The sequence below is a fragment of the Daucus carota genome, chromosome 4 (genome assembly GCF_001625215.2).
Source record: "Daucus carota subsp. sativus chromosome 4, DH1 v3.0, whole genome shotgun sequence".
NCBI classification, from domain to species: domain Eukaryota; kingdom Viridiplantae; phylum Streptophyta; class Magnoliopsida; order Apiales; family Apiaceae; genus Daucus; species Daucus carota.
Window position 1 is genome coordinate 29036933 of NC_030384.2, and position 72089 is coordinate 29109021.

Here is a 72089-nt window from a genome sequence, read left to right on the forward strand (position 1 = left end):
GTTTAATATGGTCGGTTTTAAATGCTGGGAAAGTAGCGTTCTGCTCGTTAACCGACCAGAAACGGACGTTCGTTTTATTTTGCAACATAACCGACCACCCGGTGGTCGGTTTTGACCCCCATTGTATATTTTATTATTTAAAAAACGGCGGGTAGGTGCGTTTTAGCAGTGATACGACATCGTTTTGTTTAAATAGACATAATCGACCGTTTGTATTTGACAGTCGGTCGGTTTTGTGTGAGCTAAAAAGTTAAAAACTACTCTCCACTTTCATTATACAACAAAGCTTGGAAATTATCAAATATCAAAAGAAGAAGAAGGAGAAGAAGAAAAAGAAGGAGAAGAAGAAAAAGAAGAACAAGAAAGGAAGGAATCAATTATCAAAAACAAAGTAAGCTACTCTTCTTAATTATGATCACATTGTGATTTTTATTTATTTTGTTGAGAATAATTTGTATGAATGTTGTTTATATAAATTTCTTGGATAATTTGTAATGTGTATATGTTTTATGTTATGTTAATACATACGTGCGTGGTGTGTATATATATTTATGTAGATGACAAATCTTGATCGAAGTTGGATTAGTAACCGGTTGCAACGAGATAAAATTACTCTTAATTTAGAATATAGGGAAGGTGTAGAGGAATTTTTGAATTTTGCAAGCTTGAAAATGGAGGGAGGTATGATGAAATGTCCTTGCAAGCTTTGTAAAAATTTGAATTGGTTAGGGGTAGATGATGTTCGGTTTCATTTGATATCCGAGGGTATGATGGAGAGTTATACGGTATGGACTTCGCACGGAGAGGTTTCGCAAAAAAATAAAAAGCGAAAATCATGTGAAACGCGAGAATGTCGTAGGGTAGTAGATGATCATGTTGATATCAACTCCATGTTACATGATTTTGCCGGTTCGAATCATGAATTTTATGATACCACGGGTACTACTAATGTTGAAGAAGCTCCTAATGATAGTGCTAAAGAATTTTATAAGGCGATTGTTGAAAATGGTGCTCCTATTTATCCCGGTTGCACAAAATTTACAAGATTAAGTTTTACCGCAAAATTGTTGGAGTTCAAAAATGCGTCTAATTGTAGTGACAAAGCCTTCAACAGTTTGATTAAGATCATTATGGACGTGTTACCAAAAAAGCACACATTACCCGAGTCTTATTATGAGATGAAAAAGGTTATGAAAAGTTTAAGGGTGGAATATGAAAAAATTGATGTGTGCGAGAATGATTGTATGCTATTTTATGGAGATGACAAAGATAAAATTGTGTGTGATATTTGTAGTTGTAATCGATATTTGGATAAATCAAGGAAAAATGGTAAGAAAATTCCGAGAAAGATTTTAAGACATTTTCCTTTGATTCCCCGACTGCAACGCTTATATATGTCGGCACATACATCCAACCACATGAGGTATTACAAAAATCGAGAGGTCAATGAAAAAGAAATTTCTCACCCTGCGGATGGAGACGAATGGAAGAATTTTGACCTCCGATATCCATCATTTGCTCAAGAAATTCGTAATGTAAGACTTGGTTTTGCGACCGATGGTTTCAACCCGTTTGGGAATACGGGTAACAAAACATATAGTGTATGGCCCGTGGTAATTGTTGTGTATAATCTTCCGCCGTCCATGTGTATGAAGAGACCGTATATGTTTTTGACGGATATTATACCGGGTCCGGAGAGTATTGGGAAAAATATTAATATATATCTTAGACCTCTCATTGATGAATTGAAGACATTATGGTATACCGGAGTGCAAACATATGACCAATCTCTAAAACAAAATTTTACCATGAGAGCGGCTCTTATGTGGACAATCAGTGATTTTCCTGCCATGAGTATGGTAAGTGGTTGGTCGGGGAAAGGAAAGCTTGCATGTCCAGTGTGTTTGGGAAGTGTGCAGGGGTTTCAGTTAAAACATTCTGGGAAATGTATATGGTTTGATAGTGTCGGAAATGGTGTTGTGATTGATAAAAATAGGGTCGTGACCGTGGATATTACTTCAAGATTGAAGTCGGATGAGATTTTTATTTTGGCTAGTCAAGCTTCCCAGGTTTACTATGCTCCCAGTGTATTGAATCCACATGGCAAATATTTTACGGTCGTCAAGTCTAAAAGTCGTCCGATAAGCGAATCTATCAAAATATCAAATGATATTGAAGAAGCTTATCAAGAAGATAGATCAAATGCTACTAGTGCATTCTCTATATTTGTTGATTTTGCACAATATGGTTCCTTACCGTTCGTTCGACATGAAGAAGATGAACAAGAAGAAGAAGACAAAGATGAAGAAGAGGATGATGATGAAGAAGAAGAAGAAGAAGAAGAAGAAGAAGAAGAAGAAGAAGAAGAAGAAGAAGAAGAAGAAGAAGAAGAAGAAGAAGAAGAAGAAGACGAAGATGAAGAAGAGGATGATTATGATGATGGATTTGATGAAATTGATTAATATAATTGAATATTTTATGATGTTGTTGAATTATTGATTATTAATTTGTTAGTTTCATGAAATTATTGATTATTGATTTGTTAGTTTGTTGGATGGTTGTTGGTTTGGTCGCAGGTAAAGGCAGAGAAAGGAAACAACAAAACCTTGTTTTTTTTGTTAAAATACGCAGAAAACCGACCGACTAGTCATAAAACCGACCGCTTTTACCATTCAATACGCAGAAAACCGACCGAACTGCTATATAACCGACCACGCTTACCATTCGGTAAAGCAGAAAACCGACCGATTGCAAATATAACCGACCACGGTTACCATTCGGTAAAGCAGAAAACCGACCGATTGCAAATATAACCGACCGACTTTCCCTATATATTTTTAAAAAATCCGGTTCGCCTAATTTTCACGTTACGAAGTCACACATGTTAATTATAAACTTGACTAAGATGTTTTAATTTTTTAGACAATTCAAAAAACATTTTTATATGTACGGATCCCCTAAACAGAAGACTAATCATATACCAGAAGTCTTATTTTGAATTACCTCGTTCACTCTTAATTATTCAAAAATTAGATGTTTTATTATTCAAACGATCCAACCGTACGGATGTTAATAAAATAATCTCATCAACGTCGAGACAAAAATTTCAGATGATTTCGATGAATCGAAATACACTTTTATAACCTTTTTATTGTGAAAATATACATAAATAAAATTTTAAATTAAGAAAATATTTTTAAAAAACCCGGTTCGCCTAAATTTCACGTTACGAAGTCACACATGTTAATTATAAACTTGACTAAGATGTTTTAATTTTTTAGACATTTTAAAAAATATTCTTATATGTACGGATCCCCTAAACAGAAGACTAATCATATACCAGAAGTCTTATTTTGAATTATCTCGTTCACTCTTAATTATTCAAAAATTGATGTTTTATTATTTAAACGATCCAACCGTACGGATGTTAATAAAATAATCTCATCAACGTCGACACAAAAATTCAGATGATTTCGATGAATCGAAATACACTTTTATAACGTTTTTATAATAATACTTTATATAAACAAAATATTAAATTAAGAAAATAATTTCCCAAAAACACAAAACCGACCGACTATATAGTAAAACCGACCGACCTTGAAAATTACGCGGAAAATCAATTTTTTCGTGAAAAATTAAAACACCCGCGCGACAGAAACGACGTCGTTTGATGGTTCTGCACAGATTTCCAGGTCAAAACCGACCGGGTTGCCGGTCGGTTTTGGTGCGTCAGTATATAAACAAAAAAAAGCCCCCTTTCCTCTTTTATTCTCACACGAACACTACTGCTGCTCCAAACTCTTTCCTCTCCAAACTCTTTCAAACTCCAAACTCGAATCAAACCCTCTCCTAACTCTTTCAAGGCAAGAATCAAGTGCAATGGCGGCAAGAATCAAGAATCGGAAACCCTCTCCAAAATCCTCTTCAATGGTAGAATCCGAAACCCTCTCCTAACTTTTAATTTGTGTTAGTATAGAGCTTAAATTTGTGTTAGTATAGAGCTCTATTGAACTTCAATTTGTTTGATTTGTTTAGTTTTCAAGCTTTTATATGTATGCATTGTATGTATATAAAATTTGTATATGTTAGTTTGGAAATATACATGCAAGTTCTTGTCGTCGGTTATGTCATGAGAATGAAAACGATAGGTTTTAGTTTGTGTATGTTAGTTTTGGTTTGTATATGTTTTAGTTTTAGTTTGTATATGTTAGTTTTAGTTTGTATATGTTAGTTTTGGTTTGTATATGTTAATTTGTATATGTTAGTTTGGAAATCTCTGTTTTTTATTTGTTTTTATATTTTTGTAATTTTTAGTTTGTACTCACATTCATAAGGAGGGCTTGGAATTTGGTTTTGTGTTTGTATTAAGGGGTTGTGGTTTGCATTTGGCATTTTGATATAATTAAGGTGTTGTGGTTTGCATAATTGGTTGTGAATGAAATTTATGTGATATAATTAAGGGGTTGTGGTTTGTATTTTGGCATTTTGATTTATAAGGGGTTGTGGTTTCATTCATTTTGGCGTTTATATGATCAAAAATGAGTCGATTCATAAGGTGTTGTGGCTTGCATAATTGGTTGTGAATGAAATTTATGTGATATAATTAAGGGGTTGTGGTTTGCATTTTGATTCATAAGGGGTTGTAGTTTCCATTTAAAGTCGATTATTTTTTTATTCATATTCTAACCAATGGTGTTTATGGTGTTTGATTAGGGCACCTTGTGGTGGTTTGTCATCCTTGTGGTGATGATCATTGCCTTAATGGCAAGAAAAGGCAAGGGCAAGGGGAAGGCCAAGGAGACAACCAAAGGCAAGGGAAAAGGGAAAGCCAAGGAGACAACTTCCACTCGGAAGGGTAAAGGAAAGTCTAGCACCTTGGCTATACGTGATGAGCCAACTGATTCGGATGAAGGCGGGGAGAATCCGAATGAAGAGGAAGTTCCAAGACGAAGGGTAATTAGGAGGCCACGATCCCATTCAGCCGGTTTGTTTGGAAAAGTCCCTCCGAAACCAATCCGTATCAATATTTCAGGAGGACAGTAAGTCTACTTGTAGTAACTTATATATATATATATATGTATATCTATCTATCTGTATATATATATATATGTATCTTGCACTTGTTTAAATTTTGTTGACATACATATATATGTACATATAATCTCTTTTCACATTTTGGTAGTATTGAAGATGATCAAGCAAAGAAGACTTTGCTTGCTATTGTTCGTGAAAGGTGGCCCGTTGGACATTACACGTTCACCGACATTGTTGAACATGATGATGAATGGCTAAAACACGTAGTCGAGGAATTTAATGTAAGCTACTCTTCTTATGCTCACATCGTGATTTGTATGCATGCTTTTTTATTTATTTGTATTATGTGTAAATAGTCTAACCATATGTATGTAATTTATCTTGATTTTATTATAATTGTAGTTATATTTCAAGCAACAAAAGGGACAAAGCCGGTCCGAAGCAAAAAATATAATTGAGAAGCATATCAAGAACACAATAAAGAGGACGTTGAATGAGCTCAAGACAAATATTGAGCAAAAATCAAAGGAAAGCGGAAAATCAAAATTGAGTTTAAGACCTGGATATTGGTCTGAACTTTTTTGGAAGGATTTATTAAATTATTGGGAAAAGAATGAGGGGCACTTGCATAGGTCATCCGTTGGATCTACGAACCGCAAGAACGTCGAGCGGTTGCATAGTGCCGGTGCCCGGTCTTTTAATAAAGTGAAGGAGGTATATATAAATATCTATTATCATACACACCTTAATTTCTTAATTAAGATTTAATTCACATATATATTATATTGATGATTTAAATTGTTTTTGGAAGGAAATGAAAAGGAAGGAACGTGGAAAGAATCCAACTCGCCTTGAAGTATGGAACCGGACGCATACAAGGGTTGGAAGTGATCCCGAGCACCCCGTGTATACCACGCCTGCTGCAATGGCCATAGCGGTAATTAAATGATTGTCTTGTGGTTTTTTTTTAAAGTTTCAATGTCCATTTTACTTTTTAAGTTGTTTAATGTACTGATTGATGCACATTTCTCTGTAGACACGATATGCTTCTATTCTAGAAAGCAGGCCGGTGTCGGTTACACAAACAGGGGATAGAGACGAGCCCTTGGAATGGTGGTTGTCAGCAACCGGAGTTCCCGAAGGCAAAAAGCCTAAGAAGGACTACCTTGTTGGATTCCCCGAGGCTCGTGCTAGTCAACTTATTCCGACTCTTGCCTCACGTTACAGGGATTCAACAAGAGGCGAAGCCGGTGGATCTTCCGGTCAGAGACAAGAAGCCGTCATTCCCGACAATGTGTACCTCTCGGTCGTGCGCAATGTGCTCAATGAGGTCCGTGCGAACCCCCTTCAATTTCAGCGACAAATGTCTGAAGAAGAGATCGCGAATTTTGCAAAAACCGCACTAGAGGCCTCCGATCCAGCTGCCGATCCAAGTACAAGGGTTCAATGGAATTCTATGATTGGTGGGGAGATGGTACACATTGTGGGGTCGATGGTCGAGGATATACTCCTCAAAATGGAAAGGAAGGTTGAAGAGGTACGAATTCATATTTGTTATCTACTTGTATTGATCGAGTATGCTTATTTTCTTATTGGTTGTCATTGTCTATTATATGTGCAATTAGGAAAAGGAACGCAGACTCGCAGCGGAGAAGGATTATACTGATCCAGAGGAGCTGTCGGAGGAGGAACGCGGGGGACCCGAAGCCGGTGCTGATGCGGGTGCCAATGCTAGTGCTGCTTCGGGAGCGGATGCTAGTGCTGCTTCCGGAGCGGGTGCTACTGCCGCTGCGGATGGAGCTGCTTCCGATTCAGATGTTACATTAGATTAGTTTGGCTTTTGAATATTTGTGTTTTGAATATTGTGTTTAAGTTGGATTTGGAATTTGGTTAATGCTTGTGAAGGGCTTTTGGTTTGCCCTTGTAGACAATTATAAGTTTGATGTTTGGGATTGTAGTTATGGTACATTTTGTTGTTATATATGGTGTTGTGGTTTATGTATTTTGGATATTGTTGATTGTTGGTTGTTGGTAGCAGGTATGGCAGTATATAGAAACAGCAGGATTATTTTTTTTTTGATAGAAAACCCAGAAAACCGACCGACTGAAGACAAAACCGACCGTCCTTACCATTCAATTCACAGACAAAACCGACCGACGTATACATAACCGACCACGGTTACCATTCAAAAAAGCCAGAAAACCGACCGATTGCTTACTACTCGGTCGGTTATCTTTGGTAGATCGGTCGGTTATACACGGTCGGTTTTAATCCCTGCAAGCGCTCTGGTCGTTAACCGACCATGTCCTGTCGGTCGGTTATGGGAAACCGACCGAACGCGGTCGGTTATAAGGTCATTGTTTTTAGTTTGACTTTTCTGGTCAAACGTTTATAACCGACCACCTGCGGTCGGTTTTAGTTCCCCCAACAAATTTGACTTTTTTGGTCAACAGATTATAACCGACCACATCCGGTCGGTTATATTATTCTTATATCGATTGACCATATTTTGGTCAAACATGTAAACCGACCGACTCCGGTCGGTTTTAGTTTACACGTGGCTGTGGCGTCCACGTGGCTCCAGATGGCATTGCTGCAGGGCCCAGGTAGCGACTTTCTTAAATAAGCAAAACCGACCGACATTCCGGTCGGTTTTCGTCTTTAAACCCGACCAATAGCTGATAACCGACCAGGTTACAACCGACCAGCTTCTCCGGTCGGTTTTAGTGTTAAAACCGACCGTTTACCCTTGTAACCGACCGTTTTGGCGGTCGGTTGTGTCCTGTTTTTTTGTAGTGCTAGGGGTTATAAAATGTAATTAACTCTACTTACGACAGAATACTGTTGAGATGTCAGTTCCTACGGTACCATGCATCTCAAACCGTGGAAGTAATTTTTGACTTAAATTTTGATTCAAATTTCAAGTGATACATCTTTTCATTTTAATACGCCAATTGAGGTCGAGGATACAAATGTCCCCATACAAACAATCTTTCGTTGTGCAAGGTGAGTTTTTGCGATAATCACCACAGTTTCAGATTCAAAGCTAGAGATCTTCCGATACACCAATTGAATCATTATCAACGGACCAAAATAACAAAATTGAACACAGCAAAACATATAACACACCAACCACTCCAAAAGGAGAGACACAAACCACTAGAAAAAGAGAGACATAAAACACCCAAAAAGATGGATGCACGAATCAAAAATCTCATCCAAAAGATGAAGATTATTTAAAATTATTTAAAGAAAAAACATAAAAAAAAAAAAACAAGAGAGAGGAGAATAATGTCTCTTGCAATGATAATAGTTATTTAGATTGAGTGTATGAAGCTAGAGAGGGAGTCAGCGGGTGAGGAGAAAAATAGGAGAAATAGGGGTCGACTCTCGTTAGAGTTTTCTTAAATTTCAATTTTAAGAAGCAACGCATCATGCACCAAACCTAACATGAACAGCAGCACCAGCATGCAGCATGTTGTTGACCATACAAGTGACCACACGGATTCACAATTAAATATATCTACCATATATATAATTATATTATGCAAGTCGAAACTTCCTCCCTCCATTCAAATAACGAGTATTAATATTGGCAAAGAGAGATCAGAATCAAAGAAGATTACAGACGGATTTAGACAAGAAGGAAGCTGTAACCATCTTTCCTTATTGTATTAACTATATATGTTTAATTTAAAAATCAGACAGGACTGAAAGAGATACATCTAATTAGTCTAATCTCTGATTGGTCTAATGCCACCAGTAATCGGTCCCTAGCCTCTTTCACTTCACATCTACTAATTATTTAGGAAAGGTTTTTTCATATTTATTGCACCATGTACCTTGTGGATGTATATATGTATGCAAACAAACAAGAAGTTCATATCTTGTAATAAATTTTAATTATGTTTGAGATCTCTGTAGGGTAGTGCAATATTTGAACTATTGATGCTTATTGCTCATACATGTATGATGCCTCAATAATGTTTCAGTATATTTTTTTGAAATTTCATGTAGTACACTCACCCAATTATAGATTATTCAATAATTTCTTCACCCACATACAAGTCTTATTGAATCAGATCAACTTCCGATTAATTACAGCATCATAAACAAAGTTTCTACAGAATGCAAAAGAAATTTACAGAACCTTAACACAAAAAAGTGCAGATTATTCTCACATAATAATAGCAACTTGAATCTTTGAAACATAAGAGTAGAATTTTGTGACTTAATAGCATTCTCAGCTTCTTATGAAAAGTAGAAGCCGACTTTTTACAAGGAAAAGCCAGAAGTAGTTGTGTCCAAACAAGCACGTATATTTAAAGCAATCAGTGGAGTATACAGCTAAAGCAAATGAGATTATTTAACAGTTGAAACATGATCCTAAAATGCATGAGATTAAGCTGATTAAGAAAGAAATCTGACTTTGTCAAAAAAAAAAAAAGAAGAAAGAAATCTGACAGTGCAGAGTGTAGGCTCTGAAAAAGATAACTTATAATTCACTCAGAGATCAAAAGACTAATAAGTACTTCTATATCTTGAAACAAACAGCAATACGTACGATAGAATTAATAATACAGTTGAGATGCCAGTTCTGGTACGTAGTTGACTTTAATAACCTGCAGTACTCTAAAAGTTGAAGAGCTACCATGATACTACTAGCTAACTAACTGAATAACTCTACATAGATACTTATTTTTCTCCAACACAAAATTAACAAGATTTTAATTTTTAAGTGCACAATTTGTGGAGATTGTCTTCTATGATCGATACCTTGGCCACTTGGTCTCGACGATATTTTCATGATCTGAAACACAAGACTGATTTGGAAGAAGACCTTGGTGCAGAAACCTGAAAATCATCATCATCTAGTAGTGATCCCATGCTGAGTAGCCTCCTCCGTCCACGCCCAATCTTCGTTGGCACGGATGAATTTCCTGACCTTGAAGAGGACGACAATGATGACGACGATGAATGGGACGTTGAAAATGAGAAAGGAGAAGTAGGTGACATTGTGACCTGAGCACCTTTCTTGAAATGAATTATCCTGAGTAACAAAAAGTTGAGGAGTTTGGACTTAGATTTTTTTTTCGAATCATGGTATTTTTCGTGATTCGGAGTAGGAGTGGAGTAGTAAGAAGGAGGGGGAGTTAGAGTAGGAGGAAGAGAATCAGGGTCTGGAAAGAGCTTGTGTCTGGGAGTTCCAGGCTGAGTTTCCCACACAAAAGGGACAGCAACAGAGAGGCCTGATCTGAAAGAAGGGTTGGCCATGGAGGTTTCTTTGGTGACAAGCTTGGTGAAGAACTTGTCATCTTGTTTGATTTCATAGAGGGGGTTATGATGGGAGAAATCTGGCTTGCTTGACATTAACATGTTTAATCTGGTCTGAAAACAAATTGGCTTAAGACAGAGTAGTCAGTAGAAGCAGTGTGGAATTTTGTGGGAGAGCTCACAATATATTGGCAGGCTAGCTAGTGAGTTAGTTAGGTAGCTTTAATTTAAGGGGACTTGTTGATATTTATTCATGCATTCAGAGTAAGTCATCATGATATAATATTCCTCTGGCTCAATGACCGTATTGGCCCTCCGGAGGAAAAGCCGGGATGGAATAAGGAGCAGTGTTACGTATTTCAAATTATATTTTCAAATTTTTTTCCTGCGATAGACAGATGGCTAACATTGATCGGAATCGGATAATTTATGTGCATGTCGCATTATTACGAGAGTGAGTAGAACCAATTATATATTATCAACTAGATAAATTTGGAGTACCTGGTATTTTTTCGGGATTTCGAAAGACGTTTAAATATTTTTGTAACGGTTAAACAATAGTGCCACACTATACATGTGAGTTGAGTTTAACTGGAGGATTGAATGAGGATACAAGATTTGAATTATACTAGTATTTAAACTCGGATCCTCTTTCGCTGCTTGTTTAGCGGGCTGTTTGAAGATGTTAAACCGTCAATGTCCTGGTTGAAACGTTCCGTAACAACTAAAATAATATTGCATTCTTCCTTCGTTTCCTCAGTTTTCAAACATATTTTAGTACACGGCCTTATGTACCGTGTTTTGCCTTGTATTCAGGAAATACACTTGTTTAAAATTGATCTTGATCCACACAAAGACACACTGCAGAGACAGACTGCCTAGCTAACTGATTGCTTCTGCTTCTAACATGGAACTCGTGGAAATTTAGAATACTAACTCAAGGTAAACCAAGTGCTGAAGGATTTTTTTCATATGTAAACTAGTGCTGAAAGGGATTTTTCATCGGACGTTACCTTCTGGTAAAAAAAAATATGATAGAAGCAGTCACGTTTTGCAAATGAGTATCTGTTCTAATACTTATTTGGATGAACCATAGTCGCAGTAGTCACTTTTCTTGTATTAAAATATAAGGTGAACAACTGCAACTGTATGATGATATAAGATACTCCTATAAGATATGATTAATGAGATTGTATTTCACATGCATGATGCCTAGGTTCCACGAATCCCCATCAACAACCAACCAGCTATAATTAATACTCCTACTACAATGTAAATAAGTTTGAATGAATTAAAAGAAATTAAATAAAATTTCAACTATGTTATCGATAATTGTTTGTAATTCATTCTTCGCTCCCTTCGTGATCCATTCCTAATTCCTTACCTCATATATCAGAGATTTTCACTAACTTTGGGTTCATACTTGAGTTCTATAATAACGTTTCTTATGCACTAAAAGTTTAGGAATCTGAATACATATAATAAGCTATGTGCATCGCAATTCTATATTGAATTTAAATGTTTGAGATATCAAACTCAGGGTCATGTTCAATTGAGAACATTGGAGAGAATCATAGAACCCTTACCTTATTTCTAGTACTCTATTAGGTAGGGTTCTGCAGCACCACTTAAGTATTAGCAGTGTTGTAAAAAGCGCATTAAGCGGCCGATTAAGCGGCCGCCTAAGCGGAATCGGCCCTAAAACGCTTCGATTTTGTATTAAGCGGGAAATTAAGCGTTTTTAAAAATTAAGCGGACAATTAAGCGGATTAAGCGGATTAAGCGGTAATTAAGCGGTCAAAATGATGTTGACTTGCTAATTTTTTTTTAAAAATAATTTTGAAATAATAATTTTTTAATAATATAACTATAATTATATTATAAAATTAAAAAAATATATTTTATCAAAAATATTAAAAATGCATATTCTTAACCCAACATAATATTATTTTTAAATATATTAATATTATAATTAAATATTTAATTATATTTAATTAATCCGCTTAAAATTCCGCTTAAGCGTCCGCTTTACCGCTTAAGCGCTAGAAGGTCCTCCTGCCGCTTAGTACCGATTTGCGCTTTTCACAACACTGAGTATTAGTTAGGGTTCTGCAGCAGCAGAACTTCACATGCAAAAAGATGTTAATATCTATGTAATATATTTTAAAATTATTTTCGAGCACACACAACGATGAAAAATCATGAAAAAAAACATGTATTTAGATTTAGATCCTAAAAATTTATTTAAAATTTAGGGTTCTGCAGCAGAACCTTGGTGGTTCTATGGTTCCATTTTTTGAGGATAAGCCTCCAATGAAAAATCTACTTCATAGAAAAGCTCTCTTATCTGTGTTGGGGAGGCAGGGAAGACGGATTGGATCGAGAGGTTCTCTCTTGAGCGCGACCCATCAAACTCAATGTTCATACTTGACTCTGTGTCTCGCAAGTTAAAGAGTTCGGTTTTCTTCCAACACATAAGTTGCTCATTACAGTTGCTGGATCGCTACAAATGCATGAGCCCTTGCAGAGCTAAAACATATCGAGTTGTTCAACTTATGTGACATAGCACCCAATATTCGAGCTTAGCCAGCCTAACTCCACAATAATACTATATCTTCATGTTTTGGTCGAATTATTAGCACATTTATATTCTATTTATACATCTCTCTCATTCTCACCATCCATCGATGTGGGATAACTCCTAACATGTAGGATGTGCGCGGTTCGTACGTCTGGCCAACGATATTTACTAAACATACTGCTCCATGGTCCTGCACATTACTTTTTACTTCCCCCAGCCAGATGCTAAAGTATAAATAATATCCCCGGTAGGATGGGTGGTTGTCTAGTCAGTTAGGAACATTTAAACCGGAGACATATCTGTATGGTGTATAAACTGTGCAGTACCATGCTCTAATGGCCCCGGCCCCTTAAGGCTGTGAAGATCTGAACAGCATTTACTACATAACTGTGTGTCTGTATTTAGGACAAGTCCGGGGTTCTCATTACTTCGTTCGTTATGTGCGCATTGTTGGAACGCGTCATGTGTTTATTTCTTCTCGTACATATTGAAACGCAATTTGATGGACAGAGACTGAGGATATAGACTACAATGTCAATTGTCTGTGCTTTTATGTAGCATATCTTAAAATTTTGCATAGGCATGCGTTCATTCAAGTGCCGAATTATTTCGATATGTTTCTGAGCTACTCTCAGCCCATAACTGTTAGAAACTTTAGAACTTGTTTTTAAATTTGTTTTCAAATCTTAATTTATAATATTTGATTATTTTCACACACATTGTTAATAATGTTATCTTGTATACATATAAATCATCCGATTAGATGATTGAAATCAACTATTTATTAATCACCGGATAAAAATTGGTATACATAATTTTATCATTCTGGAAAAATTAACCGATATTCGGAAAAGTCAATTAAATAAAATGATATTCGGAAACTAGGATTGTTATCTTTTTTCAACAACAAAGACTTCTTAAATCATCAATATACTTGTATAAAGGAGAAGCGAGGGGCGTGTAGGTGGCGCCTCTCACATCGCTCCGTTCTATTTTTCTAATTTTTAGGAATTTTTGGATGAAAAATATCAAAAATTAGAATTACTTTTTTTAGTTTCGGATATATTAGAAGCAAGTTTCAGAATCTGATTTTGTTTCAGATTATTTATGGAATATAGTAGCTTGAAAGTTTTAATATGATTTTGTTTCTATATAAAGGAGAAGCAATAGAACTACCTTTTTTTAGTTTCAGATATATTAGAAGCAAGTTTCAGAATTTGATTTTGTATTATTTATATAATATAGTATCTTGAAAGTTTTAATCTGATTTTGTTTCTATATAAAGAAGAAGCGATAGAACAACCTTTTTTTAGTTTCTGATATATTAGAAGCAAGTTTCAGAATTTGATTTTGTTTCAGTGGAATAAAGTAGCTTGAAAGTTTTAATCTTATTTCGTTTCTATATAAAGGAGAAGCGAGGGGCGTGTAGGTGACGCCTCTTACATCGCTCCGTTATATTTTTCTAATTTTCTGGAATTTTTGAATGAAAATTATCAAAAATTAGAATTACTTTTTTTAGTTTCAGATATTTCAGAATCTGATTTTGTTTCAGATCATTTATGGAATATAGCAGTTTGAAAGTTTTAATCTGATTTTGTTTCAGATTATTTAATTATGGGAAAGAGTAGCACACAAGTCTCTCTGCACCTATAAATACTCCTATAGGTTGTAGGGTTTTGGATCATCTAAACACAACCTAATCTCCCTCAATACCACAACCCTATCTCTCTCTGGTGATAGTTCTCTTGCTCGATTTCTAACTCGGTGGTGCCGTTCTTCTACAACGATAATTGAAGGCTGTTTATACGGTATTAAAAAAGAATTAAAGGTTGTTGCAAGTAAAGGCAGTTATAGACCGCTATGTGGGAGTCGACAAATCCAAACACGGGAGAAAAATATAGTCTTGACATGATATTGATGGATGATATCAATAAACTAACTATTAGTGATGTATGTTTGTTGGTTATTCTTTTATAATATTTGTTTTGTTCATCGGACATGTTTGTTGTTAATTTTTTTGCGATTTACTTTGTATACAGGAAAATATTATTCATGCATTATCTATTTGCTCCATTCAAGCAACTTTTAAGTGAAGGCTGTTTATACAGTATTAAAAAATAAAGGTTGTTGTACGCAATGGTAGTTATAGACCGCTATGTCACGGATTTATGTTAGATTTTTTTGTGCACAATCAATTCAAAAAAAATTGGAGGAAGGTGACAATGCAAGAACATAATTACTTTTAAAAAAAGAAACACAAATAAAATTAAGATTCGTCGTGCTTTAAATTGTTAATTACGTGTAAAAATTTATTTTCAGTTTTTCACCATGAATTATAGTCCAAATTTTGCAATTTTATACTAAAAAAATTAATTTTTAATCACTAATACATTTTTTATAAACAACCACAAAATTATTATACTCTACAAATATTAATATTGAATCATTAATATAATTTTTATAGGCCGCCGCAACGCGCGGCTTCTCAACTAGTTTAGCAAAAACGACAATAGGTTTTCGAAATTAGCGACTATGATTTTAAGTGATATAGGAGAATATGGGATGACAAACAAAAAGTAAATCCAAATAAATCGACACTTGTACACATTATAGGCATCTTCTTAATTTGTTGGTATAAAATTTATTGTTGGCCGCGCAACACCCGTTAACTCTGTATTATTGTTGGCCAAGCCGCACGAATTTGCTTTCGGGCTCTTCCCAAAAGGCCATATACTGATTGAGTTCTTTCGCTGCTTATATTTAAGATAAATCTTTATGTCTGATGCGAGACTTGGGTTGAACCCACTCAACAATCTCCCCTCAATCCAGGAACACCAATCTTGTAACCCTTGTACCGCCGCTTACTCATCGGTTCCTCATCTTGAGGTACACGCCAACAATCTCCCCTCAATCCAAGAACTACCAATCTTATGACCCTTATACCTTCGCTTACTCATCGGTTCCTTATCTTGCGCGACACGCCGTCCGACCACCTTAGTTGGAAAGACTTTCGACAGAAGCCGTCCAAGACCTCCAATCATAGTTCTGGAGAGCCTCCCCACATCACACAACTGCAGCCCGCAACCTGGGATCAACTTATTAACCTGGCTCTGATACCACTTGTTGGGTCGCGCAACACCCGTTAACACCGCATTAGTATGATATTGTCCGCTCTGGGCTGTGGCCAAGCCCGCACGGATTTGCTTTCGAGCTACTCCCAAAAGATCTCATACTAATGAAGTTTTTTGGCTACTTATATTTAAGATAAATCTTTCTTTTTGACTTGGGCCTTGAATTCAACCCATTCAACATTTATTTCATCCTCACTCCATTTTATTTCATTGGAGTGAATACAATCTTAGCTGTCTTTATTAAAATTTATGTTTATACTAATTGCAATTTTCGGTATATGATTTGACTCTAATTTTAAAGTATAGAAATAATTTGTCATAATTATAAAATATTTATTTTACTAAGAAAAATTATATATTCTTTGATTTGTTCCTAAAAATATATTATTATAAAATACATATAATCTATTTTATAATATAATTTTTACTATTTTAAAATAAAAGGTTATTTTTACTCTTCATTTAAATTTTGACTATTAAACGTCAAAAAAATTACTAAGTAAAAAGTACGGGAAAGTTACCTGATTACAGTACCTGAGTACCATTAGTATCATAAGTTTGGGCCGAGCCCAATATATTCGAACACTACGATTAGAGTTCAGTCTAGACTCAGATGGGCAAGGTGTACCTATCCACCTCCGCGGAAACAAACATGGTGCACAGCGTTCGTCATCCGCCCAATCAGTTCCCCCACTCCAAAAGTAGCTTAAAACAAAATTTATCAAACAAGTATGTTGTTGTGCTCGGAGGTTCGAGCGATACGGGGGAGTTTGGGTTAATTTAAAAAAGTGAAATAAAGAAATTGAATAGAAGTGTGAAATAAATTAATAATTACAAATTGTTAGAGTGTTTAGAAAAAAAAGCAAAAGTTATAAAGAAAAATTGACATTTTCTACTTCCAACTTTTTTTTCACGACTTCTTCTTGAAAATACTTTTTACTTCTTTACACAAACGGGTTAAGAAAATTAGAAGCAAGAAGTAACTCGTGCTTCTCTCTCCCAAACAAAACATGGGCATAAGCTCGGAGAGTCGAGGAATATACTCCACATATATTTTTTTATAGAAGTAGATTGACTTTTTTACCAGCATCTTTAAGTTTTTCAATTTGTATTTAAATGAATAATTTTGAAGATAAAATTTTATAATTATAATATCAATAACATATTCTATTTGAAAAAAGTTGAAAATATTAATTATGTAATTAAATAATTAGAAGTATGCCCAAAAGAATTCAAATAGTATGTATAAAAGGCGCATGAAAAAATATTTGGTTGAAAATACGTTCTTTTAGTTAAATTGATGTCACTTATTTCCTGTCAGAGACAAATTTCCATCACAAGTAATCTTTATTATGTCACCTATATTTGATGAGAAATTATCCTTATTCATATTTTGATATGGCATTCAGTAATCATAGTTTAAATACAAATATGACCATTCTTAGCTTACAAGTAGCGTAAGTTTTCTGTTTTGAATGCCGTTATAATCAATTATTTTTCTTCACTCGATAAGCATTTTGTGCTATGGCACACAAGCATTCCCGATCTTCTGAATATAAAATTATAGTTATTTTCATTATTTGAAAAAAGTGAGTTGATATAGCTCTGAAAATGATTTGTTTTGAGAATTTCAATTACTCTCTCCTATTTGACTTGGATTTTATACAAGTATATTAGTTGCACGAATTATTTTACACTACAACGAGCATGCAAAACATGTTACTTAATCACTATTTTAACATGTGTACACTCACAAAATTGTCTACGATATTTCATCAACTGTAGTTTTATGGTACTATTTCCTATAGAAAGAACTTTTATTTAAGATTTTTAGACATGCTGAACCGCTAATCAAATGATTATTATGATGATTTTGGTTAAATGTAGGTTATCGATTATTTTGAAACTTTACTTATTTTATGATTGAAAAGTACTCTCAAGGACCGAAATGCCGGTCTACTTTTATTAGGTCATGTTTGTCTGAGATCCCTCAAATTTAGTGATATGCTTTGTGTATGAGCCGGTGCTATCTCGCGATTGATTATCGATTTTTAGGGCCTCTTCTTTTCTATTACCTCTATGCTATATTATGTCATTCCCTCTCTTTTATATTTACTTCAAATTTCTAGCTTCAACCCTCCCAAGTGACAGATGTTGTGCAAACTAAAATAACAATAGTTACTCCTCCGTCTCTTAATATTTTTTCTGTTTCTCTTTGTCACGCTTGCCAACACACTTTTGATCATTAATATCTTTAATTTCGTATTAGTATCAAATATAAAAATTTCACCGTATTAAAATACTCACAAATACGAATTCAACAAGATCACTTATGATTATATTCAATCTTATAGATTTGATGTAAATTAGTAATTTGTCTCATGTTATGAACAGTCTCAACATTTCAAATGAGAAAAGCTTTTGGAGACGGAAAGATTACAACTTAGAACTACGTAAAGACGAACTGAGAAATCAGAAGCGTAGGGCCCAGATTCTTGAAATAATTGTACCATGCAAGGAGCAGCACCCTGTTACCACCGTGTAACGTGTTAGGAAAGAACTAAAGATACCGAGCTTAAAGTCAATCAGAGATTATGTTTGGAAAATGTATAAAAGAAAAAAGGAAAAAAACTATAAGCAACACACTCCCTCTGTTTTCTACTACCCTCCGTTCCCTTTTATATGTCCCCATTTGACTTTTGACCAGTCAAATTGACCAAATTTTGACTAAACATTACAAATTATCCCTTCATTATTTTCGAAATCTGAAAGTTGCATATTAAAATACACTAAATATACTTTCTAATGATATAATTTTTATTATTTTTTGAATTATATGATATATGTAAAATTTCAGTCAAAATATAGTTAATTTGACTGGTCAAAAGTCAAACGGGGACATGTAAAAGGGGACGGAGGGAGTAACACATTACATTTGACTTTTTGACATACACTTTTAAGTGCTTTGACCGGGTAGTTAAAAGCATTATTTTTGATAATTTCTTTTTATGAATAAAAATATGCAATCAAAATTTTAATTTACAAAAAAAAATTAATTAAAAATAATAATTTTTACTATTCGGTCAACCCACCTAAAGATACGTGCACAAGTTAAAAGTGACATATGAAAAAAAACAGAGGGAGTAGTATGCGTTGCATATCCGATGTACATTATTTATAAAAAATACTCCCTCCGTCCCAAATTAGATGAGTTAGTTGACTTTGAGCACGTAACTTAAGCCGCATTGACCGTATAGTTTCGAAATTTATTTTTTTATTTTTCTTTTTTAAATGAAAATTTCATATTTAAATTTTTATTTGAAAAAATAAAATTTCAAAAATAAGTAATGTAGTTATACGGTCAATAGACTTTAAAGTGTGTGCCCGAAGTAAACGAGCTCATCTAATTTGGGATGAAGATAGTACTCCCTCTGTCCCATTTTAACTGATGTTTGACTTTCTGACACGTATATTGAGGTGTGAAAAAACAATATTTATACTCAATAAAAAATTTCAATTCTTATATCAAATAAAAAATTAGATTCTAAACTTTTATTTGATATAAATTTTATAAAGAATAATTATGTCTAGATGTGATTTTTTTAATATTTTAAAATACGTGTAAAAAAATCAAAAACAGTTAAAATGGGACGGAGAGAGTATTATTATTGGAGTATGTGATATTCTATGTATAAAATTTCCAAATACAGCATTTCAAAATACTCTTTTTATTCAAATCGTGCACAAATTTGTGCAAAGAGTCAAGACCCCATCGTCAAATTTCCAAATAATTTGAATAACGCGAGAAATTATCGAGAAAGTCGAACGTTACACATATTCCCATAAACAGATAAACAGTCCAACTACACACTTCCACATGTACATCCGATAATGTCTTTTTTTACATATTTTTCTTACAACATCATCAGTGTTGTCCACAGAACAGCTTAAACTCAACTGGGCTTCTTGTCTTTCTTTCAAATCAATGGCAGAACACCATCAAGTTGATAATAGAAGCTGGGGTGACATTCTTGATTCGGGTCCGGGTCCGGGTCCGGGTCCGGGTCCGGGTCGGGTTTCGGGTATGGAGCTTAATGGCAGAGCCCAGATTGATACTTCTGCTCCATTTGAGTCAGTGAAGGAAGCTGTGAGTAGATTTGGTGGAGTTGGTTACTGGAAACCCAATTCTCGTATTACCAGCTTTACCCCTCCTAAGGTTGTCTATTTTGTATCTATGTCTTTGTGTTTTTTTTATAATTATGTGTGTCAGTGGTTGTTAAAAGGTTTTTAAAAAAACATTCCTTGCTTTTCTTGATTCTTTCTTGCTAAATGTGTGGTTGCATATGTGTTTTTTCAGAACATTCTTTGCTTTTCTTGATTCCTTGTTGCTATTGTTGTCTCTTGCCTTTTTTTTTAGTTGTTTGTTTATGTTTATGAACTTTATTGCTTGTAATGGTGGTTTTATGTGTGTGATTTCTGTAAATGATTGAGCTTTATGGGAGATTAGAGTCTTTGTGGCCCACATTAGGGTTTCTAGAACTGAAATGATGGTGCAACTAATTTATGTGAGTGGTTTGAAGTTTATGATGTACTACTTGCAAGTGAGAGCCTTCCGAATTCGGCTTGTTCTTTTGTAGGTTACACGATGTCGTGTAATGTACTTGAGCTAAAGTGTGGAAATCATTGGATGTCTCATTGTCTCTTCTTATATGCAGATGTTTATTCAGCTATTGCGGCAAAGCATTGTTTGCTTTTCTGTAATAGTTTAAAACAATAATTAGTTTTAAACTTTATGCTTGTAAGGTATTGCTTACAATATTGGATTTAGTGCAATTATTACCGAAAATGATTTAGCTTTATGAAAAATATATGATGTTCCAAAGAATTGATTAACTTTGTTAGAATTGTATGATATTCTCAGAAATTGGTTAAACTCTGTGATCCCGTGTAAGGGCTCTATAATGTGCTACTTGCAACTGAAATTCTTTCAATATAAGCATGCTATTCTCTTTGGTTGCACAATGTAATTCTGTGCAGTTTACATATAATATATAGATGTCTGGAGTATGTAGAGCTTCAGATGTTTCTTCTCATACTGTCTTAAATAATGTAAATGCGTGTTTGTTATGCAAGGGATAGTATGCTTTGTTTAGTAGCTTTAGATGTTGATTACGTTTTGGTTGTTGACTTTCAATGTCATTACTACTTTCTATCTGCCTTCTTGCTCCTTTATGCTCTAGTATCTTCATACTTGGTCCAATTCTTCTGAACTTATAAAAACCAAGTTCTTCTGAAATTGTTTGCATCTCAGTTATACCTAAAGACTATGAAGTTTCAGTTTTGTGGATTATTATATACATACTGATACACCTAACCGGCTCTTTTATATTACATTATCGTTGGAAGATCATATCTTAATATATGATTTATTAAATCCTGCCATTCAAAATATTAGTGCCCCCTCATATTTATGAGTCCAGTATCTGCAAGGTTGTGTGAAGAATGTGTTGCTTTCTGTATTTATGTGCTCACAATGCTGGTAATTTGCTAATTGATAATTTGAAGTTTGCACACAAGTATTTGGACCATCTGAGTTTGACTTTACAAACTAGGCCTGATGGTAGCACTATAGCTAATTGGTGCTTATGTACCAACTTTTCTCATAGTTACGCTTAGATATTGTGTTGGTACGTGTTGTGTTGCATCTTCATTCACCTATAATTATTGATTGTGATGTATCTGATTGTATAATGGTTTTCTGTCCATAGTCACATGATGTAGGCACAATTGACATTATGAAAGTGGAGGAGCAAGCTGTGCAGTTGGAAAAAGATCTAGTAATTAAAGAAAAGGAAACCTTCAATATTCTGAAAGAACTCGAAAGCACTAAATTACTTGTGGAGAAATTGAGACTGAAGATTCAGAACGAAACCTCTGACACCAATGCAGCAGTTGATTCCAGTGTGGATGATGAGAAAGTGTATCATGTCGTGAAAACTGAAGAGAAGGAAAGCCAAGAAAACTTTTTAAGTGACAATCAACATATTGTGGGAGGCTTGAACCTCTGCCCCTCCTCAAAACCCGGTTTAATATTAATGGAGTTGAAACAGGCCAAGCTAAACCTAACCAGGACTACAAGTGATATTCTTGACATCCAATCTACAGTTGAATCTTACAGCAAGAAAATAGAGAAGGAAAGAAACTCACTTGAGAAGGCTCGACAAAGGTTATGTTCAAACTCATCCAAAATTTCATCGCTTGAAGAGGAGCTGAACCAAACGAAACAAAAGTTACACCTCGTTAGGATTGCTGAAATCAATTGCAATTCTGATAATAATGTGTTTGATATTTCGAGGGAAGTTCACCGCTTGGATTCTGAAACGGAGCATTATAAGCAAATTGGTGAAGCAGCAAAATCAGAAGTTTCAAAAGCAATATCTGAGATTGGACAGACAAAGGACAGGATAAAAACTGCTGAGATCAGATTGATTGCAGCCACAAAAATGAAGGAAGCAGCTAGGGCCAGCGAGGCTGTTGCTCTTGCTGAGGTGAAGGCCCTATTAAAAAGTGAAGAACTGGCTGGATCTGATGAGCAAAATCCTGAGAATGTAAGTCTATCATATGAGGAATACTCTTCTCTTATCTCCAGAGCTCGGGAAGCTGAGGATATATGTAAACAGAAAGAGATGGATGCTTTGCTTCTACTCGATCAAGCTACTGAATCAGAGAGTGTAATCATAAAGAGGGTAGAGGAGGCTACAGAAGAAGCAAAAACCAGCAAGAGGGTCTTGGAAGAAGCTCTAAACAGAGTAGAGGCTGCAAATAGAGGGAAATTAGCCGTTGAAGAAGCTCTGAGGAAGTGGAGATCTGAGCATGGTCAGAAAAGACGATCTTCACAGAATTCCACCAAGTTTAAGAATTCTTCCTATCGAAGAGATTCTCGATTGCTTGATGTGAATGGGCAGAATATGCAGAATGATGACTTAAAGCCGGTGCTAAGACAAACCCTGTCAATAGGGCAAATACTGAGCCGAAAGCTCCTTCTCACCGAAGAGTTTGAAAATGGCGCGCAGGCAGAGTATATGACAGGCACTCCAAAGACTTCATTGGGCCAAATGATCAGTAAAACTATCGAGGATGATAAAAAACTAGCTTTAAAGAGTGAGGGAGGAGGTGGCACCAACAAGCAAGTAGCCGCAAAGAAAAAGAAGTTTGGGTTTGCTCGGATTTCACTCTTGACGACCAAGCAGAGTAAGAAGAACAAGAAACAAACTTCGGGTGGGAGGGTTCCAATGTGCAGATGATTCGACGTAGATTTTAAGTTACTAAATTCTCTCTAGTCCTCCTAGAAATATCTTTCCAGGTTTATGTTGGTACTTTGGTAGAATGATCAAAAACTTATTAATATGACTGGTAGAATTTATCTCTTCAATTTAGCTTACACCATTATCTGATTCAGATTTTATCATTTCTGTTAAAAAAATTGATTTGAGTTTGGGGAAGCAAACCATGTATAAGTTTCTAAAAAGAAGAATCTATTGGCCATTTTAACTAGAGATGCAGTGTTTGACAACTGAATACAGTCCATACAACTTCACTGGAGATGTGCTGACAAAGCTAGTTCATGTTAACACTCCACAGTTGCCCAACTCATAAAATTCTTATGGCAAAAAATAGAAATTATTTCTTGTATTGAATGAATGATGTAAGACATCTATCAACTTTACAAGGAAGCTTCCTGATAGTAATAAATATAAAATACACAAATTGTCTCTTACAGCCCTTGTGCTACAACTAATAAAATCCAATTTTAAGAATTTAGATTGTTATTTTAAAAATTGGCTGTTAGATGGACTTATAAATATGGGTAAAAGAGTAATATACCACCAACGACCATTCAAATTGAAGCAAACATCAGTGTCAAGTGTCAACGACCCTTTCTTTAAAGTTTACATCTTTATCTATTTAGAATGGTGATTACAGATTCTTTATTTCTTCATTCTCTGAAAATATCATATTTCTTAATACTTTCTCCTCATCCACAACACAAGGTATGATCTATTTATTTTAGTTAGAACTTATCTTTCAGGGTTTTAATTTCTACTTTGATTTTGTAGTTCTTGTTTTGATCTGCAGAGTTTTCTGAATATTTTTTTTAGCTACTTGTATGTTACAGTTGACCTCTTTTCATGTCTAAAGAGAAGAATTATTAGTGTATAATGAATGATTTGTGAATTATGAAGTTCCTTGTTAATGGGGTTTCTTGTGTTTAACCTGCAAAATTAAGATAAAAGAAACAAGGCACATATTACCTTATTATTCATGATTCGATCCTACCTAAAAAAGTTGTAAGGATTTAATACTTTAGTCCAAGATAATGGTTCCGGCAATCCTAGTAAGTACGGGAAGTCTGGCACCACTGATGATAATCCTGGGAACCTGTTTTACAAGAGGTTTTGAAGTTGCTTAATCATTTTGAGTTCAGTTTTTGATATTCTTGATCTGCATAATATGTTTTCAGCATTCGCAACATGGGCAATAGAATTTGGCTTGTAATTCTCTTTGTACTGGGAGCTAGCTGGGCTAGTGATTCTAGAAAATTGGAGACCAGTAGTATCTTAAATGGGGCGACGGCTCAAATATCTTCTCATCCAGGTAGATTCTCTTTCACCCAAAATCATATAGTCTTTCCACTAGTTTCTAAAATTACTATTGTTGTTCTTTTTCACCATCGAAGGTCGAATTCAAGTGATACCTAGGCAACCATATCTTATGAATTCTCATCTATTGCTTTGCCATTTCATTTCAGTTTTATTCCTGTACTGCATATATAGCTAGCTGGACACTTTAAATAGGTGTAATTCATCTGCCTTGTTATTAAGGCCATCTATACTACATATGTTATGTGCCTCGTCCTTGTTTAGTAATGAGAGATACCGTTTTTAACTACTGATTACGCCTTTCCTAGGTCGTATCCACTGAGTAGCCTTTTTTCTAATGATTTTAATATTTGAATGTGTCTCGCTCTCAGATGAGAGTGAGTCGAAAAACTGAAAGATTAGGCTGTGTTGCTACAGTTTTGCAGGTAATCCAAGACTCTGAAAAGGATGTTCAAAAAGTAGGCAAAAAAGAGAATGTTTGCACACTGTGTGAAGAATTTGCTGCCCAGGCACTGAGTTACCTGAATGCGAACAAAACGCAGAATGAGATCAAAGACATTCTTCACGAATCCTGCTCCAAGTTGCAATCTTTTGAGGAAGAGGTATTCTTTTCTAATTTCAAGTGCCAAAAATTTTCTTTCTTTTTTTCCTTGAAACAACGAAGATCAACATTTTGGATTACCATGCCCTTGCTTATGGGTTCCTCTGCTGCCAATTTATTTTTCCCCTTGAAACAACGAAGATCAACATGTTGGATTACCATGTCTTACTTATGGGTTCCACTGCTAGAACCACCAAAATCTATGAACTTCTTACATGAACCACTTACCATTGAGAGCAGCTAGTTGTCTTATAATTTGCGACTTCTATATGAAGTGTTTCTTCATAGCTCAATATACTTCATGCTTGAATTTGTTTGACTTAGTTTAAGTTTATCATATTAATGTGGTAGCTTGATATGTAAATACCACAAGCAATGAAAAATCTGCCAGGATTTGAATGCTAAAGTTTCCATCCTTTGTGGTCTGCATAAGAGAACTTTATGATATCATTATACTTACGACAAACATTGGAAGTGTTCATGTAAAGTTTGATTATGAATCACATAATTAGTTGTACCTAGCCACTTCCGTAAGAATATTGCAGGCATGGTGATGCAGTCGATGCATATTGTCAATAAAAAGTAGTAGAGTAAATTTTAGAATAAATTGATATGTTGCAAGTGAAAGCAATGTTTACAAGTTCTGTGCGTCTTGATCTTACTTCATGTGCTGTTTTGTTCTGGCAGTGTCTCATATTGGTGGATTACTATGCTCCTCTTTTCTTTTTGGAGATATCCTCCATTCAGCCCACAGACTTCTGTCAAAAGGTCAATCTCTGCGAACAAGTGGCTCTCAATTCTCAGCAAGCTAGTAAAAATAGTTGCGAGTTGTGTCACTATGCCATTGCAGAAGCTTTGCTGAAACTGAAAGATCCTGACATGGAGGTATGTTGCTGCAACATTTCCTCTGGTTTAAGTTTGTATATCAGAATTAGCATTTATTAGTTGCTAATGTTTTAGCTCATTTGACTGTACTGAGTACCTACTATCTGTACATCTTTAGAGCTTGTTGGTAGCTTGCACATATACGCTTCTTAGTTGATCACTACAACATCTTATGTTATGGATTTTCTGGCAGTTGGATATAATTGAAGCCCTCGTGAAGGCATGTCAATCTGTAAAGGGATACGAAACGAAGGTTGAAATTAATCTGTAGTTCTGATATTTTTGCTAGTTATTTATATCCTTTTAAGGATTCATTCTTTTCAGAATACTTAAAATTTTGAGATTTTTCTGTTGCATTATAGCAAAAATCTTCACTATTCAAACATTCATATTCAAAATCATCTAACTTCTGGATTTTCATCTTTTGCAGTGTAAGCAAATGGTATTCGAATACGGGCCTCTAATCCTTATAAACGCAGAAAAATGGCTAGAATCATATGATGTTTGCACCATTCTCCATGCCTGTGACGATACAACTAAATCAGATATGCAGCAAGCATTTACAGCAGAATGAATCGAGCTTGCTTCATCTTAAAAGTGGAACCAGATGATACTGTATATTTTCATATTTCTTGCATGTGAATCATCATAACAATATTTGAACAATTTGTAAATTATGATTAGATAGCAAGCTCATGTTAGTATTATTTGTCAATCGTATAGACAACTACACTACATTATTTCCAGAAATGATGCAGTATTTGCATATTAATACCTGTGAATCATGGTTATTCTCATTTAAGGGGTGTATTCGATTGGGATTTTAATGGATTGTTTTTAGTCTATGGATTTTAATGGATTGTATGAGATTTTGATTTTGTGCGGATTCTTAATAAAATGTCGCAGAGTTGATGGGATTTAGGTTCAATGCTTCAAAATCCCATTGATTTTGATGGGATTTCAAAAAACTTAAAATACACTCAAGAATGCCACAAAATCCATCATTTTATGAAATGAAAAAAAACCCATTAGCATTTGAATACCATCAGATTTTAATGGATTTTAAACAATCCCAATTGAATACGATCGGATTTTAAAGCATAATTTAAAATCCCAATTGAATACCACCAGATTTTGTAACATAATTTAAAATCCCAATTGAATACCTCAAAATTTTAATGGATTTCAAACAATCCCAATCGAATACCCTCGGATTTCATGAATGCAAAAAAATGCGTTAAAATCCCAATCCAATACACCCCTCTTAGTTTATTGCAGAAATAATACACTTCAAGATTTCCCAGTATTGTAACAGAAATTTTCAGTGGCAACAGAGTATCATAAAACAGAGATTTTCGTTGTCAACCATTAAATTCTGTTGCTAATTGAGAACATGAGTGCTATATGCACAAAATTATTCTCATTAAAACTTAACACATTTCATTTTATGAAAGATTTTGTATCCCATTTTGTGCGAGAAATATTTTTCAATCGAGAAAAGCATACGGGAAAAGCAATGGAAAATTCCGTTTAATAATGCAAATGTGCCAAACAGACGGCCAGCAAATTCTAGTTTTACTTGATCTCAGCTAATTCCATGAAAGTTCTGTAATTTTTCTTCAATCGGTGATCAGTCAATTAAAAAGAGTAGTCAAGTACAGGATAAACAAGTTAAAAAAAACGTGCATGAATGTATTGTTACCGATCCTCAACCGACCATTCAAGTTTTATTATATGAGCCAAATGCAGTGGAAAGAGGAAGAAATCAATTTTAATTGTAGTGACTTTTCTTTTGTCGCAACTACTGCACCTTAGCCAGTGGTTGTAACAGCTCTGCTTGAATATTCCATCAGTATGCCCTTCGTTTCTTAGAGCATCTCCAATAAAAATTGTTAAAGGATTGCCAAAATTTATGTGTCATGGAACCTTGCTTGCCAACATATTGAAGTTGTATGGTTGTCAAAAAATTGTCCAGCAAGATTGCCAAAACTTGGCAACTTCTCAAAATGATTAAAATACATATATGAGTGCAAAAAATATATATTACTAATACTTCTTTTAATTCATGAGTGATTTGTAATTTAATTCAGGGGATCACATAGGCAAATTTCACACGGCTGACTATTGGAGTAGAATGTTGCCAAGTTGATAAAAAATAAAGTGGAAATTGAATATTAATATATACTAGCCTATAACCCGTGCGAAGCACGGGCGACCATATAATTTTAATGTAAGTATTTATAAGCTTAATATCATTTTATTTATTTTTTTATTAATTAAATAAAATGGTATTAAATTATATTAGTCGATTTCATATGTGAATGTTTATTTATAAGCTTAATATAATTTTTTTAATGTTTTTTCATTAATTAAATAAAATGTTATTAAATTATATTAGTGGATTGGTTATATTCACTTTTGAAAGTTTGTCTTGTGGAATATTTTTCTATATTATAAAATATTAGTATTAACAATAAATTTGTTTTTCCATATGTGAATGTTTTCTTAATATTAATAAATGATAATGTGGTTTTTGATTAATATTACCCCATATTATTCATATTTCATGGGTAAATTCCTAGTTAATGAATCAGACTTCTTTGCCAATGCATTAGTCAAAAGCAAGAAATTAGTACTTCATATTTTGAGATCTTGGGAACATCCATGACTAAAATATGTATTACACCATGTCAAGAAATATCACATAAATTTCTACAAATTAAACAGCAGTAGCAAAATATGAATCTTACTGGGAAGATAGAGCTTACACATTAAATAGCCAGACATCACACATGCACATCCACATATCACCATAATAGTCATAGCCTAGAGAAAGAATGAGTTCCTAATTTCCTATGGCTATCTTTTTCATTTGCTAACAGAATAAGAAAAACTCACAAAATCAACAAATTCCCTCCGGCTACAATTATGCATGCCAACATCCATTGATGTACACGTAGCAAGAGAAGAGTTTGTTCTGTTGAACTGATAAAGCAATTGCAGGAGATCGATCTATGCCAAAAGTCTTTTGTTTTGGTCCATTCGAAAACAGCATGTGTTAAGCAACACAACCTCCGCATACCATACTCTGGACAATTGATCAACCAGAGCTTCTACATCTGGTCTTCCTTGCAATTTCCTTCATCCTTGGAGGTTGAAGTACAGCCTTGATAGCAGTATCGAAAACAGCTTTGACATTCTGCTGAGTTTTGAGATCAGCAGGAAAGCATCCAGAATTCCCGTGTCTCTACATCTACACATGAATATAAACACAAATCCCTAAAATCACACACACTTTAATATGTATAGGCATCAGATATGTACAATCCATACAAAAAAAATAGTTTGCATATAATATAGTTATAGACAATGAGGGGGAAGATCTTAGTGCCTTTGTGATCACATTGTTTTATATTGTTAAATTTTCTTGTACCTGAAATATAGTTTGAGTAACACCAGCAAAGAATGTCGCAGTAAGTGCAAGGCGTTGAAATTCAAGTTTGTTTGTTTCAGGATCAAGTTCATTTTGTAGCAATGTGCCCATCAAAAGAGAGACCACTGCCACTTATCCTATGGCAATGTCTCTTGAACTACGCATGAAGGCGTATATGAGAGGTGGAATGCAGCTACTATCTGTGATTTCGCATAACCACATATATTAGTATGATAAAAGCTTTTTAAATTAAGCCAAGTGATGTCTTTTATATAAAAAACATAAATAACCCTAATTGAGGATCCAGATGTGCAAGTTTTGAGTAGAGGATATCATGTATAGACAAATTTCCAAAATTGTTTAGCGAGTCTAACCATGGACAAATTTAAAATCAACATGCATGGTTAGTCCTCTGGTTCATGAGGTATTGAATGCAAACTTGAGTTCTATGTATTCTCTACTCCCATATATTTACTAATACAATTACTCACTGGAACAGAACTTCAAAAAGAAATTAATAGTTAACCTCTGCACAAAATATAACAACACAAAATATATATATTCAAGTGCCAATCTAAACCAGCATACAAAAATATCCATAGTGATTTCTTATTAATTAGCAAATTCATAACTGCTCAAAAGGTGCACATATTGGCAAAAAGCTAAATCATAATTAGCGAGTACCAGGCACGAAGAAGAAAGAATACATAAGCTAAACTACCCAAACTCGAATGTAGATCATGGATATGAAAAGGAAAGAATACGGAAGCTCTTATTTGAACTCCATTGCTGCATCAATAGCTATCCGTAAACGATGCATTCAGTCAAGAACAGGGCCTGGTTGTGCTCATTGAATTCCCTTCCTAAGTTTAAAATTTTAATATTATTGTTATATTATTTGTTTTATATTTATAGACAGGGTAATTAATTGGAGGAAGAATAGAATGACACACATAATACTTGGCCTAAGACTCCACTAATTTAAATTAGTGACTCGGATTCATTCACCAAAATTTGAACAACCTTTCCCCGTAGGCCTTGACATATAATATGAATATAAATATGCAAGTCCACAACTACACTCCTATTCACTTGTACCCTTTGATCTCTTGCCATAAATAATTTCCAATACCATCCTTCTAAAATTTAAAATTTCACTTTTTTTTTATTCTTTTATTTGCAAAAAGAACTCAGGAAATTTGGAAGCAGCAAGTCGTCAATGTTCATTGCTTGTCAGATAAGCAAGATAATGGGAGATCATGCCATTATGCAAATAATTGTTAATAGTTTCCTGCAAAATATCTTAATTATCTCATTTTCCTCCTACCATCATATCTCTCTGATTTGATATCATTATCTAATGATGTATGTGTGGTAAAGTATAAATGTACTTGAGTAGATATTGACACTGATATACTCTTACATTAGCAGAAAAAAAATAGATATCTAAAGAATTGAAAGTGCCTTGTCTACTATATATTTTTTAGGGCGAGATGCACCTCTCTTATGCAGTCCGGCCGACACCGTCGTGCATTCTGATATCTGATAAACCTTGTTAAAATTTGAGCTTTCTGAGAGACGGGGCACCAGCATCTACTTGACCTCAATATCTGTAAAATAATATAGCAGCACCCAACACAAATAAGAGTTATAACAGCTCCAACATCTTTAATTATATAATAAATGATCTCTGGAGATAAGTTTTTATATTGTGTAAAGTTAAAATCTCTTAAACTCTGATTGGTCAAATTTGACAGCGAAGGTCGATCATTACAAACCGAGTACTAAACAAATGTAGAAATAAGAAACATAAAAACAGAAGCTCGTCGTGAGAACCTCCTTAATCGCCTTCCTAATGTTTGATTCAGTGTGCAAAGATTTATGTTGTATATAATTTGGGGTTTTGCAGCCATGAGCTTCTTGTCTCTTTGCCGAAACTATCTAAACCACTGCAACATACAAAAGTATAAGTTTTGGTTCACTCAAATATAAATCCTCAAATAAATCGTTCATATATCATTTTACACAACTATTTTGATTTGGATGATTACTAAATATTTTTTTTTTGCCATCTATATTATTAAATTTTAGAAAAAATAGATAACTAAAAAAGTGAGAATAAAACCTCTGAGTAATATAGGAATATTAAAATTATTGTGAAGAAGTATACATACATACATATATGGACATATATAGACTACTCAGTTGTCACCACTCAATGGCCTCCGCAAAGGAGTAATTTGGTCGTTTTTTCAAGTCACTTCAAAAAATCTTAAAATCTGCTGAACGCATATAAAAGTCAATGATGTATGTGCTTTACATAAAATACATGAACACGTACCAAAGACACAAATTGAAAATTGGCTAACCACAAATGCCGAATATCATTAGTGTAGAAGAATGAATGTTGGCACTTGACGCGCTCAGGTACACGTCCGAACTGAAAAAAACACCGAACTAAATTCTCTCTCTCTTTTCTGTTTTTTTTTGTATTTTTTTAGTTTATCACAATAAAGTCAAGCAGTTTCTCATGATAAAGTGGGGGGGGGGGGGGGGGGAAGAACAGGGTGACAGAACAGTGACCTCCTGAAGCTCTTCCAAACAAAAGCTGAAGTGTCTGGACTTAAAATCTTTGTTGGTGGAGAAGATCAGCCATGTGGGTAGCTAACCTGATGGGAAAATGATTGAGCTAATGGCTCATATTTAATATACAAAATCAACTTGTACATATATAAGAACTTACCCCAACAATATGAATAATAAGAATTCATTATAGTTTAAGAAGTCTCGTGTACCTGCTTTCCGACCATCACTTTCTTTAGTTTCCACACACCATTTAAAACATCCACTGCACCAAAAAAAATTAGTAACCGGTTAAGAAGAATGCCATAGGCCGCTCCCACACCTATAAAATCAATGAAACTCATCAAAATCAAATAATAGATATGCTGCTTGAGAGATGTAATAAACAGGCACGCCATATATTATGGTAGAAGGTAAAGTTTATTAACATCTCTATGTGCATCCCTTATAAAGATCTTGAACATACTTTCTTGCAACTTGAGATCTCTGGTAAGCATTACAAAATAAACGTTTCATATAGAGCAGGGTAGAAGATTCACTACTGCATCTTAATCATAGAGCTTACACATGCTGACACATAACTGCAGGTAATTATAGAACACAAACACCCTTCACGAATGCTCCTCCAGCCTATAAATCAGAGTGCATGAAGAACTCTTTCCAGATCATTTTTATATCAGCGAAGGTAAGTTAAAGCTCGTCTATGATGAAGGAACAGGCTTTACTAATGTTGACAATGAAAAGAAGATTATGCTGAAAACTCTGTTAGCTCTAATTTTCTATAAACAGAACATACAATCAATGACAAAAGAAGTACTCAAGATAGCAGTCTAAACTGCTTACCTAATAAATAGTTATTTCTTGCAAATTAAGAGTGAAAATTCATACACCTGGTGGTCATGTAGTAGTATATAAAATTGAGTACATAATAACAATATACATGCGAAACCCATGCAGGAGGTAGCTAGCCAGTGATGCTTGCCTCTGCGGGTGTTTTAATTTCGCAAGGGATACAGATTCAATTCAGAATAGTGCATATATAAAAAATAGAGGAGGAGCAACATGAATACGCGCTAGGGAGAGAAATGCAGGATGCTAGGGACTACATAATACATATGCTGGACAGCCTGCATATCTTAAACTAACTGCTAGGCCTAGCCTCAGCTCCGCTATATGATGCGATACCAACAATAATACTCAGTTAACACATATATATTTTTATACATGCAATATGATCTGAAGCATTTGGTTTGTTGTAGGCTTGTAGCTATAATATTAATGGTGGGTAGCCTTAAAGATATTAAATCCAATTCATAAACGTGGTGTATCGAAACTAATTTTTCTTTTCTTTATATATTTCTCTTTTTTATACGGTTTACTTAAGTAATGGCTGCAACTTAAAGTTTATGTATCTGACCTCATGTCCTATGACGTCACTGAGTCTCTAAATTATAGATGAGGCTTTGGCAATCAACGAATCTTTAAGCAAATCGCACCCCCAATGAATATTAAATTTATGAGATACGACAAAAATTTCTTTCCCATGAATATCAAACTATTTGCACTAACTAAATCACCTTTAATTCTAGCAAGCGAAGCATATGAAATATAGAGATGGAAAGGCAAAGATGGTAGTATGTAAAAAATATTATTTCATTTACACATAAAAACATACCCAAACACGCATACCTGTTGCAATTGAATGCTTGAAAATCTTCTCAATCTCACATTCTTAAAATTTTCATTTATCACTTCAAGGAAAGATGTTGAAATTGCCCTCCTACCTGCTGCATTCCATGGATATAAGCGCTTTGGAAAATCTTTAAAATCTGGTATATCTTTCTATCTAGGCATATGTTATAAGGTGGCTTCCATTAACAATCCACGGGAAAGTAACTTCAAGGCTTAACACAATGACAGATCCTGCTTCTCCCAGCATTGTCCTATTGAAATTTTCTGTTCCCCGTTTTCTTGGGTCAATCAGGTATCACATGATATTGGAATATTTAGACCAGGACTACATTGGCGTGTAATTTACCAAACACCAAACTCAACTGCTACCAAACTTCTTATCTTTCTTCCGGTTCATAAAATTTTTTACAACATCATATTACATATGGAGTTAAAAATCTGTTATGACTTGCTTCTTAAATTCACAAATTATAACGTGAAAACTTCTTTTTATTTTCAGTTTAAGAACTTAAACTGGTGGTAATCATTCACGATGATCCTTGATGTCGCATTAGCCTACATATTAAATACATAAAAAGATAAAAGCAAAAACAAAAACAAATCAGATAATCTATGTACCGTCTCTTAGAAATCAGATTCATATACCTAACTACACGTCGACAACGTGACATGAAATTGATTTCTATATAGAGATTTATAGCAAGAAAGACTTTCTTAAGCTTCTTTTCTTCTAACAAATGGTTGTTCTCGTCCTGTCATGATACATGACGATAAACAAAGATATATGGGATCTAAAAGCTTAAGAAAGCTCAGCATAGTCAAATTATCATATCAAGTATCTCGTACCAGAGACAGCAGTACGGTAAAGGAAAGAATAGTTAATAGTTCCATGACCAAACAAAGTGTTAACTACAATGAGACCACCAATATACAAAATGGAATAATTTTCTTTTAATTCCTCATGAAACCAGACTAACAAATGATAGATGGAAAGAAATATGTCTAACCATAGGCAGACTATAAAAGAACACAAATCAAAGAGGAAAATATTAACATAAAAAAGCTGAAAAACACAAACTGCACAACACAGGAAAATCCAACTCCCAGAGAACAGGTTATGATCAAATACCTAATCATTCTTCTGGGTAGGCCTGGCAACTTCTCAACTTTGCCATCAGAAGGACTATTGACACCCCTAGGAGAAAGTCTTCAATATCCTTAAAACCCTGTACAACATTGATAAATTGAATTTATTCATGTAAAAAACAAAATAACACCATTTAATCTCAATAGTTTTACTTATTTGCATTTACAATTTTAACCTTTTTGGCTCTGATCAAAGTTCAGATTCAATGAGTAATCTAGCAAAGTACCAAGAAAACCACTTCTCCGGTAGTTGGCGAAAATAATCATCGTCCATTCTGCATAATATATCATTGTTTTTATTTTCTTATTTTCTTTCTTTCTTGCTTAAGAAAGTTAGGTAAGTTTGTTCTTTTACAAAAAAACAAATCAGATCATCTATGTACCGTCTTTTGGAAATCAGATTCATTTACCTAACTACACGTCGACAATGTGACATAAAATTGATTTCTATATAGAGATTTATAGCAAAAAAGACTTTCTTAAGCTTTTTCTCTTCTAACAAATGGTTGTTCTCGTCCTGTCATGATACATGACGATAAACAAAGATATATGAGATCTAAAAGCTTAAGGAAGCTCAGCATAGTCAAATTATCATATCAAGTATCTCGTACCAGAGACAGCAGTACAGTAAAGGAAAGAATAGCTAATAGTTCTGTGACCAAACAAAGTTTTAACTACAATGAGACCATCAATATACAGATTGTTGGAGAAATCATAGGTGTTACCCAAACCTATTAATGGATATGTAAAGTACTATATTTGATGAACACTACACGTTGATGTGTAGTCTTTAACAAATCAAAAAGATTAGTGTCTAGACACCATACCGCAATTTAGTTGAGCTTTTATCTGGGCATTTTGTTGTTCATTTTCAGTTTTTTGTCTTCGAATTCGTTCCATCCTATTGCTTAGAAGTTGATGAAGAGATGTGCCAAGAGCTTCAAGTCTATGCGCTGCTAGTAAAACAAAAAAAACAAAGCAGATACATGGTGACTATTTAGCCAAGTGCTTTTATTAATTGAAATAATGGTGTATTTTTGACTCCTCAACCTAAGACATGGAAGTGGTAGTAACCACATTAGATTGACATAAAAGAATACCTTGCGTGCTTTAATATTTTAAATTAGTCCAACAGCGTTTACAGACTACGAAAAACATTTAAATGATAAGCTAATTATATAATGCATAGTTAAAAACATGACGGCAAACCCAGTAGAACTAACCTGACTCGTTTGAACCCGTGTTATCATCCACAACAAAATCTACATATCATCAATACAAATCATTAGAAACATAAAATATCATAAATCAATGCGAAAATAAGTAATAAGAGCTGTAGAGCATAGATTACTACTTGTCGAGTATATTTTCTATATGGAACACCCAAATCATATACAAAATACTCGGGAAGTTTTTTTGGATGGGCACCGAAACCTTTTTATAGACTGTTTTGTTGGCATATTTTGCTCGAGCCTTCTCGAGATTCCATCAATGTAACTGCAATAACAAATACATTATGAGCAAATCTTTTACAATAAGTCTCCTTAGATATTCTACTGCCCATTCTAAATGGAAAAAAAAAAAAGAAAACCAAAGAGCAGTGAAGAGATATTACAGAGGAAAAACACGTGACTTGGAATGAAAAGAGTGTAAGAGAGTAGAGTGTAGAAGAGTAGAAAGTTTCTTCAACTATTAAAATCATAATGATGATAGTAAAGTAGTATGAGGTGAAAACAAGAAATTCAGGAGATGAAAACAGGGGCGTATCAATCACCAAAAAAAGCAAATTAACAAATTGTACTGACGAATTTGAGCAAATAGATTAATAGAGTATTAAAGGGGAGAGAGGGAGGAAGGGAGGGAAGGAGGGAGGGGGAGAGAGAGAGAGATTGCACCAACAAATTCGAGCAAATAGATAAATAGAGTTTAAAGGGGAGAGAGCCAGAGAGGGAGGGAGGGAGAGAGACTGACCTGTAAATTCGACGCTTGATGGTTTAAAGGGGAAAGAGCCAGAGAGGGAGGGAGATGGAGAGAGAGGGGGAGAGAGACAGCGAGACGGCGAACCACTGCTTCTCCTCCTCCTGTTGTTCCTGTTGATTCGTATGCCTGCTGCGTCCATCTCTGTTGGGGCCTGGGGGAGAGTCCTAATAGGTGTTGGGAGAGAGAGTCCTAGTAGGAGACAGTTTTTAAACATAAGTACAGCGGAGATACGAAACCAAAAAAGTGTGACGAAACCAAAAAACGGGAACAAAAAGTGGGACTACAAATTATACCCATGTTGGCTTATTATAGTATAGTATAGATGATGATTTGACAAGGTTGGCAACTATTTTGACAACCCCTTGTTGGAGATACTCTTATACAGTCTTTCCATTAGTTACCAAGTCATTTGAAAGCTTCTATATATAATTTTATCATTTATTTTTTGAAAAAATTATTTTAAATAAAATTTAAATATTAAAAGTTTTAATAAGTTATATTTTTGAAAAGTTTTAAATACATGCCGCGTATTCTGAGTATACTTCTCATCGAAAGAACCAAAAGAATTTTATTTAAAACTTCTATATATAATTCTCTTCGAATGTTTTTACATAATTATTTCTCATACATAACTATTTCTAAAAAAAAACGAGAATATTTTTGTTACTACCACTTATGAGCGCACAACTCAACAAATCATTCCACAATTCAAATAATTAACCATTTAATTACCGGTAGAGAGGTGTAAACAAAATAAAAATAAACAAAAGCTTTCATAGATACGTAATTCACTATAATACATAATCAAATTTCTAATCTTTGTTCCAACTACAATACCAATACTATGTACCAAAATATTAAGCCAGCCTGCTTATATATATTGCCACTACTATCAAAGACTATACCATATCTAGATTATTTAAATAAAATTAAAGAGGCAGTGGTTAAAGTCTTGTCATTGTCATCGCCTCAAAATTCCGTTCAATAAGAAATCATTTTCATAAATCGGAACATCAAAATTGTTATCCTTCACAAACAAAACACATAGTCAGAAATTATATGAATAATTATAGATCATTATGTCTAATATTTACAAACGTAGCATTAAGAGAAAATTTACTAATTCCTAATTAGTAATTATGTGTTTATAAGCACATACATAATGCATAGGGGCGGACCTATATGGTCACCGTCGGGTGCTGGGGAACCCACTTGATTCCGGCTTTAAGCATGTATAAAGAGTGGTTTTAAGCAAAAAATTCACATAATACTAGAGAAGAACCCACTCAAATTTTTCTAGGAACCCACCTCATAGAAATTGTAATCAAATATCATCTAAATAGGCAGAAATAAAAATAAAAAATGCTTTTAAAAAGTCAAAGTTACGGATAAAATTTAATAAATAATTTTTAAAAGATAAAAACACCTAGAAAAAATTTCTAAAACACAATACATTTTTCATATATTAATTTTCATGCTTTTTTTTATCATTATCATATTTTTTTTATTTTAATATTTATATAAGGAACCCACTAACAAATATTTCTGGGTCCGCCACTGCATAAGTACGCGTTTTATTAGTCACTAAATCGAAGTTTGAACTCATATTGAAAGTGACATATTTCGGTGATTTTTTTGTGATCGCTTTTACTTGGACGCTTTTAGCCAATTTTCTTGTAGTGATATAATATATTTTACTTACAATAATTTAAAATAATAATAATATATTATTTTTAGAATACCCAATCACATCATATGCGTAAATATATAGGGTGAAATTTGAAATCATACTCTCCTTTAAGTTTGTCTTCTTTATCTTTTAAGATGTTTTATATGGTCATTTGGCTAAACTTAAAAAAAGTGACTTATTATTTAAAGTAAATAAGTTGATTAGAAGTTAAAAGTTGATTTGAACTTATAAGCTATTATAAGTGTTTGGATACCGTGACTTATAAATTTTTGAAGTGTTTGGAAATACTGATAGAAAGAAGCTGATTGAAAGAAGTTAGAGCACAAAAAAGAGCTACGTTTTGTAGCTTTTGATCTCAGCTTTTTTTTTCCTTTTTTTAAGCGCTTCAGCCAATGTGCCAAACGGTCATCAGAAAAAGGGAACTGGGCTTCTGTGCTTTTTAGTCCAGAAGTCCCAGACACCCACATTATTATTGTTATTTTCCAGTGTCACGTTTACTTTAAAATTAGGATCTGCAGTCATGCCCGCTCATTCTCAAGTGGCCATTTATATAGCCAAATGTCCAAAACTAGAGAGAAATAAATATGGGATGTAGCCATTTTCTTATTATTATATAATCGAATGCCGATATTAATTTGAGATGGAGTAATTGTGTAACGCGTTAGGCTATAATTACATTTAACCTGGCCATCATAGTTCAGACTTCAGATATGAAGCTTCATCATTCTTTTCTTAAATATTTAATCACTAATACGTGCTTAATTAACAAGACAACGAATAAACCAATTAAGATTCTTTCAACCAGAGGTACACCGCAATATATGAAACAAAAAAAGTACACCGCAATATTAAAATATTCTCACCCTTAACCAAATCAAAATGTTAATGATATACATAACAACTCAACAAATATGTGATTATAGTACTAACATTCATGTTTATCAACAAAGGTTCTTAAATCTGATCTCAACGCGTGCTTATAGATATTCTATTTTATTTTTGCCTTTAACTAAAGGTCCAAAACACCACTACCTAATTTGTCCAAGTAGACCCAATTGAAATTGCACCAAAATTCGTAATTCTTTATTTTTTCGGGTGTTTTTCAAAAATACTCAAAATTGATATTTTTTTCTATACGATATAAACTTATATGCAATCTCAATTGTAGTTGTTGTAATCTCAAAAATTATGAATGTTGTGATCTCATGCACAACAACTTTGACGGTATTTTTTGCAAATAAACTCCGCTATTATTATGTAATTTTTAAAGTCCAGCCACCATCTTGTAAAATTCGGAAAACTACAGCCATCGATTTGTCATTTACTCATAATTTTATAAAATTTCTTATCATTTTAAATATAAAAATACTATATTTACAAAATATTATCCTAAATCATCCTGTCACTCGTATATCATATTCGGAGGTTGTGGCAGCCACTAAACTAGTATAAAAATCTATCTTCGTGTTTGTTTATATCTACGGAGATATTATTGTTTTTGAGAAGCAAGGGATTAAGACGAACAAGTAGAAAATGACAGATTATCAACTTGGTACAGAGAAGGAAAATGATTCATTTCCAAAAAATAGTGGTGTGCTATAATTAAAAATAGTGGTCTAATCGGGATAATATTTATCATGAGGTGAGGAGCTCGGTAGACCCAGAAACATCTGGAGCTCAAAGATAGCCACAAATCATAATAAAAATACTCAAGAATTACCCATTATTTTAACATTGTTTGTTCTTTATACTATGTTCACCCAGCTGTAATACGTTAATCATGTCTATAGATCATATACTACATGTGAAATCGGAATATGTCAAAGTATTTATATTATGTAAGTAGTAATTATATTTGTAGTGTCTTGGAAAATTGAAAATTGTAACTTTTAATGGAATATATATATATATATATATATATATATATATATATATTTTTGATTCTGTTTTGTTTAGTAAAATTCGAGGACATTATATATAAACATGGTTATCAGACACAGAAAAAAAAATTGATAATACTTATTGTAAAAGATAATATGGTATAGCGGTCATAAAGAGAATATTCCAAAAGAATTTATAAACCAACACACTTAATTTAAATTAAACGCAATTTAAGATGTTTAAGTCATATATTGTCTTACCTTTTTTTTTTTGAAACAAATATATATTGTCTTATTTAAAACATCTTCGTCATACACAAAATATATACTATTATTTAATTTCATGATCATCATCAGTATGATACTTACACAAGATTTACGTGATTTTTAATCATCTAATATGGTCCTTGTGATGATCCCGAACTAATTACAATGAAACATTGGGAAGATGATGAGATGGATTGACAAAAAAAAACTATAAAATGAAAAAGAAACACAATTCCTGTAAAAGGCTGGGGCTGAAACAATGCATGATACAAATCCGAACTATTCAATACACAAGACTACCATGTATCAAGCAATAATTAAATTATATGATAGCAAACTTTAATATGAGACGACACTACTTTTGCTATACTCCCTCTGTTTCTTAATTTATGACGTTTAATTTTTTGGCACTTAATTTTAAGTGCTTTGATCAGGTAGTTAAAAGTATTATTCTTGAATTTTTTTTCTGAATAAAAATATATAACCAAAATTTTAATTCATAAAAAGATCAATTAAAAATAGTAATTTTTACTAGCCGGTCAACCCATCCAAAAATACGTACCCAGGTCAAAAGTAATATATAAAAAAAATAGAGGGAATAAAAAATATATCGCAAGTAACAAAGTTATTGAATTTCATGAAAACCACAATTAAATGAAGACGAAGAAAAGATACTCCATCCCTTTACTTACTTATCGTGTCCTCATTTCATATTCTTCTTGTATCAGAGGCTTGGTTAAGTTTAAAATAAATGCTTCTTGTTTAAAGTGAAAAAATGAAGTAAAAGTTAAAAACAAGTTAAGACTTACTCATAAATGATTAAAATGTTTGGAAAATAAGTATAAACTAGTATTCTTAACTTTTTATAAATAATTCTTGACATTTTACACAAACGGTAAAACCGGGCTTGAAGGCATGGCCAAACACCCGCTTAAAACTTTTGTCCATGTTTAATTTATATAACAATTTAAGTATTAATTATATTAATAGTTTTGAAAAGTAACATAAATATTTTATAGTTATTGGTCTATTGCACCGGGCGCGCTCGTAGCGACTGAGGGGGACGAAGACAGAGAAGTAAGTTATTTATACTACTAAGGTACTGTTTGGGATTGCTATTGCAGACAGCAACAGCAGTTTTTTGCTGAAAAGCAGGTGAAAAACTGTTTGGTAAATCTAAAAGCAGCTTTTCCGAACAGCAGCTTTTAGCTGAAAAGCTGCTGTTAGAAAAAGCAGGTCCTCCCATGCTTTTGGAAAAAGCTGCTTTTCAGCTTTTGCAGAATGCTATTATAGATTTCATTATAAAACCTCACCAAAATCATTATTTTTTTTATATTATAACTCAAAATAAGTAAATATCAAAAAAATTACCAAACAGTTATCTGATTTCTACAACAGCACTTATTTTGCCAGCACTTTTTCTGACAGCATAGCAATTTTTAACAGCACTCCCAAACAGACCCTAACATGGTTATCAGATACCCATGGAGAAGCACATTACGATACTTGTATGCTTTTAGCCGTGTATTTAGTTTGAGGGAATAAAATATGAATTTATGATTATCAATAAGATGAATGGGACGATGGAAGAAGATGAAATAAGAATATGATTAAGAAAGACATATTTTTCTCGTGGCACTCTTAAAAAATAAGATGAAAAAGAGATTATGAGTGAACAATATAAAAAAAAGGTTAACTTATAAATATTAAATCAAAACAAAGAAAAAGTACGTATCATAATATATGAACCATAAATATGGTAAGGTACTCATACTTAAATTTAATCAATATTTACGTGAATGTAATTTATTATTTATATGTACTAATTTTTTTTTTTTGAAACTTGTACTAAAATTTTAAAACATGTTATACGTAATATAACTAAGTCAAATTTATTTTACACACCTTACATGTATTCTTTTACCATGATTATATTTACGCACTAAATGATTTGAAGGCCGTGATTCCTAGAATGAGTTAATTATCTGGTTGGTTATTGAAGTGAACTTAATGTATCAAATCGGTTACACTGAAGTAATCATAAATATCAAACAAGTACCTTGAAATATAAGTTTGTTAACGGAGAAAACTGGTAGGTTAACAAAGATGAGGTTCGCGGCGAGGATCAAGATTCTGTTGGCGAGAATGTAGGAGATGGTTGGTTGTTTGTTATGGGGGTGGCTGCAATTGTAAGCAAAGGGTTCTAGATTGCTAACTGGAATAGCTCTCAAGAATGATCGATGCCTACAATCTGCCTACGTACCCCTATTTATAGGGGATCAAGCCGTTACGTAGTTCTTTCTCCTAAGAGACCCATGTGGGCTGGGCCTCCCCTTCTAGAATCTTCCTCCTGGAAGGGGCCCAATACGATGAGGCCTAGCCCTTTGGGCTTACCCCAAATGCAAGGGCACTCTCCTACTCCCCGACAGGGACAACCCGCCAGACTACAGAGATAGGACCTTCCAGGGTGTCTTCTTCTCTATCCTCTACCTCCCAAGGAGGACAACTCCCTAGACTACAAGGTAGGGTCTTCTTAATTTAACAATGAGATCTACTCATGCTCAAGGGCGTCCCCCTAAACATAAAGCACCTCTCACTGCCCTTCACAATTATGACAGAATGAACTTTCCTTGGCAAGTGGGCGCGCCCAAAGATGTGGCGCGCCCTATCTTTCGATAGGGTTACCTTGAGACCGGACTGATCTTGACTTTCCTGGCCCATGTAGACGAACTTGTATAGACCCAGCCCAATTGCTATTCTTCATAATTTTGCGTATAACAACTACCCCCCAGATCTTGGTGGCATTGAAAATGTCGACGAGATCTTTAAAACTTCCCTCTCCTTCCAACAACTGTCTTTGACATATCTAGGCGCGCCCTATCTTCCCGACCGTTGAAGCCCTTATTGTGTACAGCTGTATTCCATTATTTGCTATTTTTGATTATACATTATTATTATTATTTATTCACCCGAGTATAAATACGGGTTCTTTTTTCACTTCTTCACTTTTACCTTATTCTCTTTTACTTCAAAAACACCTCTCGTCGCCGTTCACCTTTGGAGAGCTCTACAGGTCGTGTCCGTGCTCTGTTTTTAATTCCAAAGCCAGCCCAAGACTCGCCTCTTCATAAGGTATCATTTCATATCTCCCGTTTTCCATTTCACCGAGTAATTTGCAAGATCTAAGCATGTGACTTTTGCCCTTCTTACTGTTCTTCATGATTTTACTGTATGTATATGCGTATGTATATGTGTTTGATCTTGTTTAGGAAACCCTTATTTTGAAATAGATGTTTACGTCTCTTTGGGTTATTCTGTGTAGATTAGACGCGTCCTGTAATGGTAGTTTATGATCTTTTGACTTTCGGATAAGCAAATGTAATTCATAGAATCCTAACGACACCTTTCCCATTCTCTCCTGTCTTTCCTTAGCCATTCGGCGCGCCCTATCTTTAGGCGCGCCTATTGATCCGTACCTGTCTTTTACACGGTGTACAATATCTATTCGTATTGCCGTAGTCACTGTTCTAGTTTGATTATTTTTTGTGTATCTCTCAACTTGCCTTTCTCCTTTTGTTTCTCTTCGCTGCCTTATTTTCTTCTTAAACTCTTCTTCCTCTATTTTATTTTCATTTTGGCGCGCCCAATCGTAATAGTTTGCTCCCACTTTTCTTTTGCAGCTGGCCAATTTGGGCGCGCCAAGTGATTCTTATCCTGTTCCTCTTCGATCATTTTCTTCTCAATTATTCACCCCTATGGCCGGAACCGATCCCGTAGATATTGATGACTTACTCAATCAAGACGAGGAGGAGATGCACCGTTCTTCTTCTCGTGAAAAGGCCCAATTGACTGATTCTGGTGATGAGCATTCAGATGGTGAGGACGAGGAGAATCTAGAGGACGATGGGAATTCCGAAGAAGAAGCAGCCGAAGAAGAAGCCAGAACTTTCTATCACAATTTAAATGATGAGGATTCTTCAGACGAGGCGCGCCCTCCTTCTCCTATGCCTTCTCCTAACCCATATGCCCATCCACCTATTTTAGACCGAGAGTTGGATTTCGAGTGGGATGAGGATAAGGAAGTTCGAGAGGCAATCAAGACTAAGTATCGCAAGAAGGCTGGTAAATTAGCCTGTGTTGGGCTTTCTTCTACTGCTTCAAATGCTGAGATCAAGTGGTGCTTAAAATACTACGATAAAGGATGCATTTGGGCGCGCCCTCACCCCTGGATGAGGCCACATATTTTTGATTACAACCCTCGCCTGCGTATTCCTAGGATGGTCCTTACCCCGAAACTAGTGAAGCTGGGCATTGGTCCCCCTCTCCATCCTTATTTTAAATCAATTATCGAATGGTTCGATATTGCTCCTATACAGCTTTCTCCGAACAGCTGGAAGCTTGCTATCGCTTTATATATGCTATATCGGGATCATAACCGTCGTGAACCAACAATGGAGGATCTAAGCTACTTTTTTAGATTAGGCGCGTCCAGTTTGGGTTATTACTACTTAGTGGTTAGGAGATCTCATAACTCAACTGGATGGTCTGAGGGAAAAACGAGTAATGAGAAGAAATGGAAGGAACCTTTCTTCTATACCTGGCCAGAGGAAAGGATCAGAACCCAGTTTAATACTTCTCCTAGTAAGTTTCTTACCTTTTGGCGCGCCTGCTCTTTATACTTCTTTTTGTTCGTCTCTTCTTTTCCCTTTGGTGCTTTTACTTAGGTTATTTCCTGTATATTCAGCTGAACGAAAACAATCAGAGCTTACTGGGCGCGCCAAAAGGCGAGCAGATAACATCATTAATCTGCCATATGAGGCGAAGATCATTAACCATCTTGTGACTACTGAGCGCTTAAAAGAGTATGGTTTCTTGAGTGACGCAGTAGGGGAGATATGTCCTTATCAGGATTTCTATGGCGGTCGTCCTATAAAGAGGAGAGCCAAGGAGGTTATCGAACCTGAAGTTGTGGAAGAGGAAGAATCTGATGAAGCCGTGAGTCAGGGCGCGCCTGATTGTGGTTATTCTTTCTTCTCCCATATGTCTTTATGTGATTTCCTATTTATATCCCCATCACCTTACTTGTTAATTAGGCTTATATATATGCTTTTCTTCGTGCTGTCATTCAACAACTCATTCCTTTCTATTTTTGTGTTTTCAGACATGTCTCTTCCTGCCGGATTTGGTGTGAAAAGTGGGCGCGCCGCAAATGTTGGCGCGTCCAGTTCTAAGCAAGTGCCAAAGGCATCTATAAGTCAACCGGTGGCCGTGGTTTCTTCCCCCAAGAAGAGGGGACATGACCAAAGGAAGAACCAGGAAGTGAACCCTCTTATTACAAAGAAGTCCAAGATACAGGAATCTTCTTCCGGCTTTCCTTATGAAGCTCCGGTAACGGCTGCAGGCGACTGGTTTGCCAAGGTGGCCGATGGTTATATCGAACCTTCTAAATTCGCAGTTTGGCAGAAGAGAAATGGGGAACAAGCGGCTGATGCGTGTAGGCGCGCCGCATCCGAGCTATTCTTTCATTTAACCTGCAACCCATCTGATACCGAGCTACTCCGGGCGCGCCTAGATGCTGCAAACGAAGAAACGTCTAAGTTGAAAAAACAACTGTCTGAGGCTGAGAAGGAGAAAGCCGAGTTGGAGAAGTTCAAGACCAGGGCTGAGAAAGATATTTCTAGGTTGAAGACAGATGCGAACAATCTCAGAACAGAGCTCAACCATACTGCTCAGGAACTTACCGCGGCTAGTGGACGCGCCCTTTCTCTGGAAAACCAAGTTGAAGACATGAAGAAACAACTTGCTACAACCCACGAATCATCTTTTGCCGAGGGGTTCAGAAGTTATGTCTTGGGATTCTTGGCTGTGGACCCAGATTATGACTGGGGAAAGTTTGTTCCATCCACTAGAGCCTGGATTGAGGAATTTAAGATAGAACAGGCCAAAGCTATTGAAGAAAAAAGGATGGACATTGAGCTTGAGGCAGCGTCAGAATCTGCTAAGAAGTTTCTTCAACAACCTTCTCCTCAAGATGGGACGCGCCCCGATGTTGAAGTGAATGATCAGATCCTTCAAATAGAGCAAGCTACTGGTGAGAATGTTAACCAGAACAATCCAGCCTCTGAAACCGTCCTCTCCCAACAGGGTAATCCTGATTCTTCTCAAGATCAAGCATGATTTCGTCTGCTTTTGTTCTTCTGGATTTTATTTGGGGCGCGGGACCCTGTAACCCTGCAAGTTGTTTTAACCTATAATTTTGGTGACATGTTTTTCCTGACATTTGGGGCGCGCCCTGTCTGTATGTTTATTTTTGACTTATTAACTGCCCCTTATCATATATCTCCTTCCAAGGAGGTGTCTGTTTGCTTGCATCTTATCTTTTATACCAGAGTGCTCCAATATTTACATATGACATCCTGGCGCGCCGTGTGTCCCGGCGCGCCCTATCTTGAATTTGCCGCAGTTTGGTAAACGATGATAGATTTGCTGGTCTATTTTCACTATGTGTTTGCTTGTGATATTTGATTATTCTTGACACTATTAAGATTGGGCGAGCCATGTCTTGTCTGATGTTTTAAGTATATAATAATTTTTTTTGTTGACTTGTCTTGTCTTTCAATTTCTTTTGTTTAAACATACTGAAGAACCAAGTTGATAACATTGGGGCGCGCCTTAAGATGAGGCGCGCCGTGTGTTTGCAAATAGCGGAATCAAGCGAATTAAACGAACTATACTGGCTTTATCATTTCATCAAAGGATCAGCAAATACATTCCATCTTTGATTGCTCTAACAATTACAAGTTGCTTCTATTGATAGTATTTCTTTAAGTGCTCAGCATTCCATGCCTTAGAGATGGGCTCCCCCTGCATGTCCTCCAAGTAATATGCACCTCCAAAGATCTCAGCTCGAACACGGTAGGGTCCTTCCCAATTTGCACCGAACACTCCTTGACCTGGCACTTTCATTCCTGGCATCATCTTGCGCAACACCAAGTCTCCCACTTTGAAAGGTCTGGGCTTGACTCGACTGTTATAGAACCGGGCTGTCCTTTGTTGGTATGCTGCCAACCTAACTTGCGACTCCCTTCTGACTTCTTCCAGCATATCTAGATGTAGCCTCTGGTTGACAGCATTGTCTTCTTCCTGAAAGTGGTCTCTTCTAAAAGAACCTGCTCCGACTTCTACTGGAACCATTGCCTCGCAGCCATAGGTTAACATGAATGGCGACTCCCCAGTGGTTGTCCTTGGCGTAGTATTGTATGACCATAGTACCATTGGAAGCTCCTCCGGCCAATCTCCTTTCTTCTCTTCCAACTTGGCCTTCAGCGTGTGTTTGATGATCTTGTTGACTGCTTCAGTCTGTCCATTGCTTTGTGGATGGTACACAGCTGCAAAGTTCCTCCTTATATTCAAGTCATCACATAACTTCTTCAATTCTCTGCTATCAAATTGTTTCCCATTATCAGATATTAGTTTGTACGGGATACCAAATCTGCACACGATTGAATTGAATACAAAACTTGTTATCTTCTTAGCAGTAATGGTTGCTAGAGGTGCGGCCTCGGCCCATTTTGTAAAGTAATCTACTGCCACTACTGCATACCTGACTCCTCCTTTGGCTTTTGGAAGTTCTCCAATGAGATCTATCCCCCACAAAGCGAATGGCCATGGGCTGAGTAACGGAGTCAGACTTGCTGCAGGACGAGATGAATATGTGGCAAATCGCTGGCACTTGTCACAAGCTTGCACGAACTTGCTTGCTTCACTCCTCATAGTTGGCCAGTAGTATCCTTGCCTAAGGATCTTCAGTGCAAGTGAACTACCCCCCGAGTGATTGCCGCATATTCCTTCATGCACTTCCCTTAAGATATAATTGCACTCCTCCCCTGCAATGCACTTTAGCAACGGCTGGTTGAACCCTCTCTTGTACAAGACACCATCATATATCACAAATCTTGCTGCTTTGTATCTGAGACTTCTGGCCTCCTTTATACTTTCTGGGAGTTGACCCTCCTGGATGAACTTAAGTATAGGAGTCATCCAAGTATCCACAACTTCCTTCTCTACTTCCATCAGATCTCCTCGGAACCGGGTGACCTTCTGTGCTTCTGACACACTTGGCTTCTCTTGAACACAGAATTGGATAGTTCCTAATAACTTGGTGTCCCTTCTAGAACTGGCCTTGGCCAAGGCATCAGCACCTTCATTTTTCTCGCGAGGGACCTTTTCCAAATGTACCTCTCTGAACTTCTTCATCAGTTCTTGCGTATGGGTCATGTATAAATTCGTCCTCCATCCTCGAGCTAAGAACCCCCCATTTACCTGGTGGACCACCAACATTGAATCACTATACACAATAAGGTTCCTAGCCCTCATTTCCACAGCTAGGGCTAGACCATTGATCAAAGCTTCATACTCTGCATCGTTATTGGTTGCGGGGAACCCCAGGTGGATGGCACTCAACAACCGACACCCCCGGGACTAACCAAAACTATACCAACTCCAGCTCCGTCAGAGTTGACAGCTCCATCAACATGCAAGTTCCACCATGTGTCATCCTCTATTAAAAGACCTTCAATGGGTTCAACAACTGGACTATATGGTACTATTGCCCACTCTTGAGTATCATCCTCAAATTCCAATAAGAAATCAGCCAGGGCTTGGCCCTTGACAGTAGCCCTAGGCTTATACTCCAAATCAAACTGTCCTAGCTCTACTGCCCATTTCATCAATCTTCCCGTTGCTTCTGGCTTATGCATAATTTGACGGAGAGGGTATGAAGTTCTTACCTCAATCTTATGTGCCTGAAAGTATGGACGAAGCTTCCTTGCTGCTAAGATCAAAGAATATACCAACTTTTCCATGCTAGTGTATCTTGTCTCAGCATCCAATAGTCTTTTGCTAACATAATATACCGGGAATTGGACATCCTTCTCCTCCTTTACGAGAACAGCGCTGACCGAGTATCTTGAAACAGCCAGATACAAGATCAATGTTTCCCCTTCTACGGGCTTGGCCAAGAGAGGGGGCTTTCCCAATTGTTCCTTTATCTTTTGGAAGGCCTCTTCACATTCATCCGTCCATACAAACGTCTTCCCAGCCTCCTTGATAGCCTTAAAGAATTCCTTGCATCTGTCTGAGGATTTAGACACAAATCTATTTAATGCCGCTATCCTTCCCGTAAGGCTCTGAACTTGTCTCACATTCTGAGGAGACTTCATATCAAGTAATGCCTTGATTTTTGCAGGATTAGCTTCGATCCCTCGATGATTTACCATGAACCCCAAGAATTTACCGGACTCAACTCCAAATACACACTTCTGGGGATTCAACTTCATTCGATACTTTCTAAGTATGTCAAACATTTCAGACAAATGCCGAATGTGATCCTGCGCCTCCTTGGACTTGACCAGCATGTCATCTACATAAACCTCCATAGTCTTACCAATCTGATCTTTAAACATCATGTTTACAAGGCGTTGATAAGTTGCACCAGCATTGATTAGTCCAAATGGCATCCCTATATAGCAATATAGTCCTCTGTCAGTTATAAATGAAGTGTGTTCCTGATCTGGTTCATGCATGGGTATCTGATTGTACCCTGAATAGGCATCCATGAAACTTAACAGAGCGTGTCCTGCTGTGGCATCCACCAACTGGTCTATCCTTGGGAGTGGAAAACTATCCTTTGGGCATGCTTTGTTTAGATCTGTGAAATCAACACAGGTTCTCCACTTCCCATTAGGCTTCCTGACAAGGACCGGATTAGCCAGCCATGTAGGGTAGAACGACTCCTTGATCAACTTAGCACCTAACAACCGGTCAACCTCCTCCTTCAGTGCTTGAGCTCTTTCTCCACTAACAGGCCTTCTCTTCTGTCTCATCCCTTTCTTGGTAGGGTCAATGTTTAAATGGTGACTCATTACTTCTGGGTCGATCCCTACCATATCAGCGTGACACCAAGCAAAAACATCCAAGTTGCTTCTTAAGAAACGGATAAGGCTTGCCTTCAACTCTCCTTTCAGCTTAGACCCTATCTTCAATGTTTTGGCCTCTCCGGCCTCCCCGACCTGAATTTCAACGGTATCTTCAGCTGGACCGGTCTTGGTTGACTCTAGGGGCAGCCTCGGGTCTAGATCAGACTCCTCTTTGGTTCCAGATGTCTCCCCTTTTTCCCATATAGAGCAAGGCTTAAGCTCGGCATCTGAATCTACTTCCATTGGTTCTTTCCCTTTTGATTGCCCGAGATGATCTCCTTCGTCAGGAAATTGGACAAAGTAAGTCATATTGACCTCCTCACCAGCGTTGGCAACAAGGGGCTCTTTCAGTGGTCTACCCTTCTTGAAACCTTTAAGAGATTGCAGGTAACACTCTCGGGAGTCATATTGGCACCCCCTCACTACTCCAATTCCTCCAGGTGTTGGGAATTTCATAGACAAATGATATATCGACGTGACCACTCTCATCTCTTTCAGTAACGGTCGCCCAATGATGGCATTGTGTGATGAGTCGTGGTCTACAATCATAAAATCCATAACCTGAGTGGCTGAGCATGTTCCTTCTCCTAGAGTCACAGGGAGCCGGATGGTCCCTTTTACCTTCACAGCCTCTCCACCAAATCCATAGATATAGACATCCTCCACCTTCATATCCTTATCAGGGAGGCCAAGCTTCTGGTAGGTGCCATAATAAAGAATGTTGACAGAGCTTCCATTATCAACAAGCACACGATGAACATTCATTGGACCAATGCGAAGGGCGATCACCAGGGCATCATTGTGTGGGTGGTGAACCCATCTAGCATCTTCTTCTGAAAAGGTAATGTCAATGGCTTCGCCTCTAAAGACCTTAGGCGGTCTAGATGACAAATTATGTATATTAGTTAGGGGCCTACCTTTTGCTTCCTTTGCATATCTCTCCATAGCCCTGGTCCCCTCACCGGCCAAATGTGGCCCTCCAAAGATGACATGAATGCTTCCTTCCTTAACGAACTGGATGTCCTCCTGCTTTCCTCTTTCTTGATCACCAGTATAGCCGAGCCCCCTTCTGTCCTTGGCTCGGATATCTCGTCGGGACCGGGCTTCTCGCACTATCCATTCATTGAGCTGGCCTTCTTTGATTAGTAACTCGATCTCTTCTTTCAGCTGTCTACATTCATGAGTATCATGCCCAGTTGACTCGTGGTACTCACAATACTTGTCCTTATTCTTGGCTTGCCAAGAATTTAGTGGAGCTGGCCTACGAAAGAGTCCCTTGTCACGATTAACTTCAAAGATGTGATCAATTGGCGCGGCAAGTGGTGTCCAGCGATCGTCCCTTTCTTCATGATCTCGAGGAGGTGTATAATTCCTTCTATACATGGTGTTGACCCGATTGGGGCTTCGACGCCTCCCCCTTTGCTCTGGACTTGGAGACCGGTCCCTTCTCTTTTGTCGGGCCTTACCGGGGCTTCTCTCATTCTTTCGACTCTCGGCCAACGACTGTTCAACATTTTTGTATGCCTCAGCCCTGGCATATAGATCTGCTAGAGACTTCGGATCATTGCCTTGTAAGTGCTTCCAAAAATCAGTTCCCACTCGAAGCCCAGCCACCAAGAAGCTTTTTAGTGTCTCATCAGTTGCCCCCCGTACATTAGATGACTCTGCATTGAAACGTTTGAAGTAGGCATGAAGAGTCTCTCCGTCCTTTTGTTTGATATTTGCCAGAGTGGTGACTGGTGGAGCGTATTTGACGGTCGCCTGGAACTGAGTCAAGAACATAGTCTGCATGCTTGCCCAAGACGTGATGGATGCTGGTTCCAATTTCCGGAACCATTGGTAGGCACTGTCTCTGAATGTGGCCGCAAGAAGTCTACACCTGACAGGGTCCGGTATCTGGTAGACACCCATCTCAACATTGAACCTTCCAAGAAACTCTACAGCATCTGAGTTACCATGAAACTTCAGATCGGAAGTGGTGTTTCTGTAATTGGCCGGAAGTGGAGCCTCTATCACCTCAGCAGAGAATGGTGATAGGGCTTGGCTTGAAAGAGACGTTTGGCTTCCGTCAAAGTGTGCCAGAAGTTTCCTTAGGCTGTTGACATCAATAGCTCCGATGCCTGGAATGGTCTGAACGTTTGGCTGTGACGGAGTCATTGATGGTAGTGTTCCAGTTGCCAAGAGGTCATTTGCCGCGGCGAGAGGATTGGATTGATTGGCGTGAGTCTGAGCAGATGGGGGCGCATTGGCCTGAGATGAGGCTTGAATGTGTGGATCGGCAATGGTCTGATCAAGATTTACCTAATCATTTATTATTACATATCCTACTACTACCAGAACGACATATAACATAACTTTTATGATAATTGACAAAGAAGAGACAAGAAAAGAACCTGATGATGAGTCTTTCCGTTGCCCGGAGACGTCGCATGCTCGCGCGTTCCTCCCTGATTCTGCCGTCCTTCAAGCACGATCGGGTCTCGCTCCGATCTTCCTCCCAAACCACGGGGTTCGTGTTCTTGTGATCTGTCATAGCTTCTCGAGTCTGATCCATGCGGAATCTCCTTCCTATGTCCATCTCGACCCGTGCCTGCTGTTCTTGACTCGGTACTCGCATATTCAGGCCTGCTTTCAAGATCTTTGATCAGGGCTAAGAGATCCGCCCTACTAACTCTTCCTCTGTATCTTTCCGCCAGAGCGTTAACATCTCGACTGGCCTCCTCCAGATGTGCGGCCGCTCGTCTATCTTGCGGGGGTCTTCCTCCGTCTCTCAGACCCTCTCCTCCGACGGTGGTTTGGCCTCCAGATGCAAACAAGTTTCGCGGAACAATCATGTGTCTCCTCTCATCGTGGTGGCCTGACTGGCTTTCGTCAACAAACGCTTGCTTCCCGGAACGATGTGTTCCCGGGACAATGGATTCGAGTTGAACGATCCGCTCTTTGAGTGCTTGCTGTTCGACGGCCTTGTTCCTCAGATAATGCAACTCCTTAAGCAACTCATCGTTGCTTATGAAGGCCGGCGGCGTGTTGGAGATAGGGCGTCGCATATCGACGGGTTCCCCGTCTGTTATAATGATCGCTCTGTCATGAGGCGTGTTCCCCGTCGGTGTATTGTCGATGGGGTTATTATCGCCCCCTCCCGATCGAGGATCGGGCGGTTGATTCCCGCCGGGCGGCGTCTCGCCGTGGTTCGACATCTTTCTCCTTGATGGAAAATCTTGAACTACCCCTCCTTCTAGCGCCAATTTGTTAACGGAGAAAACTGGTAGGTTAACAAAGATGAGGTTCGCGGCGAGGATCAAGATTCTGTTGGCGAGAATGTAGGAGATGGTTGGTTGTTTGTTATGGGGGTGGCTGCAATTGTAAGCAAAGGGTTCTAGATTGCTAACTGGAATAGCTCTCAAGAATGATCGATGCCTACAATCTGCCTACGTACCCCTATTTATAGGGGATCAAGCCGTTACGTAGTTCTTTCTCCTAAGAGACCCATGTGGGCTGGGCCTCCCCTTCTAGAATCTTCCTCCTGGAAGGGGCCCAATACGATGAGGCCTAGCCCTTTGGGCTTACCCCAAATGCAAGGGCACTCTCCTACTCCCCGACAGGGACAACCCGCCAGACTACAGAGATAGGACCTTCCAGGGTGTCTTCTTCTCTATCCTCTACCTCCCAAGGAGGACAACTCCCTAGACTACAAGGTAGGGTCTTCTTAATTTAACAATGAGATCTACTCATGCTCAAGGGCGTCCCCCTAAACATAAAGCACCTCTCACTGCCCTTCACAATTATGACAGAATGAACTTTCCTTGGCAAGTGGGCGCGCCCAAAGATGTGGCGCGCCCTATCTTTCGATAGGGTTACCTTGAGACCGGACTGATCTTGACTTTCCTGGCCCATGTAGACGAACTTGTATAGACCCAGCCCAATTGCTATTCTTCATAATTTTGCGTATAACAAAGTTCAAGCAGTAAAAATATTATTTATAAAGTTTTACACATTATCTTTGAATGTTACCAAAACCAAGTAAAAGGTTATGACTTCTAATATTTCTGATAATATATTTAGATTTTATGAAGTTTATTTATTATTTATTTTTAATTAAAACAAAAAATAATATTTTTACTACTTGAACTAATATTTGAAGGTACTTGTTTGATATTTATAGTAACTTTAGTGACTATCTTGATATCGTTTTGAGTTCAATAACCAACTTAATACATGAAACCCATACATGAAACCCACCTCACTGACCAACTTGATAACTAACCCAATATACTACAACATTAAAATATTTTAGTCATCATGGTGTTTGTCTGGATTCAAATAAATTTTACACACCGCAAGGAATACAAAGTTAGGCCTGAGTATACGATGGGCCCAAGAGGTCCTATCTTGGTTGGAAAGGGTTTGACACTTGTCTCGAGATGTGACATAGGCAGTGGAATTGAGGTAGCTGGCTAGCTGCGATGTCCCCTGTCTTATTTCATTCTATTCTGAGTTAATTGCATGGGGCACTCTTTAATTATCATTAAAAATGACATTGTATTCATATTTTGAGAAACTCAACTCGCACTCTCTATCTTTACATTTCAATAACGATACGCATCCCCTCCATTAAATTCCGTTAACTTCCATTAAAATACTCTCTCTGTTTATAAATTATTTTAATTTTTTTTCATCTGAATAAAAATTTGATATTTAAATTTTTATATAAAAAAGAAAAAAAATTAAAAATAATCTACTGATCTATGTTTTATATACGTCTTAAAATAAGTATCGAGCAGTGTGAAAAAACTATAAAAAAATAAGAGAGACAGATGGAGTATATTTTTTTTTGTCAGGGACAGATGGAGTATATTTAATATATCAAAACTCAGACTAATTTTATAATTTGTTAGTCTTGTTTCTACGATTAATATACTGTATGTTTTCTTCAACAACTTTGTCGACAAGTTAGTAGTGCTCGAACTTTTGATTCATTAAATATTAAAAGCTGTTCGTCAGGGTTGGTTCAGCCGGTTAAAAGAGGAGACTTGTATTCTTTTAGTCGGTTCGATTCCGGGGAGCAAAACTTTTGACAAGTACATAAAAAAATAGTAATCTTTACTGTAACAAGCATTTATAAGTACATTCAAAAAAATTGAAAAAAATTGAAAAGTTTAGTGAATAATAACAATTAAAATGGAGGACTAGCTGTATGAAGCCCACGAGGAAAACATATATTTCTCGATCATCAAATCTTAAAAAGCTAGAAAATGCAATATATTACCAAAAATGAAAAGACTAAGATATTTATAAGGAAAAAATGATTAAAACGAAAGCTAAGATGATCTGGAGTCGTGTAGAAATAGAATTAGAGGACACCAGGTCACAAAATTAAAGTCACCCTTTAATCAACCCTTTAAAATATTCATATTTCAGCCTCCCTTAAAATACACACATTTTTACATTTTGTATTTTTCACTTGCTCCTCCATATATATCTTGTTACATATACATACAACTATGCAAACATATATATCATTCGGATCCAAATTCTGAGGTATGAATAGCTGACCCTTTTGCTTCTTGATTATCAATATTGTGTTTTCTTGAATTTATTAGCTTAAAGTTTTCATCTTTATCTGAAGATTGTGTAAAGATTGGATTTTTGAGGTGGGTTTTGAGCTATTTTGATTCTTTTTGGTTTTGTTTTTGAGGAATTTGTATGTTGGTTTACATGATTGGATCTTTTCGTTTGTGTAGCTCTTTATCTTAGTGGTATGATTCTCAATCTGGGTATTTTCTTTCTCGAGTTCCTTAAGATTTATTGTTGCTTTATTTCATCGATTGTTTATTGCCATTGATTTTACCTCTATAAATCTTTCTGTATATATATCTGTGTATATATGTTTTGGAGATAGGCTTTGATTTACGTGTGCCTCTATATATCTTAAAATTTCAAAAAAAAAATTTGTATTCTGTTAGTTTCTTGATTGTTGTCCTGATTTTGTTTGAACTGTTTACTTGTTGATATGTAGTCATATAACTGATATGATGCTTTCTGTTACTCTTCCCCATCTTGTACTCATTTTTTTTTTTTTTTTTTGATTTTAATTATCTGCTTTGGCTGTTCGGATATTCATTCCTATACATGAATCAGAAAATTATACCTTTGAGTTTGATATTTTCTTTAAATACTATCTTCCTTGGATATTGAGTGTTGTGTTTAGTTGCACGAAAAGAATTTATGCCCAATTGTTTGATTTAAGAATAGTTTAGCCTGCCCCACCACATGAAGATTCTTGTATACTGCATATACCTTATAGCTCTGATGTCAAAATGTTCTAATTTGTATGGTTTATTGTCTTTTTGTCAATAATTTTTGGTATGGTTTCTCTTATGATATATCTGTCGATGATGATTACATTGTTATATGTTGACAGTTGACTTACTGGTTTGTGTGATTTCGTTTCAGGTGATTGCCGAACTTGATATTGCCTGAAGTTCTAGACTTTCGGCTCGACAATATATTCCTGGTAAAAAAAAGTGAAACAGAATCCACTTCCTTCTTGGCATTTTCTAGTTCCTCCAACAACCAGGGAATGCTGAGAGATGTGCGTCGGAGCACAGAGGTCTTTATATGATGTCAATGGAGTTGAAACTCCATCCATGTTGTCCTTCTTCATCCTTGATGAGATTGGACATCTGAGCTACAGCGCATTCCACTTCTGTGGTCAAATACCCGCAGTGGGTACGTATCTGAGTCGATATATATCGTTTCAAGACCTTTGTGAGGACGGTTGAGTTTTTGGTGTGTTGTACTTAGTACTTACATATATAAGTAGTCATATTATAGATATATCTGATTAGTGTGAAAAGTATTGTAATTTGTGGTTGAAGTTTGAAAAGTTGTGATGGAAAATAAAGGTGTTTTAATGCAAAAGTATGAGTTGGGGAGGTTCTTAGGTCAAGGTACGTTTGCCAAAGTCTATCATGCGAGGAACCTTGTCACTGGCACGAGCGTAGCCATCAAGATGATTGACAAAGAAAAGGTTTTGAAGGTTGGGATGATTGAACAGATCAAACGGGAGATTTCTGTCATGAGATTAGTTAGGCACCCACATATAGTACAGCTTTATGAGGTTATGGCCACCAAAAGCAAGATTTATTTTGTAATTGAATATGTGAAAGGAGGCGAGCTTTTTAACAAGGTGGCCAAAGGGAGGCTTAAGGAGGATGTTGCTAGGAAATATTTTCAGCAACTGATGAGTGCGATTGACTTCTGCCATAGTAGAGGTGTTTATCACAGGGACTTAAAACCAGAGAACATATTGTTAGATGAGAACGGGAATCTTAAAGTATCAGACTTTGGGTTGAGCGCTCTTGCTGAATCAAAGCGTCAAGATGGATTGCTTCACACAACATGTGGGACACCTGCATATGTGGCTCCAGAAGTAATTGGCAGAAAAGGGTATGATGGAGGTAAAGCTGACATCTGGTCTTGCGGGGTGATTTTGTATGTTCTTTTGGCTGGATTTCTTCCGTTCCATGATTCAAATCTGATGGAAATGTATCGGAAAATTGGTAAGGCTGAGTTCAAGTATCCTAACTGGTTCACAACTGAAGCACGCAGATTGATATCGAAAATGCTCGACCCAAACCCAAGTACCAGGATAACTATTGCTAAAATTATGGAAAACTCATGGTTCCGTAAGGGATATGATTCCAAGGCAAGAAGAGGTGAAATGGAAATGGCAGAACCAGCAGTTAATGATGATGTTTTTGGCCCTTCTCATAATAGCAACAATGCGGTTGAAACAAAGAACGAAGTAGAGAAACTTGGCAACTTAAATGCTTTTGATATTATATCACTTTCACCTGGGTTTGACTTGTCTGGTCTGTTCGAAGAAAAAGAGCAAAAGAAAGAAGTAAGGTTCACATCTGCACAGCCAGCCAAGACTATCATCTCTAAGCTAGAGGACGTGGCTAAAAAGCTGAGGTTAAAAGTGGTGAAGAAAGATGGAGGATTGTTGAAGATGGAAGGTTCAAAGGAAGGCCGAAAAGGTGTCTTGGCCATTGATGCAGAGATATTTGAGATTACTTCTACTTTTCATTTGATCGAGTTGAAAAAAAGTGGTGGAGATACCTTGGAATATCAGAAGACAATGAAGCAGCACATAAGGCCAGCACTGAAAGACATCGTGTGGAGCTGGCAGGGCGATCCAGGAGAACCCCAGCAACCACCACCAGATTTACCGCTTTCTTAATAGTAGATTTGCAGGTTAGTTTACCTGATAATATATCAAACAATGGGTCTCTATCAATTTGCAGTGTTTTAATTATTTGTGTTAACTCGTAAAAATGATTTTTCTTTTAATCAACAGTTATACTGTTTTAATGGTTGTTCCTGTAGTTCGCTGTTTCAGCATCTATTGGAAGATATTATTGTTGCAAAATTATGTTCTTTTTTTTATGTGAGTTCTTTATCTGCTTCTAGTGTTGTTTCTTTTGCTTCCATCTCACCTTTCATGTTCTACACTTCTATATGTGTAACTGATTTGTAAAGGAAGAATTTGAATTGTTTTAGCTGGTTCATTTGATCATATTTCCAAGATGTGGAAATGATGATGAATGTAGTTTTCTTTAGTGGACTTATAACTTATGAGGATATACCCATTATTATATCTATACCGGTGAAATCTTCTTTTTTCCAGAAGTTGTTTAAAAAACTAAATTTTTTAATTAGTAGTCTTAGTCTATCAGAAGTACTTTAAACAATATATATGCTAATATGACTTGTTGATTCAATTATGAATGCTCCAGCCCTAGGTAGAAGAGCTCTTAGAGTTTGATTCTTACCTGCTCTCCTTTAGATAAAAGCGCAGAATACATTGAAGCTTCTAAGTAACCACTTCTTGCGTGATTTATACTTGGGTTTCTTCTGCACAAAATACATAATATGTAGGGCACATAACCCATTATCCATATATATGGGGTCAAATTATTCATATGCTATTTTGTGTATCAGAACCACACACATGTCTTCATTGACATCTTTTAGTTCCTAGAAAATCCCACTCCTACTGATATGTCTCAAACTCGATGACAAAGAACTTTGAACACTTTAGGAGAAGCGAAAGTTAGGCTTCTTTAGATTTATAAGCCTAATTGCATCATTTCGACCTCCAGGTCTCCACCTTTGAACCTTTCATTTATCATCAAGCTGAGCAGCATGTTAGCATTTTAGGAAGCGAGACCCAGTTTTTCTGTCTTAAGCAGCCATGACTCAGCCCTGAAATTTGTCGGGTCAATCCTAATTTATATGAAGGTCTGTGCGGATGATGAACTCATGTCAGCAAGGAAAGTCACCGAACTTGACATATCAGTGTAGACAACTTAAAAAGTTTGGCCGGAGTCATGTCAGCAAGGAAAATCTGGTGGCCATAACTTTTACCCGAACTAAACATGTTGGTTTAGGTTTGAGTAGCTCATAATTTTTCACATATGTACAATCATGAAACCAACATCTAGCATATAAAGGTAACTACATTGATCATATATAAGGCTAAACATTTATTTAATGTATTTATTTTAATAATTTTCCGGTTTGGTTAATCTACAAAATTGAAATCAAGCAATTGATTTTAGTTTTAATTTTAGTTTCTCGATTCCAATTTTAATTCAATTTTATATGCTGTGTAATTTGGATGCAGCAGCATCTACATGGAGGAAATGGTCTGTATTAGAATCCTTCTTTTGTTTTCACCCAGTAATTTGATTGATTGATCAATTGCTAATCCAACCCTTGCAGTACTGTAAAGTACTCACAAAGTCAAATTAATTATCCTTAAAGTTTGCAGTTTACCAACCTGCTATTGTTAGTTCTTAACATAGCATGATGCCTCAAGTTGAAAAACCAAAGTTTGAATAGCCCAAGTTGTTTCAGTGGTAGAAAGTATTTTTAACCTACCGTTTGTTTCAGTTCAAAAATCTTTCATCTTTTCTTAATTGTTGAGGAAAATGTACAGATTCCGAGCTGCATTAATAATGAAGGTGGATATATTTGAGATTTGTGGTACAACAATATAACACAATACGTTTTGCAGGCACTTGCTTTTGAGTTTTCTGGTTGAGACAACCAACAAGACAAACTAATTTAGGTTCCATTTGTCAGAACAGCAACAACAACAAGAGTTTCTTGCTAAAAAATTGTTTGAAAAATTTAGAATCAGTTTTTCCGAACATCGGTTTTTAGCTCAAAAGGTGCTTTCAGAAAAATCAGGTCTTTCCACGCTATTGAAAAAACTTCCTTACAGCTTTTGCGGGAAACTGTCATAGATTTCACTGTCAAACCTCGTAAAATATGTAAATAAATATCAAACAATTATCTAATTTCTGGAACAACATTTTTTTTACCGATACCTTTTTAGAAAAGCTTAGTGTCCTCTAGCAGGGTTGTGCTCTGCAGCTAGTTGCTTCCGAGTTCTCTAGCTGGATTTCCATGAATATCATTCTTGTTCTGACCAACAGTGAAGATTATGAGCCTCTCAACTCAACATATGTATGCATGCGGCAAAACAACTAAACAAACCGTTAGTGAACTAATCACTGCTACCCTATACGAACAAAAGCTTCACTATCAATGTGAAACAAGAAGATGAACAAACGAGACACGGTAGCTATGTTACTTGTATTGCTTGGTCCCCAGCCCATTGCGCGAAAATAGACCAGACTGTTCTGAGGTTTAAATGTGAGCCAAGCTAGCCAGGGGACCAATTGATCATCACCAGGATGTATAGACTTGATAATAATGACTTTGAAGCATTTGGATATGTATCGAAACTAATTTTAAGATTAAACTAAACTATTAACTATGTTGCATTTGCATTCATAAGTACTATCCGGCGAAGATAAAATGTACAGTCTCCCTTCACTGAATCAGCAATACATCGCCGTGCCTTCTGATTGATTTACTAGTGATGGCTAGTCGCTGGTGCTGTTCCGTGCATACATATTTCATTCAGCTGTGGAAGTTCACTTACAATGCATATGATAACACAAAAAATTTAGTGGCGGAAGTTCACTTATAAGTTATAACGCTTATGTGATGAAGCGTAGGCATATATTTTATAAATTTGATATAAGAGAATCTACGAGGGGTGATATCCTTGAACGTGTGTCAACTTTATCACATAATCAAATATAATCTTTTTTATATTCTCTCTTCTACACATCACTTTTAGCATTCTTTTATGTATAGAAGAAACACTCCAATAGTTGGCACTCTTGAATTTGTCAAATGCGTGACTGAGTTCACAAAATGAAGTCGGCACCCTATTTTATAAATGTCAACTTTGGCATCACGAGTTCAAGTTAGCAACTCATGTCATTTTATTGAGCACCCCTTAAAAAAATACCTATACTCCAAAAAGTGCTAATAAGGATGTTTTACCACGTTATGTCACGTGACGTTGACACCCATTGTTGGAGATGCTCTAACGATATTAATCTTTTTTATTTTTGGTCATCTCTCAAAAAGTCATTCTCAGGTGAAAAGAAAAGTAGGATTCACATATCAAGAACTTGGATCTTACAGGGGAACATGACAAAATCAAAAGTCATTTTTTTTTGGACAAGTAATCACAAGAAGTTAAACGTACATGATATAGAGAATTGTATCGGTTTCATATAACATTGTGACAGAAGTGCAAGTTTTTTAGCTTATTTAATTGGACATGCCATAGACAACAATATGCAGCAACATCAAATCTCTTCAAGAGGCAGGGAAAGTCGACGTTGTCACTGCTCTAAGACAAGACTTTGCAAAGTAACTACTCCCTCCGTCCCGGTCATTTGTATACAAATAGCTAGGACACGAAGACCAAGAAATTATGTAAGAAATGAGTAAAGTTAGATGAAAAGTGGGTATAATGGTGGGACCCATTTATATTTAATAATAGATTTGAGATAAGGGAGGAAAGTAGTGGGTGTAAATTGTAATAGTGTTTATATTATTATAGAATGAAGATAGTGGATGAAAATAATTGGTGTAATGATATTTTATATTATAAAAGTTTACTACTTTTGGAATGTATACGATGGGATGTCCCAAAAAGGAAACTGTATACAATTCACTGGGACGGAGAGAGTATATAGTTGAACATAGGAATTATAGATGTGGAGAAGATCGGAACGGGTGCACGGTCATGGAGACTTGTACACTGAGTACGACATTATAATGATTCCGTTCCCCGGTCAGTGGCTTACTGAATTTTCTGCCCAACATGAGTTATCCACACCGAGTTCCTCACAAAAATCAGCTTGGCTTTGTATTTACTATATGCAATTAGGAGTTGGAGTTCATTTTATAATTGCCATGTAACCTTATTGCAATCCAACTTGAAATAGACCCGACTTGAAATGATCCGCGCTACTTCTCTAGACAGGGGACCAATTAAATTTAAATCACCCAGATGTATTATGTATAGCCTTCATAATGACCTACAGGCTACATGCATTAAAACAATATACTTTCCTTTTTTACACTGTTTCAGGTAAGTACGTGTACGCGTCAAGGCTAATTTGGGTTGAAATGAATTACTGTAAAATGCTTTGTCCAACACACTCTGTCTCGATTATGTCTAAATGGAGTAAATCCAGATGTATTATAAAATGTATCAAAAAAATAATACTCATTCCATCTCAAATTAGATTAGCTAGTTGACTTTCGGCACGTAATTTAAAGTTCATTGATCGTATAGTTCCAAAATTTATTTTTAAAATTTTTCTTTTGTAAATGAAAATTTTATATCTAAACTTTTATTTGCAAAAATAAAATTTCAAAAATAAGTAATATAGCTATGCGGTCATTGGACGTTAAAATACGTGCGCGAAATCAACAAGCTCATCTAATTTGGGATGTAGGGAGTATCATAATGATTTAAACAGGGTTTTGGTATATAAACTCCAGCAAAATATCCTATAATTGTGAAGAATAGACGAATTGAAATGAAAGATTATTAATTTTTTATTGACTAAAACAGTTTAGGATATAATGGTGCTTTAAAAATAAAATACATATTGAATATATATTTCAGTACCAATTTCTTTCCAAAATTTCTTTTAAAATAATTTATAAAATTATATTTTTATAAAAATTTAAAATACGTATCAAATCATTTATAACCAGGGTAAAAGCATCTCCAACGGCGTTGGCTAAATTGAACTTGTAAGATTTTATGTAAAATTTGCTGAACCTGTAAGACATTGGTTGGCTATAATTTAAAAATAGAATGTTATTAATATTTTAATTTGTTAAAATAGAATATATCAGTTTAATATGGTAATAAATGATATGCAATCATCCTACAGATTTCTTACATACCTGTAGAGGTTCGACAAATATAGTCATCCATAGGAGGTTGGCTAAAACATAGACAACAAGTTCACGTGGTTGGAGTATGATTTTTTTAACGAGTTAGCTAAATTTTTTATGTTTAGAATCCGAACTCATTTTTTAGCTAAGGGGTTTATATGGCCGGAGATATCTCTAAATTGACAAGAAGCACTGAGAGTGTATACTTCTATAATATATAATTGCATAATGCTAGAATATAAAAGTGTGCATGACATTGTAATACTGTAAAATTTAAATTCTTTCGGCAAAAATTAAAGCGGCCTTGTTATTAGCATGTTTGCATGGATTTGAAATCCGAATTTTAATTAATTTCAATTTTAAACTGGAAAATATCTACTTGTGTGATAAGTCAAAAGTCGACTTAAGTTAAAATAAAACAAAAATTAGTTTGAGTATTATTTTTTAAAAAGGTTTAGGAAAAAAATTACTCATACATTATAAATTACTCATAAATTATTTTTATTTTTATTAAAAATTGTCAAACAGACATTTTGAACTCCCACTTATCCTATTAAATCACAAACTCTGTATTTTGGTCCATCATCTTTAGCAAAGAATGATTATCCCATCACACATGTAGGCTATAGACGCCAAAATAAAACTTTCAGTTAAAGTTACTCTCTACAATTTTGTAAAGAAGTAAAATGAAACTGCAATCTTCAAAATCCATGCATGGATGAATGCTAAGCACTTAAGCTGCTGCAATCAACCTAATCGGTTCGTAACGATCTCCCTGCCTAATGCCTTATTAGATCTATTACAGTTCCGTAATGATCCTATCACATTAAGAAAATGACATCTTAAATCATACTACATTTTAAACGACTCGGGTTGAAAGCTAATAAGATCTGAATCATGTGTGCTATATGAATGTGATTCACATGTGTTGTACTGGGTAAAAAAAGAAAAGATAAAAGGTGGATTTGCATATCCAGAACTCGGATCTTCATGGGGGACAAAGAGCGCAACAATCTGCAAGACGTTAAAAATTATAAATAAACATTTATGATATATCGGGGCGATATTACATATTGCGAGTCGCGTAGCTAGCTACTTTGTTTGGACATGCATGAGATAGACTTTAATATGCAGTAACATCACATCTTTTCAAGTAAAAAGTCGACGTCCTCATTATTCAATGATTTCAAGACTTTGAAAAGTAATTTCATTTTATAGTCGAGACTCGAGACATTTTTGTTTTTTTGTAGTATCCGTTTGTGGAAAAGTAAAAACTAGAAATACTTGCATTGGTGTCAACTCATATACAGTACTGATTTCTGTTCAAATGCTTGTGCATCACCTGCTTAATCACAGTAATTATCACCTTATCATCTGCCAATATCAAATATCGTAAAGGAAATGATGGATATCAAAAATAAAATGTTGGATATAAAAAAATTAATCTTAATTTTTTTCTCAAATAATTGATAATATTTGATTGATACCACACAATGTATAGATTACCTAACTGAAATAAGATTATTTTATTTTCTGGAAAAGTTTGAAATTTATGATAGAAGTGAGTGGTTACACAGTACATAATTAATTACTCCCTCCGTCCCTCTCAATTGTTTACATTGAGGGGGACACGGAGACCAAGACAATATATGGAAAATGAGTAAAGTTAGATGAAAAGTGGGTAAAGTGGTGGGACCTATCAATATTTAATAATAGATTTGAGATAGTGGAGGAAGGTAGTGGGTGTAATAGTAGTTTTTATTGTTAAAGTATGAGATAGTGGGGGAAGATAGTGGGTGTAATAATGAGAAAAACTTACTATATATAGTAATGTAAAGAAATGAGAGGGACATCCCAAAATAATAACTGTAAATAAATGAGAGGGACAGAGGGAATACCAGTTCAAATGACAAATTTTAAGATGATTGTTGGGACTCGGCCCTTGAGGTTGGGGTGTAGGAATGGGCCGGAAGGGAGGTTAAGTAAGTTAGGTGATCCTCGATCTATCAAAGAGATTATTCTGCATGACTAGGGACAAAAACTAGTCATGTCCAGAGTTAAATGCATAGCATTCAGCGAAATTAGAGGAACGGGCAGGGCTGCCAGATTTCGACTCCACACAATCAACAGTTCTGTCAAGTTGGGAGGACGGGAGGATCACAGAGACAAATCTATACGACACGAGATTGGTTTGTTAAATATTCGGATTTGATTAAATACTAAATAAAAAATTTTTGATTTGAGTAATTCTGAAATTAGGTATAAATTTCGTTCAATCTTCCAACTCAAAATCTCAATTTTTTTTCGTTGAAGATGGGATTAAGAGCGCCTATCTTTAGAATAATTAATATCTTCGTGTTTATTTTATATTATGATAATATTGGGACGATGAAGTGTAGAACTTGAAAATTTCACCGAATACGATGTTGACATTCACTACATCTATAATTTTAAGATATCATAGGAAAACCCCAAATATATATCTTATGTCTGTTTCAACAATTTCTATCAACTCGATTTATAATTCATGACTCTGCTGAGTTTTATCTAAAATGAAAACCTTTTATCATTCCATGTGTCGAGCTGAAGAAAAAAAGAAGAAGAGAAAACAGAGGCCATGATTCAATTTTTCATGGATATAAAAAACTTGCAAGATCCGAGTACGATTGAATAGCCGAGTGATTAGAAGTTTATCCTCTATTATCCTCATCTTGGTTCGACTCTGGTTTACATTGAGAATATCTGAGTATAAATATTCAATTATAAAATTATAAGTCATACTGTACTAATAAAAATAAATAAAAAAATTGCAAAGATTTTTCTCATATTTTTCTGAAACACTATTCATATCCTTGTATCCACTGTTCCTCCGCATCCCTCCAATTTTCTCACAATCTGGTTTTTTGTGTCTTGTTCTGTTTTACAATACAATCATAGTATTTGCTCTTATTAGTATTGCTTTTTTCTGCAGCATCTTAAATTGACGTACATTTTGCAGAATCTTGGTGATTCAGGAAAACAGCTCATACTTTAATAATAAGTGTTCTCTGGAGATTACCCAAAAAATATTAGTGTCCTCTGGACAGCAAGCTGAATTTGAGGAAACAGAAAGGGGGCCGGAAGGGAGTTAAGAAAACAAAAGAAAGAACAAAACCGGTTGGGACATTAGAATTGAGTTAGAAACAAACTTGTTCTTTACTGGGGCCTTTCTTGATACCTCAATCTATAATTTCAATGGAAGAAATGTTCTATATCATGGATTTTAAATCTCGATTTTGTGTCGTTCTATAATTTATTATGCAAAAATCATGTTCCGCTTACTTGAATAACAATAGTCGGTATATTTTTGAAATTTGCTTGTTTCCAAGTGTCGAAGAGAATAACATTGTATCTGTGTCGTGTTCGTGTCATGTTATAGTCTATACAGTCACGTAGCCAGAAACATCAGGGGCCCTGGCCAAATCCTTAGTCACTTTTGTAGACAATAAGCCTCCAAATGTTAGTGCAGGTTTGATTGTAGAATTACCTCAACAGACAGTAATCACCATTCACCACCACACAAGAATCCAAATTCATTTGGTTATTAAAGTTAAAGTAAGCCCATTAAGCATCATAGATCCACCACCCCCTTTTGCTTCTTTGTCAAACTTTTCCTCCTGCATGGACCCTACCTCTACCCCATAAAACTCCATTCAAGCCCCCCTCCATCTTCCAAAGATACTCATATCCTTTAAAGCAAAACACTCAAAACAGAAAGGGGGGAAATTATTATTTATCTACTCCAGTCTCTATCTTCTCCCACTGATTTTACCTCTAGCCAAATTTTGATGGGCAATTACAAGTTTAAGTTCTCTGATATGATCCCAAATGCCTGGTTTCACAAGCTCAAACACATTAGCAGACCAAAAAATGATAGTACCATGCACAAGTCCAAGAAAATGAGCCTTACCAGAACCAAATCCCCTGCATTTTCTTCAACATTGTCACCACCTTCTGGAGGGGCTGCGGCTGCTTCGCCGCAGCCTCACCATCAAAGAAAGTCCTACCATTTCACAAGAGACCTTCCACCAACTCCTGATAACAATTCAGCTTCTCAGCTTTTAGACCAGCCAAGAAAATCAACAAGGAGGAGAAGAAGCATCAAGAAGAACAGGCCATCAATAAGATTAGCCTCATCGCCGAGGCTGCTGATGAATGCTTCTGTTTCTACTGATTGTAGCTGCAGAGCTAGCCTGGATGAGCACCACAACAATAATCCTACTGATAGCTGCTCCTCTGAAGAGACTGATCTCTCTGTTTTTCCTTCAGAAAATGGTGACAAGCCATTTGATATTATGGTCTCTTCTTGTCACTGCAGAGTCAAGAGTGACATCCCCATTGACATGACCATGACCAAAGATTCTAAACTCGAAACATTTGATTCAGTTTCACAGTTTGAGCTCAGGCCCATCATCACCAAGACCAACAAGATTGACACAACTGATGAAGAAGTGTCCAAGATGAGGATTTCACACTCTTCTCTCAAAGAAAAAAGGAACTTAAATTCTGCTAAAAGGGTGAATACTACTTCTTCACCAGGTGTGAAGCTGAGGACTAATTCTCCGAGATTAGCAAGCAAGAGATTTATCCAAGTCCATCACCGGAAAAGTGTGTCATCCAGTGGTGTGGCACGGAGGAGCTTGGCGGAGAGTTTTGCAGTAGTGAAGACCTCACAAGACCCTCATAGGGATTTCAAGGATTCAATGGTGGAGATGATCATGGAGTACAATATCAGATCATCGAAAGACTTGGAAGATCTTCTTGCATGTTATCTTTCACTCAATTCTGATAAATATCATGAGCTTATTATCAAGGTGTTCAAGCAGATCTGGTTTGAGATTACTGATATTAGGTTTAAGTAATCTTATGTTAATAACATTTTACTTAAGATCCTCAATTGTATTATCTTGTGCCATACAGAGCACTAGCTAGCTAGAAAAGTCTTTGCTAGAGACTTCTGCATTTTCATTTAATCCAGTAGCTGATCCATCAGCTTGAAAACTGTAAATAAAATCCTTAATTATAATTATTTATTTATTAGAGTATGCATTTTCAATATTGCTGTGATAACATTGATGAAGATTGTGCTTGATTTGGGAATTTAATGTGAATTTAAGTTCATATATGTGAATGATGTGGTGTTTTTGTTCTTTAATGTTGACCAACTTTATAGTGCTTTTAAGCCGACACTAATGCAGAAGATTGCACTGTTGTTTTCTTGCATATTAATCAGAGTTGATCTGATTATTGCAGAATGGTCCAAAAACAAGATTGTTGGGGGTTCTCCGAATTCGAATCAGAAAAGACTAGTTAACAACGCTCCGATACCATGTCAAGTGACATATTTTGATCACGTAGCAGAACGAGAGGACAAAATTTCGTTATAATAAGCTTCGAACGAGATAAGGGGATATAATGGTTAATGAGCTAGTTAACGAGAATCAGAATCTCAAACTCATATGTTCAGTGTTCGGATTAGCAAATTTATTGTATAGAATGGGAATCTCATATCATTTAGTGGGTAAATCATTCCCTTCATGGGATTCCGATTCCCATACCCTCCATTCCCATACTCCACATTCTCATTTTCGATTCTCATTCACACCCACAGTCCAAATGTCTATATAAGAGATTGCGATCATAGCATAGTATTAAAATCATTCATATGATCTTATTAGTACTCACTGTGCTGCAACGGGTCTACCTTTCTGTTCATACACATTGTAATCTTGACATCCCCTTGCTTTATCCCCGGACTTGGTCATAATCTGGACAGCTAATTTATTTGCTACAATTCTTGATCATTCTCCGTGATGCTAATGACAATGATATGATCAGCACACAATCATTACACATAAGTTAAGCTAATCTCTGTGTTTAGATTCTTTAATATCTAGGTGATCGCGATGTGCCAACGAGAGATTACAGTAATCTTGAGCTAATCTGCAGTGTTCTTTAAGAGAGATTAGCAGGGCATAGTAGTTTGAAGAAGCTGATTGCTTTTTTTTTTTTTGGTCACAAGAAGCTGCTTAATTGATTAATCGACAATCACAAGAAGATAATAGTACTCTATTCATGATTGTAGAAATCGGAAACTGAAATTAATTGGTTGACCTACCGATTAAGGATCGAGAATTTATTGTAGATAATTTGGATAAATCTGGGATATGTAGTAAACCGGAGTGTAATTGATAGTTCAGTAAAATTATTTTAAAGGTTTAATCAATTTTTTTTAACAAAATTCGAAATCATAAGTTTATTGAATAATGTGGAATTGTGGAGGATATATATATATAACATAGAAATGGGGGTACACACAATCAAAATGGACCAGATTGCTTCACACGTGCAAGTGAGAACTGACAATATTTCTTCTAACAAAGGATACCCTACTCTTTAAAGGACAAATATTCAGATTTTAACCTTTTATTTCCAATTTCCTAGTGTTTTCTCCGGGTACTATCCTCAGCTTTTTACTTCACTTGGTATAGAAAAGTTGTACCAGCTGTGTTTAAATTTGAAATTTAGTGGAACAAAATCTTTGAGAATTTATACAAATGGTTAAGTTACTTTTGAAAGAGGGGGTAAAAAATTGCATATTTCAAAATTTATATGCCACAGACAACCAAAAGTGAGTAACATTAATTGTAGTACTATTACCTCTCTTTTTTCCCGTAGAATTTCGATTTCGTTTTCATTTTTTTCTATCTTTTCGTTATTTTCTATTATATTTCTTTTGATGAGAAAAGTAAAAAGAAACATGTGGAACGGACCACCCTACTAAAACCGATTCCAATATTTGATTACAAGATAGTCAATTTTATCACTTAGTTATCTGGTCATTTTTGGAGATGGTTCCGTCACAGCTGCTTATAAAGCATCACCAACTTTTGGAACTCGACAATAATTTGCACGTAAAATTTATTTTTATAACTTCGTTGTCTACTTGTGAGTTTGGCCTTTCTTGACCATTGATACAGCCACTTTATATTTTAGAGAGATACAGCCACTTTATTTAGCCAACCCTAAATTAATTTTGTAGCACAGAGGGTGCATCTTTTAAATATTCGTTTCTGTGAATCATCCACGAAGCCAAACAAGGAAATGGGCGATGCATTTAAAATTACATCTTGTCGGAATAACTTACACTTTGTATAGTCAGCATTTTATGTATACTCTACTAGACCGTAGATGTCGGGGCCAAATAACTAAAATCCATCAGATTTAATAATTTTATTTGACTTTTTGATATTCAAATTAATCAGTAATTGTAAATAAAAATATTTTTATATAATTTTTAAGATATCAAGATTAAATTTTAAAATAGATCAGATATATTTCTAATGATATGATTTTTAAAATTTTCTCAATTATATAATATATATTTATCAGTCAAAATTTGGTCAATTTGAATAAACAAAATTTAAATAAAATTATTATTTAACAGGAAGGAAGTAGTAAAAATCAAAATTGAAAAATACTATATACACTATTTTAACGTATTTTTAGGAATCTCACCAACTAGCATCCCGGATCACCGAAATATATATATATACTTTTTCTTGAAACTAATCTTGTGTATTTTAAACAAAAAACTGTGATCGGAATATTCCGGCGACAAACAAATTGCGTGAAATCGGGTCATTGTTTTCCCTCGAAGAGAACCGAATAAAACAGTTAAAATGTGAAACAAAGTCGTTGTATCCGTCACGCCACTCCATGAGCAAAAACAAAAACATGTAATAATATTATTATACGTGGTTGTTATTTGTCATTTCTGTGCCTTCAATTATTGTTAAGAGCATCTCCAACGCTAAAGATGATTAGTTAAAAATTTGAGCCGGTAAAGAATTTTGCTCCAATGGGTATTAGCTAAAAC

General features: G+C 35.8%; 6 protein-coding genes and 1 long non-coding RNA gene across 10 annotated transcripts; 5 read left to right on the forward strand and 2 right to left on the reverse strand.

Annotated features, from left to right (window-relative positions):
* Positions 1-4611: 4611 nt before the first annotated feature.
* Positions 4612-7025, forward strand: LOC108218410 (uncharacterized). The gene is made up of 5 exons (XM_064091381.1): positions 4612-5042; positions 5186-5751; positions 5849-5974; positions 6074-6574; positions 6663-7025. Exons 3-5 carry the CDS (start codon positions 5852-5854, stop codon positions 6867-6869), a joined length of 831 nt encoding a protein of 276 aa, XP_063947451.1. The 5' UTR covers positions 4612-5042; positions 5186-5751; positions 5849-5851; the 3' UTR covers positions 6870-7025.
* Positions 7026-9841: 2816 nt separating this feature from the next.
* On the reverse strand, positions 9842-10414 carry LOC108217160 (uncharacterized). Its single transcript, XM_017390004.1, has one exon. The coding sequence runs from the start codon at positions 10412-10414 to the stop codon at positions 9842-9844; it is 573 nt and encodes a 190-aa protein (XP_017245493.1).
* A 9467-nt stretch (positions 10415-19881) lies between these two features.
* On the forward strand, positions 19882-23456 carry LOC108215821 (WEB family protein At2g38370-like). Its single transcript, XM_017388406.2, has 2 exons — positions 19882-20240; positions 21793-23456. The coding sequence occupies exons 1-2, from the start codon at positions 20010-20012 to the stop codon at positions 23326-23328; spliced, it is 1767 nt and encodes a 588-aa protein (XP_017243895.1). The 5' UTR covers positions 19882-20009; the 3' UTR covers positions 23329-23456.
* A 480-nt stretch (positions 23457-23936) lies between these two features.
* On the forward strand, positions 23937-26942 carry LOC108216098 (uncharacterized). Its single transcript, XM_017388775.2, has 6 exons — positions 23937-24075; positions 24546-24679; positions 25102-25286; positions 25973-26170; positions 26364-26423; positions 26601-26942. The coding sequence occupies exons 2-6, from the start codon at positions 24556-24558 to the stop codon at positions 26742-26744; spliced, it is 711 nt and encodes a 236-aa protein (XP_017244264.1). The 5' UTR covers positions 23937-24075; positions 24546-24555; the 3' UTR covers positions 26745-26942.
* A 1885-nt stretch (positions 26943-28827) lies between these two features.
* Positions 28828-37119, reverse strand: LOC108218257 (uncharacterized). Of its 4 annotated transcripts, none has more exons than XR_010291098.1 (10): positions 36996-37119; positions 36459-36521; positions 36248-36286; positions 35852-35977; positions 35008-35104; positions 33876-33973; positions 32399-32451; positions 31103-32272; positions 29604-29803; positions 28828-29423 (listed from the first exon to the last, which is right to left on the reverse strand). It is a non-coding gene; the product is annotated as an uncharacterized LOC108218257 (long non-coding RNA). The 4 variants fall into 4 exon arrangements; XR_001806332.2 differs by having other exon boundaries at positions 32399-32508; XR_010291097.1 differs by having other exon boundaries at positions 32399-33973.
* Positions 37120-56199: 19080 nt separating this feature from the next.
* Positions 56200-59269, forward strand: LOC108218901 (CBL-interacting protein kinase 2). The gene is made up of 2 exons (XM_017392060.2): positions 56200-56356; positions 57272-59269. Exon 2 carries the CDS (start codon positions 57711-57713, stop codon positions 59061-59063), a length of 1353 nt encoding a protein of 450 aa, XP_017247549.1. The 5' UTR covers positions 56200-56356; positions 57272-57710; the 3' UTR covers positions 59064-59269.
* An 8601-nt stretch (positions 59270-67870) lies between these two features.
* On the forward strand, positions 67871-69250 carry LOC108216508 (transcription repressor OFP1). Its single transcript, XM_017389287.2, has one exon. The coding sequence runs from the start codon at positions 67999-68001 to the stop codon at positions 69070-69072; it is 1074 nt and encodes a 357-aa protein (XP_017244776.1). The 5' UTR covers positions 67871-67998; the 3' UTR covers positions 69073-69250.
* Positions 69251-72089: the final 2839 nt, after the last annotated feature.

Coding starts and splice junctions, on each gene's coding strand:
- LOC108216508 (XM_017389287.2), top strand. CDS start 67,999: ATGGGCAATTACAAGTTTAAGTTCTCTGATATGATCCCAAATGCCTGG.
- LOC108217160 (XM_017390004.1), bottom strand. CDS start 10,414: ATGTTAATGTCAAGCAAGCCAGATTTCTCCCATCATAACCCCCTCTAT.
- LOC108215821 (XM_017388406.2), top strand. CDS start 20,010: ATGGCAGAACACCATCAAGTTGATAATAGAAGCTGGGGTGACATTCTT. Junction 20,241..21,792: donor CCAGCTTTACCCCTCCTAAG/GTTGTCTATTTT, acceptor TTCTGTCCATAG/TCACATGATGTAGGCACAAT.
- LOC108216098 (XM_017388775.2), top strand. CDS start 24,556: ATGGGCAATAGAATTTGGCTTGTAATTCTCTTTGTACTGGGAGCTAGC. Junction 24,680..25,101: donor TCAAATATCTTCTCATCCAG/GTAGATTCTCTT, acceptor GTGTTGCTACAG/TTTTGCAGGTAATCCAAGAC. Junction 26,171..26,363: donor TGAAAGATCCTGACATGGAG/GTATGTTGCTGC, acceptor ATTTTCTGGCAG/TTGGATATAATTGAAGCCCT.
- LOC108218901 (XM_017392060.2), top strand. CDS start 57,711: ATGGAAAATAAAGGTGTTTTAATGCAAAAGTATGAGTTGGGGAGGTTC.
- LOC108218410 (XM_064091381.1), top strand. CDS start 5,852: ATGAAAAGGAAGGAACGTGGAAAGAATCCAACTCGCCTTGAAGTATGG. Junction 5,975..6,073: donor CTGCTGCAATGGCCATAGCG/GTAATTAAATGA, acceptor ATTTCTCTGTAG/ACACGATATGCTTCTATTCT. Junction 6,575..6,662: donor TGGAAAGGAAGGTTGAAGAG/GTACGAATTCAT, acceptor ATGTGCAATTAG/GAAAAGGAACGCAGACTCGC.